The sequence below is a fragment of the Gossypium hirsutum genome, chromosome D10 (genome assembly GCF_007990345.1).
Source record: "Gossypium hirsutum isolate 1008001.06 chromosome D10, Gossypium_hirsutum_v2.1, whole genome shotgun sequence".
Classification (NCBI taxonomy): Eukaryota; Viridiplantae; Streptophyta; class Magnoliopsida; order Malvales; family Malvaceae; genus Gossypium; species Gossypium hirsutum.
The window spans coordinates 58,165,022-58,237,110 of NC_053446.1; the positions used below are offsets into that span (position 1 = coordinate 58,165,022).

Consider the following 72,089-nt stretch of genomic DNA (forward strand, 5'->3'; position numbering starts at 1 on the left):
ATCACAATGGAATTTTTCAACAATTATCCCTTTGAATAATGAAGGAAACATAATTTTAAGGACTCTAAATGATGGATGACCAAGGCGCAAGTGATTGAGCCAACTGTGGTCTTTATTGGTTTTAACAGATTTGGATATGAAAGATAATGGTGAGGAATTCAGAGCACTAACTTTTCCACTAGATTTTTCAAGATAGTATAGGCCATTTACTTCCTTAGCATGTCCAATCATCCTCATCATATTTTGTTCCTGAAAAAAACATAAATTGGGATAAAAAACCACACTACATGTAGAAATCAGAGTATTTAATACTAAATAGAACATAAATCAGAGTTTTTATATACAACCTATGACACTACTTTAGGAAACTCTAAGTTAGGAAAGATACTAAATAGGAGATATGATCCCTTAAAATAAGGGATTTTAATAAAAAAATATCTACAAGATATTCCTAAAATATTTACAGAATATTCCTACACTCCCCCTCAAGCTGGAGAATATACATTGTATAATCCTAGCTTGAATAGGAATTTATTGAACACAGGTTTTGGCAAAGCCTTGGTAAGAATGTCTGCAATCTGTCCTTCTGAAGGAATGTAAGAAAGAGTGGCTGTCTTTTTGTTGACTTGATCAGCAATAAAATGCCTATCAATTTCAACATGCTTTGTTCGGTCATGTTGAACTGGGTTCTTGGCAATCTGAATGGCAGATTGATTATCACACAAAACTTCAAAGTGATCCTCCTGATTTGTGCCAAGTTCTTTTAGTAATTTAAGTAGCCAAATTCCTTTGCATATCCCCAAAGCTAGTGCTCTAAATTCAGCTTCAGCACTACTTCTTGAAACAACAGATTGTTTCTTACTTTTCCAAGTTGTAAGGTTACCCCAAACAAAAGTGCAGTACCCACTAGTGGATCTTCTTTCAGTGAGATCTCCAGCCCAACTAGAGTCTGTAAAAATCTTAACAGTTCTGTCTTGTGTCTTCTTAAACATTAAGCCGTGTCCTGGAGTTTTCTTCAAGTACTTGAGAATTCTATTTGCTGCTGCCATATGCTCTTCAGTAGGATTAGTCATGTGTTGACTTATCACATTTACGGGAAAAGTTATATCTGGCCTTGTCAAGGATAAGTAGATTAGTTTCCCAACTAACCTTTGAAATTTCTCTCTGTCTACTAAGGACTCATCTTCTTTATTGAATCTCAAGTTTGCCTCCATTGGTGTATCAGCCGGCTTATAGCCAAGAAAACCAGTTTCTTTGAGTAAATCAAGTACATACTTTCTCTGGTTGATCACAAGTCCTTCTTTTGATCTTGCCACCTCCATTCCTAGGAAATACCTTAGCTTTCCCAAGTCCTTGGTTTCGAATTCCCTGTTTAACAACTTCTTCAAATTGCTAATCTCTTCCTCATCATCTCCAGTAAAAATGATGTCATCCACATACACAATTAGGATAGCTTTCTTATTTGTAGAAGTTACCTTGATGAAAAGCGTATGATCGGCAAGGGACTGCTTGTAGCCATTTTGAAGAATGACTTTAGTGAACCTCTCGAACCAAGCTCTGGGTGATTGTTTTAACCCGTATAGAGACTTGTTGAGCTTGCAAACCTTGTTGCTACCTTCAATAGACTTTGAGCCAGGTGGCAATTGCATATAGACTTCTTCCTCAAGCTTGCCATTAAGAAATGCGTTTTTTACATCAAGTTGGTGTAATTTCCAATCGCAATTTACAGCCAAACTTAGGAGTACTCGAATAGTGTTAAGCTTTGCCACAGGTGCAAAAGTTTCTGTGAAGTCTATCCCATATGTTTGCGTGAAACCTCTGGCCACTAGTCTAGCTTTGTATCGTTGGATACTGCCATTGGAGTTATACTTTACAGCAAAGATCCATTTACAGTCGACAGCCTTTTTTCCTTGAGGAGGGTCTGTAATGGTCCAAGTAGCATTTTTCTCTAGTGCACAAATTTCCTCTTCAACAGCCCTTCTCCATTTTGGATCCTTTAGAGCTTCAGCTATGCTTGTGGGAACCTGTTCTTTATCCAAAGTTGCTGTAAATGCTTGAAAAGACGACATCAATAAATTATAACCAGTAAATTTTTCAATAGGATGCTTGGTTCACTGTCTAACCCCTTTTCTAATAGCAATAGGAAAGTCATCTAGAGTAGTGGACTTACTGATTTCTTCTTCCATTTCGGCAGCTGGACCCAAATCCAATTCTCGGCAAGAATCAGATTGCAAAATAGTCTCAGGGATATGTCTTCTTTTTCTTGTGTCGACACGAAGCTGTTTGGGTGATGGTGTTTTTTGAAGACTATCAATTGGAGTAGGTGTATTTTCAGGAAGAGTGTTTAAAGTGGGTGTAGGTGAATTAGTCATAGGTAGTACAGGAGAATCAATGGGAGCATTCACAGGTGACAGATCTGCAGGTAATGGCGAATAAGATGGCAATTCTGAAGGTTGAGAATGAAGATTAGAAGGAGATACCTGTTGTGGCTGAAAATCACTCCATGTTTCCCCTTGAATTTCAGCCTGAGTGAAATAAGAATCCTGCTCATAAAATGTTATATCCATAGTGGTGAAAAATCGTTTAGAAGGAGGATGATAGTATTTATAACCCTTCTTAAGTGAAGAATACCCAACCAATACACATTTTAAAGACTTGGGATCTAACTTGGACTTATTAGGAGCAATATTTTGGATAAAAACAGTGCAGCCAAAAATTTTAAGTGGCAGAATGGAGGAGATAGGCTTAAAATGAGGACAGTGCTGCAAAAATATAGATTGAGGCGTTTAAAATTTTAAAACCTTACTAGGCATCCGGTTGATTAAATATGTGGCAGTTAATAAGGCTTCCCCCCACAAATATTTAGGAACATTAGTGGTAAATAGAAGAGAACGAGTAACTTCAAGAAGGTGCCTATTTTTTCTTTCGGCAACGCCGTTTTGCTGTGGGGTTCCAACACAAGAACTAATCTGAACTATGCCCTTTTCCTTAAAAAAATCACCTAAAGACCTAGCAAAAAATTCACTGCCATTATCAGATTTAAAGAGCTGGATTTTAGACTCAAATTGAGTGAGAACCATGTTATAAAATTGCACAAAAACACTAGCAGTTTCAGATTTATCTTTCAGCAAATAAGTCCAAGTTATCCTACTGTGATCATCAATAAAAGTGATAAACCACTTACAATTATCAGCATTCTTCACCCGAGAAGGGCCCCAAATATCACTATGGATCAAAGAAAAAGGGTAAGAAGGCTTGTATGTAGAAGGAAAATAAGATGATTTAGTATGTTTGGCAAGAGAGCAAACTTTGCAAGAAAAAGAATTAGGCCTTTTATTAATGAATAGAGCAGGAAACAATTTTGCAAGGTATTGGAAACTAGGATGGCCTAAACGAAAGTGCCATAACATAACAGTATCAACTTTTCCTAAAGCGGTAAATGACTTGGAGATCTCGATTTTAGGAGAGGTAGGGAGGATGTAGAGACCATTATGCAAGCTGGCCTTACCAATCATCTTCTTCGAGTTCAGTGCCTGCAAAGTACAATCACGATCATTAAAAATTACAGAGCAGTGCAAGTCTGTGGACAATTTACTAACAGAGATGAGATTGCACGCCAGATTTGGTACAAAGAGAACATTTTTAAGTGCAATCTGTTCATTGAGAATAACAGTGCCATGTCCCTCTATTTTGCACAAGGTACCATCAGCCGTTTTGACAGCTTTACCAAAGGTATGGAAAAAATTGTGAAACAATGCCTTGTTACCAGTCATATGATCCGTAGCACCAGAATCGAGGATCCAATTAGGAGTCAACTGGGAGGAGAAAAATGCAGTAGAAGAAAGGTTACCTTCTGGATCTTTTATGACCAGATTACCTTTACAAGACCCTTGAAACTTTCCAAATAGTTTTTGAAGTTCAGCAATCTGTTCTTTAGTGAAACTAGTGACAGAGGTGGCAACGACAAGGCTTGATTTATTATCTCGAGAGTGCTTGGACTTCCAATCCTGAGGCTTACCATGAAGCTTCCAACACTTCTCCTTAGAGTGGCCGGGCTTTTTGCAATGATCACACCAAGGTCTCCCCCGTTTGGAAGAGGGAGATGGTTGATGGGTCAGTAAGGCAGATCTTTCAGAAGTGGAATATGGTTCATCAGACAGCATCACACACCTTCGGCTTTCTTCCTTCTTGACCATAAAGAAAGCCTCTCGAAGGGAGGGAAGAGGAGAAATAGCCAGGACCCTGCCGCGAACCCCGTCCAGGTCCTTATTTAAGCCTTGGAGAAATTGAAAAAGTCTTCGTTGAGTAACAATTTGCTGATAAAGAGCAGCATCTCTTGGATCTACCCAATCATAATGTGCATACAAATCTAATTGTTGCCAAAGAGCAGTAAAGGTATTGTAGTAGAGAGTAACAGGCATGGTTCCTTGTTTAAGGGTGGCTGCTTGATCTTCAACATGATATAATTCAGCAATGTTATCCGTGCTAGAGTAGGTTTCGCGGACTGCACTCTAAATTTCAGCGGCTGTGGTGTAAAGAAGAAAGTTTTTGCTTATACTCGGGGTCATGGAATTAAGGAGCCAAGTCATAACCTGACCATTGTCACGCATCCACTTAGCAAAACCAGCATCAGTCACAGCAGGCTTCTTGATTTCACCAGTAACGTAGTCCAATCTTTCTCTGCCCAAGAGAAAAATCTTAACTGATTGGGACCATTCAAGAAAATTGTTGCCATTCAATCGATGGCAGGTGATAGTCAGACCAGACGAATCTGATGGAGCATCGGAACCAGAAAAATTTTCTGGATTTGAAGTAATCTCCGAAGTAGGAGAAGGAGTTTCGGACATGGTCTAGGTTGAAAGAGAAATCGTAACCTAAGCTGATACCATGTAGAAATCAGAGTATTTAATACTAAATAGAACATAAATTAGAGTTTTTATATACAACCTATGACACTACTTTAGAAAACTCTAAGTTAGGAAAGATACTAAATAGGAGATATGATCCCTTAAAATAAGGGATTTTAATAAAAAAATATCTACAAAATATTCCTAAAATATTTACAGAATATTCCTACACTACAGTTAAAGCCTTCGGTAATTTTTTGGATGGAAAGAAGATTGGTAAATAGTTTTGGAACGTAAAGGACATTTTTAAGAATAAGAGTCTTGTTTATAACAGTATCACCCTGACTAGCCACTGTGATCACAGAACCATCGGCTACTGTTATCTTTCTATTACTAGGACAAGGTGTATATGAAACAAATTTTTGTGAGGAGTGGGTCATGTGGTCTGTAGCTCCTGAGTCAATAACCCAAAACCTGTTGGTGACTGTATCCAAGACTTTAGAATCTTGAGAAGAGGATATACCTGAAAAAGCCAAACTACAAGTACCTATTGAAGAAAAATTTTCCAATGATCCCAACAAATTCTTCAACTTCTCAATTTCGTCTTTTATTAAATGCAACAGGTGATTCTTGAGAATTGTTTTCTCCATCCAGCTATCTTGCCATATGTGCTCGCCCTTGTTCCTTTAGTTGTCCACCGGTTTCTGAAAAAAAATTTTAATTGTCTGTGGCTTCCCATGGAGCTTTCATCATTTTTTTTAGTGTGACGGGATTTTTTACAGTTGGTGCACCATACAGACTCCCTTTTAATAGGCCTTGTAAGTTCTGTCTGCCTACTATCTTCGTTAGTTGGCTGCTCCAGGCTAAATCTCCTCTCATGTACATCACAAAATATATATATAAGCATTAAAAAGGAAGTAGGTTTAGCAATTATACGACATTAGTATATATAGAAGGCATTCATTTCATTGCCATTACACACTTTCAAAAAAAGAACAATACTTGAATAAGCTGGCTATGTTTCAATTAAGTACAATGTACACGCGGTATTACAATGGAAAACAAAACAGACAGTACACAATAATAGGATGACAACAATGGTCGTCAGCTGGACCGTAACATAAGGTGTATAATGTGCAGGCAAACAAATAATGTATCGGAAATACAATTTCTGACATAAGCTGATAAGAACCTAGAGATATGCTTCAAAATGGTCTTGATTCAAGTAGAATCGGAGAACAAAAAACAACCAACCTCGAGGAATTTCCTTTTTTTCTTCTTTAAGCTATCGACAAGTAGAAAGAATATGTGGGTGTTAATGTACAAAAGCATCAACAACTTCATACTAGAGTTACTTTACTTTTCCTTACCTATTTTTCTTTTCTTGGGGTCGCATAAACATGATCCATCTCCAAAACATACAAGCCCCAAATGATTTTACATTATATGTTTCAAAAGAATGATGTGCTAGATGCAGAATCGCCATTTCCCTATCATATGAATGTCAGATATCCTACATGCGTATGCACTTTGGCAAAACCCTTTTGTAACATTCCATAACGCCTTCCGGTATAGCAAACTATACAATACCACCAATACCGTTTTCACACAACTTTCCCATCAACTTCAGAAAAGTGTCTGATCTTTTTACTTCAGGCAAGAAAACCAAACACAATGCAGCAAAAAGATGCTTCCCTTCCCACATTCACACCCGTCTGTTGAACATCTTTTGCAGAAAAATAGAAAAGAAGGGTTACTTAAAGAGCACATTGCTTTAGCTATTTGATACGGAATTCGTGTCTGAATACAGTTAGATTCTGGGTAAATTTGTCTCTGTTCTTTGAATCTAGGCTTCGTGTAACATCAGACATAAGCTTGTCAAAACAAATGGAGAGCCTCTGATGATGATCCACAGGCTGCAAAATGATGAATGTTATCACATTATGGCAGTTCACAACATGAAATCTGCAGTATTGCATACTGTAACATAATTGTACTGTGTCCAAATCATGGTTAGGACAGCATCAATTCCCTATCCACAAAAGAATCAACCAGCATAACTTGACATAAGCCAAGCATTGAAATGCACAATAGACCAGCAGCAGCAGTAGCATGCGGTGTCCTCAAACAGTAATTGATCTTGTCTAATATGAACCACAATCAAATTTCATTGGTTGGTCAAAACTTTCCTAATTGAGCCTTTCTACAATAGTATTAATTTTGTAGGGATAAGCCATTGCATGTGACTTAGTCTCTCTTGTCTGATGGTTTGGAGACTATTTGATCCTAAACCAGTCCTATTGAACCACAATGTCAACCTACTTTTGAGACTACCTAACATAAAACCTTTCCATCAATTTAAATGAAGCACTATGAACGATGGTGAATACTGACCTTCATTACAAACAGAAATTCTTCACTTTAACAGTAATACTTATCTTCATTACAAATAGAGTATCTTCTCAGTAACCAAACAATTATGATGAGATATTTAGTGCCAAGTTGTGAGGAAGCAAAAGCAAACAATCAGCAGACAAATAATGTCTAACATGTTCTTCAATGTAGTAGGTTTTGAATCAGTGTTACAAAAATGTTACAGGTTAAATGGTAAGCAAATAAGCAAGTTGCAACTTTGGATAAACAGAAACTATCCCGAATCAGCATTAAGAAAACATATTCCTCATCCAATGCTAAGCAAATAAACTTATCTTGGCAATTCTTACTACTGATGATGTTTTCCAGAACTATGAAGGTAGAAAAAAATATATCGTATACCAAAAACTTACCTGTGAAGCCAAAATTTGAGCTTTGAGATCAGCAAATATCTGCTTCACGAAAACAGTTCTGTCAATTAAACAGCAGAAGGCTTGCATGATTTTTAAGATTCTAAAGATTCAACAACAAATTCACTTGATACTTTCATTGGTTTCCTAGTATCGGCAAGCACATGCCAATAACATGACATTGAAATAGCATTAAAAGAATCACACACTATTTAACAAGCACAGTAGTGAGGAAAAGATAAACAAAGTTAATCAGAAATCAGAATACTATAGATGATATATAAAATTGATTCATGCCCGACGCTATAACCAATTTTTAACTACAGACGTACAGAGAAAACGACGATGGGTTAAACACTAACAATTTTCTGAGAGGGAGAGAGCAACAATTTCAAAACTAAGCACAATAGTGCAGCATTCAGTTTACATTTTTGGTCGAAGACCCTGGAGAAGGGGGGAACAAGGAGTATGAAAAAGATCCAGAAACAACTTACAAAAGAACCATGAAAAAGAAAAGGGGATTGGGATGTGGAGGGGAAGGGGAAGGGGAAGGGGAGCAGAACTTGTTAGACCTTTTCCTTTCTTTGAAACAAACAGAAAAAGGATTTAGCAGAGAAACTTAAGAATTTGCAAATTATTACCTGCTCACTAATAAGAATTAAGCTCAACATAGGCCTGCTAAGACTCCATTGGTTGCCACAATCCTCAAATAAAACTATCTCGAATAAGGTCTTCAATATCTGTAATAAAGGAACAGAAAATAATTGGATTGTCCAAAAAAGAAAGATTGGAAGAAAACCATCACAGTTGGGTTAAAACAATAAAAAACAAATGTACAAAATGAAATATCGCAGAGATTAATGGTTCTAAACAATAAAGCAGGATTGAAACCTTATAACATTCAAGGATGTCTTTAAAGTTCAACTTCAAATATTATTAAGGCTAATATGAGCTAGTAAATAGAACTTAATTTCTTAATTTAGATGATAATTCTTATTCTTTATATTATGACTAACTGCAAATGTTTCAGGTTGCTTTGAGCACATAAGTTAACGGCTAACATAAATCTAAATACCATGTGAAAAGGAATGGCCATTATATCTTAAATTCTTTTTTCAGTACACTTACATGCAACATCTCCACTAATTTGGGGTTGCCAGGTTTGAACCCTGGATCTCACACCTCATGAATCTTTTTAGCACAAGACCAATTGCTAGTAGCCATTATTTCTTAATTATTAATCAGGCAGAGCATGATCTAAGTGCACAAACACAAAGAAAAGCTTCTTCTTGTTTTTCCTCTGCAGACAACCAGAATGAACATGTACATTTTGGTGCACAAAAGCCTCATCAAATTCCATTCAAAATTTGTGCTTTTAAACATCAATGCACTTGCAAGTCTGTTAAGAACACAGTGTACATCCCAAAGTATAATGTGTTTTTACAAGTATATCACATCTGATTTCATCAAAATTATTTAGTTAATATCAATTATAAAGAGTACAATAAACACAAACTATTTGAAGTAAAATATATATAAATATACAATAATGAGAGTTTTTTTTTCTCTCATATGCATTTGAGGCTGAAGATAAATAAAATAAATTATAGAATAATGCTTGCAAAAACCAATCAAACAATACAAAGAGAGAGTTGTATTTTAGAAACCTATTAACTAAAAGGCAGGTTCATGTGTATATTTATATTTATTGGATGCTATACTATATAAGAAATAAATTAAATGGCTTAAATTTTATTAAAGAAGAAAGCCTTGCAATATATTTCACAACATACTGAAAGAACTGTGAAAAAATTTTGAGCAATTCAAATACTAATCAAAATCTTTAATTTATTATAAAAATGCATTAAAATTTCAAAAATTAATAACACTTTGTTTGCAAATTCATAGTCATTTGATAATAGACTCCAATTCATTACATGATACACGCAATATTTCATGGCACGGACTTCAGGAACCAAACTTAATATGACACATCAAGCTAATGTAGTGCATTTCCAGACTTTTTAAATAGTCTGAATAAGACAACACTAAAAGGAAGATCACGCTGAAGAATCTTAGGAATCACATCAGATAGTGTAGAAGGTTGTTATGTTTTAAGTTTATATAGAGTGCTGGTGTTATGCTCTGAAGTATTAGTGTATGAGGACAAAGTGTTGAATGAAGGCCTTCTATACACATGCAAATAGTAGAAAAAGAAGCATAATAAGTCGGGAAGTCAATCACTCACTTGTGGGAACAAACTAGGACAGTCTGCAATATGCTGGGCAAGTTTGACAGAAGCAGGTGAAGTGGGTGCCTCCCCCATAGTTATGTTGTTGAAATAGAAAGCAGCCAAATTATCAACAGCTGCCGCACACTGAAATGAAATTTTCATACTGTGAGATTGAGTTTTAAAAAGAATATAGCAGTTTGGGCAAGGGAAAGGAAGTCAGTCTCATGAAAATTTTCGATGAAGAAATCATTTAATTCCACTTATGTGATCATTAAACAGCTTGAAAAATTAAATAAACAGTTCTAGCAACAAAAGAACAGGTGAACCGCACAATTCACAGCAAGATACCAACCTGCGATGAGATATTTATATCCAGGCCTTTAAGACCAGATTCAAGGGAACCAACAATATGCATGAAGGTTGCTGCATCTAAATTCAATATAAAGTTAATGTGGCTGTTGAATAGAACCTCCAAGAATGAGAAGTACGCCCTCGTTAGCTGCAAAAGAACAAGTAAACAATATGACATTGCCATTCATTCCAGTAATATGCAAGATATTCATACAACATGGTAACAAAGTACAATTACATAACTTGATCACAAAGTTATCAAACTTACATATTGCTTTCCTACAAGGGTAATAGTGCCTTGCTAGTCTTCTTTTTTTTGGGTTTGGTAATGGGAGCTGACCCATATTTAGGTCTTCAATTTTTTTAAATTCAGATCTCTTATTTTGGGCGGTTGTGCTTAAAACAGTAACATTTTTTTTCTTTTCTTTTCTTTTTTTGCTACTTATAACTTCCCCATTTTTTTCCCATTGCACAATGCTTGTATTATACCTTGGAAAGTCTGTTCTTCCCAACTACCATTCTCACAACTTGCACCAAATCAGAGGCTAAAGCTTGTAGTTAAAACAACAATTCATTTCAAAGATCAAATTAACTGGAATTGGAAATTTAAAAAAGGACAAAAGGAAATCAAGAAATTGAAAGGAATGCAAAAGGAAACAACCATGAATTGATTCATCATTTTCTGCTATTGAGAAGAAAATTGCAAAAACCAAAAGGAAATAGAACCGGCTAAATCTGATAACAAAGAGGCACTTAGACTAGACAATGGAATAAGAGGAACAAAGAGAAATTCTGATAACAGACAATTTTGTGGCTTTAAAAAAAATTAAAGAGAAGATTGAACCTAAAATATTGCCAACATCAAAACTAAACTGTTTATCAGATGGATAGTAGGGAGGATTCATATAGAAAAAGCAGAAAATATGAAAAGATTAAATAAATGTTATGATAAATTAAACAGCAATTGAGCTGTGACAAAAACATCAAGTAGCTTCAAAGTGTAAAGCATGCGGTTGACTCTGATAGTGACCATAGTGCACATAAGCTGTTGGTAGAGATGGCACAAGGCAAACCTTGTCGGAACCCAAAAAGCAAGGCCGAAAGCAACCAAGTTTCATTAACTCAACCCCCAACCCAACAACCCATATCCAAATAATCCAAACCAGATAAACCCAAAATTAAATTTATCTGATTTTAAAACTCAACAGTTTAGACCCGAATTTACTTGAATTTGAAGAACTGAACCTGAAAAACCAACTGCCAAACAAGAATTGGTTTTACCCAAAGTGATACAACCCAAACCTGACTATCACAATTGCCTCATACAACCCAAACCTGACTATCACAATTGCCTCATCTAATTGTTGGGGAGCTTTGAAACATAGCTTTGAAACAGATGAAAATTTCAGCTATTCACCGAATATAAAAGTCAACCATCAAAATTACTTATATCACACAATTTTTATCATTGAGATCCTTAATGAATTTGACGTCCAAAACTAGATTATTAAAACATTCTTTTAAGTGAAAATTCAAATAAAGAATTTGCTATCAAAATCATGCATACCTTCCGAAATGCCAATATATCGGCCAAAGGAATTGATAATGTCATCTTTAGAGCAATGTCAAGTGCATCGGAGAGTGCCCTATCACCATAGAGTTCAAAAACACCAAAGTTTACATAATTTCCAGCAAGACCTGCCAATTGTAGGAAAATCACAAGTTAATATGTGATTTCAGAAAATTTTCAATAAAACACAATATGCAACAAATACAACACTGATGGCGCCAGAAAGAAGTGCAAATTACACTATTGAAGTAAAAGAAATTGATGCAGTAAATGTAAAACAAAACCTCCATGATATAAAAGGAAACTTTACACCTATGTTACATAATTTCCAATAGCCTATTTTGCTGATAAATGTCTGTATAAGCCAGTTTTAGATCAAATTTAAGGAATTAAGAAACATATAAGGAAACAAAAAATATATATAAGAAAATAAGATGATGACATGATACGAACAAACAAATCATTTTGACCAATATAGGGTATCTCAGCATTAAACATTTTTTAGCTATCACTTGAAACTATTCATTCAACTAGCAAGCCTAATCGAGAAAGCTAAGAAAGCAAAAGGTCAAAATTCACACATCATGGAAGAAGAAACTAAATTCAATTTCAAAACTTTCAGCTTTGAATAGAAAAAAAAAATCTATAAAGAAATCCAAAAGTTAATGAATAAAAGAGACTAAAGAATAACAGTTAACCAAACGATGGAAGAGTAAGGAGAAAATGAGGAAAAGGAACCAAAGAACTGCTTCCCTGTTCCTATTTTGAACTGGAGGATTTTGAGGCAGCAAGAGGTTGGGCGGTGATGCAGGGTTTGAAAATAGTTAAAGGCTACAGGGGTACATGTAAAGTACTGAAGCCAAATAGCAAAAGTAACTCAACCTGGGCTAAGACTCCAATTCTAATGTCCACCCAAGAGTGCCCAATTCCTTCAACCCGGATTTTCATACCAACAGCCTGCTCAAATATTTGGGCAGCTCAACCTTTCATGCTTATGAACCCTTGATCTCTACAAGACTTCTTTAAAAAGTCAACACTACATGCTTACACAAAAAAACTTCTAAAAGAGCTAGTTCATCATAAATGAATAAACACTAATGAAGAATCTCAATCAAAAGGGAAGAATGAAAAAAAAAAAGGGGGGGGTTCAATCTAATGAAGCATGTCCATGGTAAATATAGGAAGTGCTTGCTAGTCTAATTAAAACCAAATATATACCGTGCTTCAGACTTTATTGATCTTCTAGACCTAAGAATTTAGCTTTTTACATGGTACGCCACACTTGGTTCAATTTAGAGCTTGGTGTCTTCATTTATTTAGATAAATAAATAAATATAATTGCATGTTCATATTCTGACCTCTTGCCAGAATAGTTAGTGAAATCCATATTCCCTTGTACTTGAAGGCATATATATCAGCAGGATTAGGAAGAGATAAAATCCTTGTCCCATATGCCACAATTAGTTTACTGACTTCACGGAAAAGAAGAATCCCATTAGGAGAAGATGAGTCAAATGTCAAGCGTTGTGCTTTGTTCAAGACAAACTCAGCCATGAATTTTAACAACGGAGTGGTAACCTGCAATATTAAATCAAACAATTAATTATGAACGCAGGATTAGAGTTTATTGGCTGAAACTAAAACAATAAACACACCATGAACAGTAGCTTAATACTTCGAAGACTACAAGAAAAAAAATACTAGAAAAAGAAAATGCCAAAGTTACAAGTAGCAGTGACAATAACTTCCAGTAAACCATGAGGTGAGAGAATGGGAACAACAGTAAAAACCAAAATAACAAAAAAGAATCAAAATTTAAAAAAAAAAATCCTGAGTATTTACAGAAAGACCATTTGCACCTAAAATATACCCATGCTTTCAATCTTAAGTACTGCTCAAAGAAAGACCACAAGAATATTTTTGATGGCCACAGGACAGACTAAACTTTAATGAATACTCTAAGAAAAGAGTAAAGCAAAATAATGAGTCCTACAACAGATGAACTAGAGTAAACAATAACAAATCCAGGACAGCAGCTGCTGCAAAAAGCTCAGAGAGTTACGAATGTACCTCTGGTGCGTCAGTCCAGTGAGTAATGCCTTTCAAGATAAGTGGCATGTGCGCAGGGTATAGCCAGTCGAATAGAAGACCATATGTTCTACGACTGGAAAAGCACAAGAAATGAAGAATGAACTAGTGAGGAATGGTCTAAATTTAAAGAACTCAAAAGATTGCATATGTATGAACCTGTTTGTGGCCATTGCAATTCCTCTAAGATCCCTCATTAATCCAATTAAAGCATACTTAACCGCATCAGTACGAAATACTGCATCGGGTGTTGACTCCAGGCTGACAAAGACCTAAAGCACCACAAAACATTAGTGAAAAATGTCAAAATGAAATGATAAATAATGAACTGACAACAGAACAATGTCAGTGGAAAAACCATTGGATGGAAGAGATTCATGTATGTATGACAGGGTTTATGATCCTATCACTTAGTGTATGCACATGTAAGAGAGAGAGAGAGAGTACTTGCAGAAGTGGCTCCATTGAAGACTTGAATTTGATAGGGCTGTCCTCCATAAAAATCAACCACCCAATGGTGTAATAGAATGTTGTCCTGCTACGAGAGCATCTATATTCTTCTAAGAAAGGAAAATGCTCTCTCTGAAATGAAGTTGAGAAATAATTTCATTATCCAGATGCGTGAATTCAGACAGAAAATAAAGTGATGAGACAAAAAAAAAATGTTGCAAGAAGAATTACTGTATGATTTGCAATTATGAATTTAACAGTATCCAGCTTCAGAAGCAACTTTCCAGTCATGTATCTGCCAAAATTACACATTGGTCAGACAAGCAAATTACTTTGTGGGCAGTGTACGACTTTTATCGTACAGAAAACAAACATCTTTAATTCTATTAGACAAACAACAAGTGAAGCTTACCCAGATGCCAGTTCCAAGAACAAGCTTAGCGTGTGATCAATGACTTGCTCGCTCTGAAATAAACACCAATTAAGATAAAGTATGTACCAGCATCATGATAAATAGTTATAAAGCAAGATGTAAACAATCACCTCTGTGTAGCACTTCAGGTTTGTAGCTATCTTCCCAACAATCACATTTAATAGTAACAGGTGATCATGGAGTCCAAGCAGCTCGGATAAACGGGCATATAACTGCTGTAACAGAGAGTGAAAGGCTCAACTTATATACAGACAATCAAATTATATGAAGAACATTAAAGAAAATTGTTTTACCTTGGAGGAATGCATTGCTTGATCACCAACATAGGACTTGCGAAAATGCTGAAAGAAAGTCAGAATTGCTCGATCAAGTCTTTGTTTACTAACCTCACCATACCGCTGCCAAATGCAAATTTGATAGAAACGGTTAAAATAAGTTCATAAAATTCATGAAATATAGTCTGCAGGTTAACAAGAATGTCTCAATGTAAAAGAAAAGGCCAAAGCGTCATCAATATGTATTACGGACCTTACCATCAGAGTTGGGTGATTGTGAACATGATTAACGGACTATCAAGAGAATAAATAAGTAGATGCTTGATAGCATAGAATGGAAGGAATTTTGAGTGCATTTCATGCATAGAAAATTAGAGATAGAAAAAATAGGTCAAGTGGTATTATGCTATCCTTTTTAATGTGAGAAAGGTCAGAGGAGGCTAGCATGATAAGCATCCAATCTAAAACCAATCAACAAGAGGTAAAGAAGCACAAGACGAATCTAAGGCCACAAAAAAAAAATCTAAAATAACTTTAATAACACCACTTAACGGTAACACATTAACTTCTCACAAATGATAAAGATGCATCTTAGACCAAGCAACTGCAACTTTGATCTAAAAACTTTGGGTAGAAATACTTTGTGGAATAGATATCAAACGTTAGCCCCCCAACATTCATAAAGACTATCTTCCACTGCTTAGCATGGTTTGTATTAACTTCATTGATCAGATTCAGAGAACAACATATATTCAGTAACTAACTGAATTTATTTCTTAAACATGGAAAGCAACATTTGACATAACCACACATCCTCCATGAATCATGGCTCATAGGAGCAAGACTAGACAAGCACAACAGATTTTTCTTCGATCAAGTTTTTAATCTAATCTCATGAAATTGGCATCCAACAAGCTAGTAGATAGGCTAATTCAGCCCCATAACCAAATCAATTGCACGTTAGACAATCATGGGTTTCTAGAAAAAATACTTGAACTTTATTGCTAACAAACTTTTGAGATTCTTCTAACAATTGCTGATCTTCAAGACATTGCTTTAGTAATTTACCAATCTGGTCATCCTATACAAACTCACAAACATGCTAACTCTAAGATAAAAAAAAAATCTATATCCCTGAATAATTATTTCAATATCAAATCCATAACCCAGGTATCACATTAAACCTTATTCCTTCTCCCCTCCCACATTAGAACACTCAAGCACAGCAACATTTGACATAACCACACATCCTCCATGAATCATGGCTCATAGGAGCAAGACTAGACAAGCACAACAGATTTTTCTTCGATCAAGTTTTTAATCTAATCTCATGAAATTGGCATCCAACAAGCTAGTAGATAGGCTAATTCAGCCCCATAACCAAATCAATTGCACGTTAGACAATCATGGGTTTCTAGAAAAAATACTTGAACTTATTGCTAACAAACTTTTGAGATTCTTCTAACAATTGCTGATCTTCAAGACATTGCTTTAGTAATTTACCAATCTGGTCATCCTATACAAACTCACAAACATGCTAACTCTAAGATAAAAAAAAATCTATATCCCTGAATAATTATTTCAATATCAAATCCATAACCCAGGTATCACATTAAACCTTATTCCTTCTCCCCTCCCACATTAGAACACTCAAGCACAGCAGCTCCAACTCATCGTTAGTCATCTTTCTGATTGCAGAGGGATGCAAAGATGATATCATGCATATATCTCCCCTCTTTGAACTTTTCTTTTGTTTTCTTCTCTCATTGAAATAGTTAAACTTTTTCTATCCTTATCCCGTATGGCACCAACAATCTAGAGATCCTGTCTATCATCAACAAGGTTGTTGGCATTTCGTGAAGACAAGTCTTGGGTTTTCACTATCCCATAAATACATCCTAAATCCTCCTGACGACAAAGGTGATCAATTTTCACAAGTCCAGGCAACAGTTATAAAATTATAATACAAGGAAAATGAAGATTTCAACATTAAAATCATACTACATATATATATTAAAAATAAATATCATCAAAACCGAGCTACCATGCTCAGTATACCTGACTGTGCAACCCACTATCAGTGACATTTATCAACTGCAGAACACGAGCTGAGAGTTCTGCATCAAGTACTTCTTGTGACTCCATGCTGCAAGGAGGAAATGTAAAAAATATATTGATGACAGTAAAAAGAATGCAAGTCATGCAAAACCAAAGAAGTTTCAAACAAGTAAAAGTACCCTCGCCAAAGTTTGAACCCTATGCCTAATTTCATATTTAACAATCAAGTGACCAAAATTTCCAAGGAAGATCAATTAACAAATTCAGTTAGGTCATATTGCCTGTAATGTTAAATACCATGTCAATCAACAACCTAGCATAATCATATTTGCTTCTGTTTGCATTTCATTTCTGGTTTCAATGTTGTTTTCCTTTTTGCTTTCTAAGTTTTATTCTCTCTTATGTGCATACAAATTTATCTTTATTTTTATATAAGATGTTTCTATTTTCATTTCCTCCTGAAAGTTCAGAGAGAGCAGTTGTTTTTGTTAGTGTCTTTCAGTGAGCTAAAACACAACTGCTATTTGGTTTTGTTAAAATGCAAACTAAATAACATTTCAATTATTATTACTGAACATGTTCATCTTTGATCAATTTTATTTAATTGTCGTCTACAGAAAAATACTGTTTTCAGATTAGAATGTCATATAAGATAGAATCAGGCATTCATGTTAGCTATGTGGCACCTATACGGCAACTATTGTGATAAATATAATGCCCATTCTAATAGAAGGTGATAATTAATTCTTGCAAGTATAGTCAATTGACTGCTAAAACTAATTTAGGACGTTTTAATTAATGGTTCAATTTTAAGAAATAATGCAATATTAAAGTTAACAAAACAAATATAAAACAGAACTACCTGCAGCCAGTACATTGTTTTATCTTAAGAATGGCAGCAATAATATGAACAACCCAAGTAAGTTTAGCTTCAATAATAGAGAGATCATTTTTATCACAGGTCTGCAATCGTGCTTTTTCCTGAAAACAATGAATTAAAAGTATTAAATAGAATCATCAAATGAAAATATATAGACTATGAAGATTCCAAGAAACTAGGCCTCAATCATAAATGACCATACCGTGTATGACTGCAGGACAGGCTCCATCATGTTTATTATATACGAGCCACTGCTTTCATACTGCAACTCAAGGAAATAAAGGAATCAGGAAGCAACTAAAACTTTATGTTTAAGGCGTAAAAAAGCTCATTTCATTAGATTAGGCACTAAAAGTAACCGCGCTCTGATCTTTAATATATCACAGGTGACTGGCATAAGTTCTGTATGATGTAATAGTGCCCTTTGACTTGTTTTATCTTTCTTGCACTGAAATTCTGGAATATTTTTCCCGAAAACAGAAGCTTAATGATTTTTACTAAGTCAAAAAGAAAACCGAAGGAAAAAAGAGAAGGCATAAATTCTAAAATATGATATTCATTTGGAGACTCGCAAACCTGAGATAAGAGAGTTCAACACTCAAAAACTATGGATCAACTTCAACAAAAATGAAAGTAACATGAAGAAATAGCAATTAAACCTGGAATCTGCAGAGGTAAGGAAAGCAATCCAGCTGATCCTGAAGCAGTTCAACATTATCTAATGGATTTTCAGAAAGGTCATCTGGAAATCCCACCTACAGAACGAAAAGAAAACAAGAAATCATACCCTCAAGTTAAAATAATCCACGTCAAAGGGTAATCAAGTTACATGATACCTGTACAGAGTTGAATCTTGATGTGAGAAAGCTCTCAGTGATCTTAGGAACAAATTCATCCAGCAAACTTGGCGCATCACCTTTCAAATAAGGAACAGATGAAACCAATCTGGACCATAGCCCCAATAGGTAGTATACGCTACTACTTGCCCACTGGTATGAAAGCATAAACTCTATTAACCTCTTATAATGCAGACAGCATTAAGAATCTTAAATAAATGTTCAGGGTTCTCCAAAAAATACTTCATAAGAAATGGTTCAAGGTCCTAGAAAAATGGTTTACAGGCAGTTGGGGCCCCCAATTAAGCCATATAAAATCACAAGTTATTTTACCAAATACTTAAGTTTTAAATATCAAATAACCTGCCAGGACAGCAAAGACTTCAGAGTGAATTCAGCTACCAATCGTATCCAATCACTGTAACCCTCCACATTCACTAACTCTGACAACTGTGATAATTCCAAATTTGTTAACATTAGAGGTAATTCTTGTTACCGAAGAAAGGAATCAAATTCATTTACAAGCACCATTAAGTAACAAAAACACATAATCCATGAATCTCTCAAAAAGTGATCAAATCAACAATTCAAATTGTTCAAAATCAGATAAAAAGGAAAATAAAACGATAAATAAATCAGGCAAAACGGCAAACTACTGCATACATCAAAGCCACCACCTATAAAAACATCGGCACTTCACAAAAATTTCTGCAACTGTATGGCATATAGACGTGTGCCTCAGTGCCAAATAACATGCATAAAGAGTACAACACAGAGACATACATTGACTTGCATAGAATCTGGCCCGAAAAAAAATCAAACTAGTTGGTTTCAGATGATTAATCAAAAGCCACTTTTAGCATTGACTTTAATAACTGGTACTAGTTATTAGCTTCTAAAATTCAAAAAAAAAATATCAAATTAACTTTTAAGTCAATGCTAACAACAAATGTCGCAACCAATTGTGAAGTAAAATAAGAAGAATTGAACTTTCATCGATAAACTAAAAGACTTAGTTCAGCTAGTGAGCTTCAAAACATTCGACACTAAAAAACCCTACATCACCAGTCATACAAATGAAAAAACATAATATCTATTCTCCATTCTATCAAGGCTTTCCCAAAAAAGAGTACTTTTTGGCCATCTTATGGAAGAGCTTTCCAATACAAAAGTAGCAGTGAGGCATTTTGCTCTCTAATTTTCAACATTTAACTTCTACCAGAAGTACATTTAGTTTTTTAGACAAATCTATAAATTAAATATTTTTCCCTTTTTTATCGATAAATTAAATATTTTTTAATAGGTACTATTGTGTAGTAGCAAATATTTAATGATTCATAAAACTAGAGGGAGAGTTAGTCTTTCATGTTCATCTTTTTGTATTCAATATTTTCAATTGCTTTCACTTTTTTTTCTTTAATAATTGGGGGAAGAGGTACGGATGCTAGAGATTGAATCCAAGCTCTCATGTTGTACAATACAAGAATCATGCGACTAAGCCAAGAGGTTCTTGGCCTTTCTGATTTTATTTAATTCTGTTTTTATTGTGCTTGTTTCTATATTTCCAATTAACAAAAAACGAAAGTATGTATTGATTTAACTTTTCAATTTAAAACTTTGACCTGGTTTAACGAAGTTTAATAAAAACTAAAAAAGTTTTCAACACCCTACAGTGCATCTCCATCAGGTTTTCCCAGTGCTAACTTAGCTTGTCTTCTTTACAGCAGTTCTAGAGCAACTCTTACAGCACTTTCTGGAGAAGTTGCAGCCAGGCCAAAAAGGCTCTGAATTTGCGAGATTTATCAGAATGATAATACTCAGTGATACAGCAGTATGACAGTGCAAAACTTATATGCAAATTCAAAAGTTTGAACTTTAGAGACCACAACAAAGCCACAGCTCACCAAACATAGGAAGCTACATAATGACCACATGAAACAATAAAAACTCACTAAACATAAAAATCAACATCATTACTACCAGTTGTCAGACATAAACAAGCTTCAAGCATGCATGTGCACTTAATACACATATTAAAGATTAATATCAATAACAAACATGTGAAAGGGGGAAAAAGATATAATTCTGTAACATTACCTGATAATTTACCCTAAAACGTCCAAGAAGTCGACAGTATTCATGGTAATTATCATGATCAGCAAGACCTGATATCCAGCCCAGACATGATTTGTAAACAATGAGGGAAAAATAAAAGATAAAGAGGAAAAAGAACTCTGAACTTTACAGAATATGAATGGTGCAAGAGAACCCAGTTCTCTTTCAGAGAAGAGGACTGCTCAGGAGTCAATCCATAGGAGCACACTTCTCAAAAATGAATATATCAAATAATCATCATTATTTGATTTTCCATAAAGCATATAACAAGCAAGCAACATAACATGATTACTAACAAATTTCAGCAAACAATAAACAACTAACAACAGGAAAGTTCCATTCAAGAAAAGGCTTATGCAAGCTATTTTAGTTTAGAGGTGTCAACCTTATCTGAAAGTAGATAAATCAAACCTCATTCAAGTATGTTTCCCAAATTTGTAAGTCATGCCCTACAACTGACGTTGGGGTCAATAACTGAGGCCTTTGGCAATTGGAGAAAATTTTTATCCATCAAGATTGAAACATAAAGGCAAAATTTGTAAATTTTCATTTAAGAGACATTCCAGCAAAAGGCAGCTCAAACAGATTTATGAGCATGTCTTTGAAAGCTATGCTTAAGGAAGCACTTTCCCTTAAATTGACCTCAATAGCCACAATAAAACCCTGGAAAAGAGATGAATGCATACGATTTCCCACGTTACAAAAACATCATAACTTGAGGAAAGCACATATACATTCCACAAGTCCAGGAATAAATAAACAGAGAAGAAAACTATTGAATTATCCAGGAAGGTAAACAACCACATAAATATAAAACAAAGGATTCAAATAAAAAACCAAAAGAAAACCAAGCTTAATCTTCAAGGAATTACACTCAATACAATTAAGTAATTAAATTTTTAACATAATTGCCTACAAAAGCAAATACCATTACGGCCACCAAGTGATAAAAAATCTAATACTAATAGCATACAAGCCAAGGATACCTTGTCCTGATTGGAGAATTTCTTTTGTTCCTGTCATTAAATGAGCCAAAAACTTGGACCGTGCAGCATCATTTACAAATAAAGAACGTCTTACAGATGCTAGTCTTACCAAGCATTCCAATGCCTGAAAAAAAAACACCAATATAAATTAGCACATGGAAAACCCTTGAATAATTAGCAAGGAAAAATCAATTCGAGAGAGATAATTAGTTGAATTTAGAACTTTGAATAGGGGGAAAAAGGTTGTGGTTTAAAACCATGTGTTCAACAGTACTACAACAAGCAATATGAAAAAAATTGCAATTGCTAACTAAAATGTGGGCTCATACAGAAGGTCTAATCAAGATCTTAGGAATAGTCGGCAAGACTTTACTCATTCTTCTTATAAGACCTAACAAACGCTGTTACATATGCAAGAAGAGCATACCAAGCACATCCAATTGGATTAGATAACGAATTACGCTAAAGTTAGAATTTGGCAAAGAACAGTAAGCTAGTAATTAGACTACAGTAACGATAATACACACACAAGCACTTATATTAATCTCATTAGTTTAATGCTACTATCCAGAAAGCCACTAACACCGCAGCCTGCAAAATTGCCTGAATTAACTTCAAACCAATCAGTCTACCAACCCCACTCTATCTACTTCTAACACAACTGCTATTTGTAGGACAGTGACAGTCGCTCTAATTATTACTATAACCAACATTTCCACTTCAAGGATGACAGCTTAACACAAATTCAGGACCTGAACTACATTCAAACCTGTTTATACATGCAATTAAAAATACAATATGCAGAAATATGAACATACACAGATGCATAAGAGATACAATGAAATAAAAATGTCAAAAATATATAGATAAAATTACTGTAAATTTTTTTATTATACCAAGGGTTCATATGGATCCCTTCGTACAAGAGATGGGGTGAAATTCAAAGCTTTTTGACCCCCAATTTCGCCACAGGGGCATTGTCACCTCATTACAATCGTAACTAACTCAATGCCATCATTGTTTTCAACTCCCCGGAACCAATCACATCCAAATAGACCCTAAGTCATTGATTATCTTCATGATCGCTGCATTTTGGAAGGTTCACCGTCCACCCTATTGTATATTATTTTACTTAAATCTTGGTATTCTGCCACGTTATCAGAATCTAAAACAGTTCATCCCCACCTCAATATACTGTATTTATAATTATTTAAGCCTTCAAGTTTTGCAGCATTTTCAAGGACTATGGTCCTATGATACTCGGACTCGGGTGTGAGTATCAGATACGGGTATGCATCTAATAATGGTATGGTTAGATTTTTCTACGTCTTTCCATGTATTGGAGGATCTTTGGAGAATATATCCTCATATCCATGTGTCAGACACAATTACTTAAATAAAAATGAAGAGTCCAAGCAACATAACTCTGGTCCACAATATTTTTTAGTCTTCGAGTTTTGCAGCATTTTCAAAGACTCTGGTCCAAAATATTTTTTATACTTTGCCCATCCTGGCTAAAACCTTACCATCTCCAGGGAGAGACAACATTTTCCCGTGAAACTTAGGCAAAACCTGCCTCAGATACAATGTCACTATTATTCCTCAACAAATAGACATTAATACCAACCCAACAATTCATTTTAAAGTTTAAACATATGTTATCACATCAAAAACAGAACAAGGTCCAAGTATGGATAGTAAAAGCTCTACAAGAAACATGACAAATCATACTAAATATGACTGCTCATGCATACACTCCAAAAAATATATATAATTTCAAATTTTAATGTTATCCATCAACCAGATGCTAGTTTACAAAGGATTATAATACTAAATTTGAACCTGAGAAAGTAAAAGAAGCTCAAAACAGTACGGCAGAGACACTTCCAACGATTTGAGAAAAAAAGTTCAAAAGCAGGGAAATCATTATGATGGTATAAACTAACCTCCTTTGAAAGAGGAGCTTTAGTAATTGAATAATAATCAAAAAATATCTGAAGTGTTGAAGAATCCTCCAATAACGGCCTCCAAGATGACGGTATCTGTAAGGTTACCACCATATACTTGGTTACTTACAAATACCACCCAATGAGATACATTCAAGTAACTAAAAGGAAATGGACAACAGAGAAAATGTTTCATTGATACCTGAACAGTACCAAACTCTTCCGAACTTTCATCAATTGATGTCCCAACAAAATCAAAGGATAAACATTTATGTGCAAGAGAAAGTGCCAGCTCTTGTAGTCGACTTGCAACTGCATTTTCACGTCAAACAAGAATGAGTCGCAAGAAAAATATGAAAGGACAAGAATAGGGAGTAAAGGAAAAAGGAAGGAATTCAAATAAAAGAAAAAGAGCAAACATAGCATGTTACCATCACTTTGCAGGTGGCGCAATGATGTTAAAGACATTTGGAATATTTGAAAAAGTGACTGATCCCTGAATGAGCAGGCTACCCTTCGATGATGTGTTGATGGCAACCCCGGATTAGGCTGAGAATTAAGGTGCCAAAAGATGCACAAGCACATAAAAAAAAATCCATTGCAAGCGCATGAATAAATTATTGTGATTGAAAATAAAAAGGAAAACAATGGAATGAAAAAGAAAAAGTACCCAATTCTTGATCATAGCTGAAGTTAAATAACCTAGGTATCACAGGATCCAACAAAAGTAAAAGCATTTATAATTTTATTTGGGAGGGGGAGAGGAAATACTGGATAATAAGGTTAAATTAAGGTTTTTTCTAATGCTATTTTCTATTAAATGAACTGGAGGCTGTGGTGTGATATAAAGAACAGATCAATGACCTTTTCCTAAGTACTCAACAAAAATATACATCAGATTCTTGAGACATATCAATGATCTTTTCCACGTATGAATGTTTCATCTAAAAAATCCCCATTCACACTTCACAGTTTGATGATTCATTCAAGTTTAATAATCATCAGTAAACTTCCACTGCACACTCAGAATGCGCCAATAAAAAGTATCTTCGAGAAACACTATTCATAAACTTCCAATTCAAGGACAACTTCATGTGGATGGACAAGGGAAATTAAAGGACCAATAGCCAACAAATGCAGCCCTGCTTCAACAACATAAAATGATAAAAATTTCTACACTGTCCAATCAATAAAATGGAGGACAATGACATACAGCATGTTCCATCCCACAAACTAAGATAGTCAACAGAATATAGCTACATATGATTTCTTGCAGTAAAATATTAAGATAACAAGTTTCTCACCATCTGATAGGAGTTAACAACTATCAGAAACCAGAAGATAAATCAAAAACCATGAAGATAACTAACCTGGTTCATCTCAGAGACAAGTTGATTCAGTATCTTCAAACCAATGGCATAATGTTCTGAAGTTCCCTAGTAAAACAAAATGCCAAAAAGCAAGAAACATAAGCAAACTTTACAAACAAGGAGGAAAGCATGTCATGCAAAAAAATATAAGTCACAGCACAAGCATTATAAGAGACATCAATAACTTTGAATTACTTTTGATGCTAATCAGAAAAAAGCAGTAATGTTTGTGAATAACAATCAAGATAAAAACATAAATATTGACACCAATGAGCATATTGCATTAAGCAAATTATCCAAAACAATTTGGCCATGCACAAAGAAAATACAGAGTGGGTTCAATATCGGACTTCATATTTCATGGGCAAGAAGGAAGTAAGAAGGCTAAAACGATGAAGCCTTAGACTTCTCAATCACACATACCATATATACACACATATATCTATGTGCCAGTACAATCCCCAAGAATTAAACCAAACAATCAACCTAAAAGTTTACATGCATATGCTATGTTGTACTCATGCACATGCAATAATGTATCATTTAATTGTTATTTTTACTACATTACTCTTTGCTTCCAGAATATCTTAATGTAAAAGAAAATAGAACAATTTTGTCAATAACATTGTCACGTTATATTGGCTTGCCATGATCTCAATTTCTCGCTTTTGCTTTTCAACTTATAGCAATCTTTTCAAAAGCAAAACCAGAAGAAGAGCCTAAAGCACAGCAAAATCACCTGGCTCAAGAAATTAGCCGACTCTTTAACCACGTCGCGGAATCTCTCGTCATCAAACCACCCAAATTTCGTCACTCTGCATAACAACTGAATCAAAGATGCAGTGACAAACGGCTGCAATTTCGGTCCTCTTGTCGCTAAATAATTGAAAATATAACTCCCTACAATATTAAAACAAGCAAAAATAAATTAAATCTCGTAAAAGAAAAAAAAAGAAGCTAAATGTAAATAAAAATAATAATAATAATAAGGAAAGTGAAAGAAACATTCAACATACAGATATCGAGGCGAAGATTCAAAGCCAGGCTATGATCGGTAACTTGTTTCAAAAGACTAGAACTAGCAAGCATCAAGGCATAAGGAGTCAAAGCATTCTCAAGAATGTATTGGCATTGCGAAATGTAATCAGTGTTCACCGAAAAGCATTTCAAAGTGTTCTCCGCATGAGCTCTTTCCGCCGAGTCTTGCGAATTGTATAGCCTCTCGCATAATGCTTCTAACTGCGCCAAGTTCTCCATTAGTCGACTGCCTGAAAAAAATAACCAGAAAATCAGGGGGGGAGAAGTAAAATCAATCGATTCGATCATTTCAAAAACAAAAACAAAAAACATGGAGATAACGATCGTAGTTTACCTTGTTTGGATCGTAAGAGAAAGATCTAGGAAGCGGCGATTTAGCGAAAATGAAGAAGAAAAACAGAAATATTATACTTTGAAGATATCGAAGGAGGAAAAGGAGGGTTTGGTTTTTCTACGATGGGATGGAGGAATCAGCAATGCGGTTTTTTTTATTTTCTTTTTCATTTTTCTTTTTGTTTCTTGCTTGGTTTTTGGATTTTTGGGTTTGCGGAATGTTCCGTGTGGTACTAGTGTAGGTTTTCCTTAGATGTTCACCGTTGGATTTGATTACTCAACCCTACATCTAACGTGAAGAAATTTTAATCAACAAAATTTGGACACTACAAAATACTGATGAGAAATATTAGATCATGTTCCAGCACCATCAAATAATTTAAATGAATAGTTATTTAAAAAATAAATAAAACTTTTATTACACAATTATGCATATTTAAACAAAAATATAGAACATAAATGCATGTTTAAAAATAATATATAATAATAAATAATAAAACAAACAGCTTCAGACTGATTAATAATAATAAATAAAATATGTACAACTCAATCGAGTTAGTGTTTCGATTGAAAGTGATACTAACTTAATCATTAGCTTAAATAATAGTATAGATATAAATATACAATTGATGCAAGTAATAAAATATGCATAACAAAATTAAAATGGCTAATTTGTGCATATATGCCGGGTTTGTTTTGTTAATTGACTAAATAGGTTGTTTTTTTAAAATATTTAGGGAAATAGATCGATTTTGGAGAGAGTGTGTGAAAGTGCGTCAAGTTGATCGAGTTTTCCTAACAACAATGCATAAGCTGGATGAGCTTTCCTAACAATTGTGCGGGAAGCTTGCCCAACTGGACGAGCTTTTCTGCCAACTATGCAGAAAGCGCGTCCAGTTGAACGCGTTTTTCATACTATTTCTTCAAAATCGATCTATATTCCTAAATTAAAAAAAAAGGTCTATTTGACCAATTAAAGAATAAATGGCATATATGGTAATCTAACCAATTAAAACGTATACAAATATTAAAATAAAGCTTTAATTAGACAGTAAATTAAAAATTTTACTAATATAATTAGTTTTGGATCTAAATATCACCATTTGTATATTTTTATTAATTTTTTAAATAAAAAATAAAATACCCTCGAATAATAAAAAATTAATTATAAAAAGATATTTCTATAATTTTTTAACCAAGTTGATGATTTAATTAAAAGTGACACCAGCTTTTATTAATGCAATATTAAATTTAGTTGAGGAAGAAGGGCTTCAATCATATTTTAAGATAAAAATATATCCATAACCTTATTACATTAATAATTAATTTGTACGAAAATAGTTTTTAAAAAACTCTCATATGTAAATATATATATATACAAGCTTAGTGCCTTCACACATTTCTCATTTATTTATGTTCAATATATAATTTAAGGGATATTATTTTAAAGGTATAATGATAAGTTCATCTTTTAATTTTTTTTGTCATTTTGCTATTATTTTTATCATTTTAACTCTAATTCTTTTAAAAATTAGATTATGTTTTTTAGAAAAAACTTAGGGTCTGTTTGATTGACGGAATTGATTTTCTAGAAAATCATTTCTAACTTTTCCAACGTTTGATTGGCGGAAAACATTTTCCATTTAGAAAATGAACTCCAAAACAAGGGAAAATGGGTTACATTTTAGGGAAAATGTCTTACCCTTTCAATTTCCGTAAGACATTTTCTGTGCTCTCCTCTCTATCGCCTCCTTCATTCCTTTCTTCATTTCCGGTAGAAAACTGCTTCTGTTGATCGATTTTCCAGTAACTTTTTTTTTAATTATTCAATACTTATTTTTTTAACACAATTACAAATAATTTATTTGATATTAGTTTTTTTCAATTTATAACGATTAATATTGTAGATTATTAATTGAGTATTATTATAAATAAATCATTGCAATATATGTAAAAACAATTTAAAATATAAAAATTTATTAATATCTATTAATATATGTAAAAACAACTTTTTCATAAAATATTTTCAGGAAATCTGCCAAACAGCAGAAAATATTTTCTAGTAAATCATTTTACAGAAAAGTAAAGTATTTTCCAGAAATCATTTTACGGAAAACATTTTACTGGCAATCAAACAGACCCTTACTAAACTATTAAAAAGTTAATGGTATTGATGCATGATATTTTATGTGTACAATATAAAAATTTTAAAAACACATAAAACATTAAAAATCAAAGAATATATATTTCTATAAAACTATCACGTAATGTCAATTTTGTTAAAATTTCAATAATTTGATTAGTAATTTGAAAAAAAAAAAAGACAAAACGAATAAACATTTCCTATTTTAAATAATAAGGCTAAAGTAAGGAGCAGTGGCCAAACATGTCATTAGATTTTTTCAATCTGTTTAAGAGTTTAATTATGATTTTCAACAAAAATTTCAAAGATTTAATTAAAATTTTGAAAGAATTAACGAGAGATTTCAAAATTTTAGTCTTCAAATAATTTTTTTTTGAGAAAAGTTATGATTAGAATTTATAAAAATTCTGAGGACTACATTAAAAAGATGTGAAAAACATGATAAAATATTCCAAAATTGTGAGGACTAGGTCCTTTTGTGTCCAACGAGGTTCCACTTTCACAGTTAGTGGGGGTGGATCTATTCATAGTTTGGCCGAGTAGAGCTAAATCAAATCTAGATTTAATATGTAACAAATAATAAATATTGATATAAAATTTAATATTTTTATATACAGTATACCATACAAACAATAAAACCAAACTGCCAAATCTGATGAAATGAATCAGGACATTTAAAGCACAAGGTGCGAATGGCCCAACTCATGTACAGCCTTATATTCTTCATCTTTCTCCCTGCAGAAGAAAAATGCTAGTGTCTGCCATCATTACTGTTTGATGCATGATTCACGAACCCTGTTTCCTAGTATGTTTATCGGCAATGAAAATGTGCTTATTCGTTCCCCACGTTGAGATAAAGGAGAAAGATGGGGTAATGTAGTTCCCCGACAATATACTGCTTTAGTGATTTCGCTTCCATTAACCTGCTCCTTTGCTTTTATTTTTATTTTTTTGGGCTATTTTATCAAAAAAAGCTATTTTTTTTAAATTTACTGAAATGGGCCGGTTTTTTAATTATTTACCGGAATGAGCCATTTTCCCCAAAATCGCTGCCACGTAAGCGCGATGTCAGGGTACGTGACAAATCATCGCGTCCACGTCAGTGCAACCTGCTGACATGTAAGGAAAATCGCTCCCTCAAGGACACGATTTCCTTCCACGTCAGCAGGTCGCGCTGACGTGGACGCGATGATCTGTCACGTTGCGCGTTTCCGGGGACGCGATTTTGACGTTGATTTTACGTTGGGTTTTCTGGGTTTTAGGGTTTAGGGGTCTCGGAAAAAATTATTTCGAATTAAAATCGCTTCTACCAGGATGCTATCAGAGAAGAAATTGTGAAATCATGCCCTCGTGGACGCGATTTCGGCACAGTTGGTCATATAAGAAATAATTTTTTTTGACGTTTTCTGAGCAAATAATATAAAATCGTTGATACCAGGATGCTATATGAGAAGAAATTGTGAAATCGCGTCCTCGTGGACGTGATTTCGCTACAGTTGGTCATGTAGGAAATAATTATTTTTTGACGTTTCTGAGCAAATAGTGTCAAATCGTGCCCTCGTGGACGCGATTTTGCTACAGTAGCAAGTTTGGGCTGAGGCTATAAATTAAGTAGAAAATGTTATTAGAATGCATAAGTCATAGCAGAAACATTTTAGAGAGGCTAAGAAAGTTAGAGTTTCAAAATGAGTGGATGTATTAGTGCTGTTATTTACTACGATGGTGAGGTTTGCCACACCGAGAATGGTGTTGTTTTTTTGTCGGAAAATACGGTGCGACTATCATTTAACCAAAACATAGATTTGACAGAATTTCGTAAAAGAATTAGGCGTAAAATCTTCGGAACGACGCCAATGAAAGTTCTGTTAATCACGTATCGATTTTTTTCTTCTGTTGATCCGGTGACATATGACTCGTTCGACATAAAAGGTGCTCGTAGCTTGGAGGTAATGGTGCAAACTCATCTTACTAACGGAGCAACTTATATTGAGTTATATGTACAATTTATATCGCTAACTGATGTACTTCCGTCCAGTGTTCGAGATGTATACACGATCCCTAACCGACACTTGGATAGAGAATTTTGTAAGAAAATTGAGAAATTTTTTGAAAGAATTTGAGAGAATTTTTGAATGAAACTGAGATGAGATTTATTTGTGAAAAAATAAGGGATAGGGGAGGTTTTATAGTAAAAAAAATTGTGACTGTTGGCAGGGACGGTCAAATTTTTGACTATTGAAAAACTGTTCACGCACGCGTGTTATCGCGTCCACGTCAATGCGACCTGCTGACATGGACGCGATGATCTATCACGTACCCTGACATCGCGCTTACGTGACAACGATTTCGGAAAAAATGACCCATTCCAATAAATAATTAAAAAACCGGCTCATTTCGATAAATTAAAAAAAAAACTTTTTCTAGTAAATTGCCCTTTTTTTTGGCCAGTTGCTCCTTTGATTTTATCGTTCTTTCGTGTTCCACATTTAATGTTCCTCGTAATTTTTCTTCGTCGTTTACGATTTTTTGTTACTCCCCATGAAATTAATTTTATTTTCACGTAATTTTTCTTTTAAACATACATCTTTCTTTATAAAAATTATAAATAATGGGTTAAAATTCAATTTATTACGACAATTTAAATAAATTTCAGTTGAAATTTCTACCAATCAAAAACAGCAAACAGTAAATACCAACTTTCTTCCTCTCACTGAAAAATGATGTTCAAAATTGTTACACTGAACTGCAAAATGCAAATCTTATATAACACCGGGATCTTAAGGATTTTTCAATAATTAATCAACAACGAAAATAAGCATTCTACTCTAAACAGGTTTCATCGTTGCTACCATGGAGATTAAATACCTTATTCGGTTTCCCTTCAACATCTGCTTTAGTAGCCGTATCCTGATATAACCAACGAACCCGACATATTAGCATGCAAAGTATAAAGAACAAGAAAGTGTTCCATTACTAATCATGTTAGATTCAGAAGTGCAAACCTGAATTATCCATGGGGTTCCCAGCAGGCACGGGCTCGGGTTCCTTTATTTCCACAACCACACAATCGGACATCAAGAATGTCTTGGCCACTGATGCTGCATGCTCCAAGCAACATCTGACCACCTATATCAAGAAAAATACAATCATCAAAAACTGGGATTTTAACACAAAATCCTTTCCCTCAATTCCCCCTAGGCTTCCTTTCTACCGAATATTCTTGCAATTCATGGATATACTAATTTTATTTGAGTCCCACAAGTTTTAAAAACACTTCGGGTTAAAATTGTAAACTAGGGAAAAAGCTATTTGGCACGCGAGCATTCAATTAAAATGGAGTCAAGCACTTAACAAGGGAACTAACCTTGGTTGGATCAATAATTCCTGCAGACATAAGATCCTCATAATTTCCAGTGGCAGCATTGAATCCATACCTAGGGTTATCATTGGAGAGCACCTGCAAATAATTAAATAACAGAAGGAAAACCACAATTGTTATCACACTGCGTAGAAAGCAGAGTACTGGTCATGGTAACTTGAAACATCATATCGCGTACCTTCTCGCTCACCACACTTCCATTTACACCAGCATTTTTAGCTATCAATTTTAGAGGGTAACTCAAAGCTCTTTTAACAATATCTGCTCCAACCTATAGTAAATCAAGATATTTAGGGTTTACGAACTTTATCTACAGCCAAATATTTCAACAAAAAACATTCTGAAGTTTTAAGATTTTTTTAAGTTATCAAAACAATTTACCTTTTCTTCATCATTATCAAGTGAATCCTTGATAGCATCCACCTTAGAAGCAAGTCTTAGCAAAGTACATCCACCACCGACAACAATACCTTCCTCAACTGCTGCCTGATAAATATCCCAAAACATGCAGTTTTTTATGGTATTGAAGGGCAATAATTACAAAACAATCATCAAGACAAGCTTTAAGATTTATATATTACCTTAGTTGCATTAAGAGCATCTTCTACTCTCAATTTCTTTTCTTTAAGCTCTGTTTCAGTTTGAGCTCCAACCTTTAAATTTTCAAAAGAACATCACATTAAAAATTGGATAGAAATACTATAAAATTTCTTAAAACAAATTCCATATGGATAAACTACATAGAATGTCCCTTCAACAAACTAGTGGTTACCTGTATCACTGCCACACCACCAGATAATTTAGCAATCCTTTCGTTAAGTTTTTCCTTCTCATAATCCTGTTCTGCAGCCTGCATTAAAGTAATAATAAGTTAGACATTGTAAGCCTGCAAGAAAGCCTGGTAACCACAATTAGCGCAAACTTGAAAGACAACCTCAATGAGATTTTTAATCTGTACAACTCGTTTATTCACTGCTTCCTGGGTGCTTCCATCACCCACGATGGTGGTTGTATCCTTGGTAAGCACCACTTTAGAGGCATGACCCAAGACTTCTTTGCTAGCTTTGTCCAAGGAAAGCCCAACCTCATCTCTAATAACAGTACCTGTACGCAAATGGTAGATATCTCTCAATAATTAGAACACAAGCAAATTGAGTTTTGGGAACAATATAAACACATGAAAAATACAGAACTATACAAACCTCCAGTAAGGATAGCAATGTCATCCAGATACTGACTCTTGCGTTCTCCGAAGCCGGGAGCTTTGAGAGCAGCAATCTTCAAAGCACCTCTAAGTTTGTTCACAACCAGAGTTGCTAAAGCTTCCTGTTCAATGTCTTCAGCAATTATCAAAATTGGGTATCCGCTCCTAATGGCATCTTCCAGGATGTTGATAAGATCTCTTGCATTGGTAATTTTTTTATCAACCAGCAGCAACTGCAATCAAAATGCATATGCAATTGTCAACATGCAATACGGGAAAGTTCAATGTTAACAAGAAAAAAATGTCAATCTCATGATTATAAAATGTACCTTGCAGTTCTCATATTCTACTGCCATTTTCTCACTATCAGTGACAAAGTAAGGTGAGATATAACCACGGTCAAATTGCATCCCTTCAACAACATATAGACTATTCTCAGCACTTTTTCCCTCCTCAAGGGTAACTACACCCTTTCGACCAACTTTACTCATGGCCTCGGCAATCATATTTCCTACTTCATTGTTGTTCCCGGCACTAACAGCAGCAACATCAGCAAGTTCACTGTCTTCAACCTAAACCCCACAGCACACTAATTATATTCCCTTCAAATAGTAAAATACAGAAAACATGAAAGGAGGTGAGCATTAAGATTACCTCTTTTGAAATAGCCTTAAGCTCAGATACTAAAGCCCTTGAGGTCTTCTCAATGCCCCTAGTGATTAAGACAGGATTTGCACCGGCTGCCACCACCTGAATTACAATAGCTCTTAGCAATTAAACACAAATAGCATGTAAATGTCTAACTTTAAAGTTCTCTCATGTACCCCAAACATAATTATATGAAGATAAATGAACGAACCTTGACACCTTCAGCAATCAAACCTTGCGCAAGAACAACAGAAGTTGTCGTTCCATCACCAGCCAAGTCATTAGTTTTAGCAGCTGCCTGTCTTACTAACTTAGCCCCAATGTTCTCAACTGGGTCCTCCAACTCAACCTTGAAATTGGTACAGACACATCATTCAATCAATGAAAATTCTTAAAACTTTCGATCAAGCTTTCAACTTCAAAAAATGGTTAGAGCAAACGCATTATACCTCCTTAGCCACTGTCACACCATCATTAACGATTTTGGGAGAGCCATATTTGCTCTCTAGAACGACATTCCTGCCTTTTGGTCCAAGAGTGACTCCAACCAAATCAGCAAGCTTGTTCACACCAGTCTACAACAAAAGAACATGAAGTAAGCTAGAGCAAACATATAAAGGCTGTGAAGTTCAGTTGAATACTTAACCAGTTAAGCAACTTTTTAGCATTTGAAACAAAGACTCACTTGTAATCTCTTTATGGCTGACCCATCCTTATTGAAATGTAGCTCTTTTGCTGCAGAAATCTTGGGCAGACGAGATCTTCTAAGAACAACATTTCGTCTACTAACAAATGAAGATGTAGAAATGGATGCTAAAGATGACAATCTGTTGGAAGAAGATGAAAGCTTCTTATCCATGACCAGACCATTAGGTGCAACGAATGAGCCAACTGATGACATGGCTGTGAAAGTGGATGCCATCTTACTCTCTTAATAAGCTGAAAAATATTCAAAACAATAGTTTTAGAATCAAGGTTACCTCAAATGTAAATTGATTAATAAGCAATTTTTTTCAAATATTTTAATTTCTACAACTAAAACACAGTAAAAAACAAATGAAGGTAAAATTCACAGGTAAAACCAATAATTTTTAAAGCATCTCAGGTTTTAACAAAGTTCAAATATAAACGAAGGGATTTTTCTAATATTTTCATTTTCTAAAACTCAAAAATAATAGTTAAAATATAAAGCTAAAATATAACCATAAAAATATTTAAGCAATTCGAGATTTTTTTAAGAAAACTAGTTAGGGAAACATAGGAATAAATACCTTAAATTTGCTCAAATTCGAAGCAAACTTCTGAAAAAAAAAGAAGTAAATTAGTACCGAAAACGAATAAAAGATAAACAAAGATAAAATAAAACGAGAGAGAGGCCGGTGAAGGGAGTAAAAAACAGCAAAGACGGAAGAACGAGCAACGAAGATGACGGAAGGAAGAGGGAAAGAGAGAAGTAAACAAAGTGTAGAACAGAGAGCGACGCTAAAGTGGAGGTAGATAGTGGCCGGGGATACGGACGAGCCAACGTAAGTGAGTGAGGTTTTGCAATGACGAGCATGTGGAGGAAGTAGGATGTCGCCGGATGAAGGAGCGGACCACCGTGAGGATGGAAAGCTTTCGGCGGCTGATGGGTAGGAGAGGATAAAGGAAACAGAGTACTATACCTTTTAGGTTTTTGTGGAGGTTTATGCAGTGCACTACTGAAAAATGCTATCTGCGTTTCCGATTATAAATTCTCCAAACCTAAGGTTGTTTAATCTGGACCGTTGGATCTCCTTATTCTGTAATCATTTCATTTGTCCCGTTTCCCGTCTGGTTCTCAGTAGAACTATCTAGAATGTTATCACTTATCACAATTCTAGAAAAGGGCAACCAATTAGAACTAATTTAACTATTTACATAAAGAGAAAGGCGTCATTTGGTTGGTAATCTTATTCAGTTCAGTTTGAATATGCGGTGTTTTTATTTATGATTAATATAAACATAATAGTGAACCATATTATAAATTAAATGCACTGCATTATATCCAATCACTCAAAATTCATACTTAGAGATTTTGATGTTATTGTAGATGGAGTAATTCATCAAATAATACAAAACTACTCGTTTCACCCTTTTAACTTAAAAAATATTTTAATTAATTAATTTTTTCCTTTCAATCTTTAAATTTATATTATTTATTAAAATACTCTAAAATGAATAAAAAATTAACTCTTATTAATTTTGCTAACTTGACATACATGTAGATGTCACATAAGCAATTTTTTTTTTGTTTTTTTTAAATTTAATTAATTGCTAAGTGAGATACACATGTGCTATCACATGCATACATCCGCAAAGTTAATATAAGTTATTTTTTCCATCTATTTTAGAGTGATTTAACAAACAATGAAAGGTTAACAATTAAAATAAAAAAAATTAGATGAAGAAATAAAATAACTTTTTTTTTGTAAAATTTGATGGTTAAATAAGTCATTATACCATAATAAATAAGGTTAACTTTTATCATGTAATTTTTCTCTTAGTAAAGGAAATAATATAATTCAAAGCATGCTACATGGCCGGCTTCGCATGTGGGCATTAAAACAATGAATTTATAACAAAAAATTAAAGTCTGATTTTATTGCAAGCGTATTGGTCAGTTGTAATATTTATAGTGTTATAATTGAACAAATGAGTATTCAAATGATCGACCTCAAAGGAGATGACGATTGAGCGATAACTAGCATACACGATAGAGTCTAAGTAGCTACTAATACAATTTTACAGTACGACAATTCATAACAATAAAATATTACAAGAAAAATAAATATGCTACTCTAAGGACTAAATTGCAAATAATGTGGAACTAAGGGACTGCCCAATAAATAACTAATGGTGGTTGGTTGATTCCGATATGGTTCACCGATCTCCGAATAATAGACTTAAATTGTGTAATTTATTAAGTGGTTCAATTTTATCTTCTGGTCTCAAATTTATCAACTTAGATGAATTAGCTCTGATTTATCTTCTGATCTCACCGGTTAATCCAAGACTAATGAATGAGTGCATAATAATATTACATTTTGATTTTACCTGCCTCAATATTCTTTTAGGGGTGTCACTTTCTAAGTTTTTTGGTCTATTCGATTTGGTTCAATTTATTACAATTTAGTCATTTGTCTCAAAATTTAGTCTACACACATATTCATCAACCAACCTCTTTTTAGGTTTAATTTTTCATGCTAAAAGCAAAAGAAATGTACATAAAAGTGAAAAACAAAGCAACCACGAAATTAAAGTTTAAGAAAAATATGAGAGTTCAAATTTTTATACAAAAAAAAGCATGAAACTAAAATTATTCAATAAGAAAATATAAAACAAGAAACATAAAAGGGTCAAGAAGAACTGAACTCGACTTATTTTTCTAATTTTCTAAAAAAATCAACCTATTTTCAAAACTATTATTTTTAGCATATTACAACAATTTAGCCTCCAATAACCAACCAAAATAATTAAAAAATATAATTAATCATCAAATAATCCATCAAAATAATTAACAAATATAACTAATAATCAAATAAACCATAAAAAATATTAGATTAAAATTATGTTATAAACACAAAATCTACTCAATAATTAAAGTCCAAATACCATCAGCCACCCACGCATGCCCACTCAAATACCCAAATCCCCAAACTCAGGCCGAACCCATAAAAACCTTCCCTAGCAATTGTTTTGTTTTTTCTTTCCTTCTTTCCCAAACAGGATGTTAAGAGAATTTTATTTTTTAACCCAAAAAGTTCCTATTCCCTAAAACTTTCTCCCATAAAGATCTTATGAATCTAAGATCTAAATTTTAATCCTTGCTTAGTCCTTTCTTCTCCGCCTCATGCCACCATAAAAAATGGAGAAACAAAACAAAGATCAAGAAAGACTCAAGTGAAAATAGGTACTTGAAAATTTAAGCAATTTCTCGACTCTTGATGCGTATTTTAGATGAGAGAATGATGGGTTGATTGGTTTTTGGCTGGATTTGAGATTTGAGAAACTGAGAATTTTTCTTTTTCTTTTTCTAAAGCCTGCAACTATTACCCTGCCTACTGAACTCCGTATCAGTAACTTTGACAATTTTCTTCTTCTTTTTTTAAAAAATCGGTGAAAACGGGTATAGCGGACCCATTTTGCAGCTATTCCCCGTCACGGCGTTATTTCGCGGCCGTTACCCGCCGCTATTGACGCGAAATTTATTCACACCGCGATTTCAACGTTTAGCTATTCGAATCCCTTGAAAAAGGAATATCATACAATTAAATTTTTTTATCAGTATCTACTTTGCTGCAGGCTTAAAGCTTAAGCTAAGGGAGAACAATTAAACTGATCGAACGAGCTAAGATTATGTCCAGTTTTCGGCTTTTTTTTCCTTATTTAGGTCGAATGGTGATGGATTGCTCACTGACATTCAGATTCCGATAACGATGATATAGAAGAGATTTGGTTGAAGGAGCCCAACTGTGCGACAACACCAATGGCTCCTGCAATGTGTTAATCTTTTTGTGAGAACGTAATTATTTTGTTTTAATTTTATGCTAATGGGTGAAGCTGTGAGGGGAGTGATCGTAGACCATGCGTTGCTTCAATATGGGACCATACAACCCGAGAATTTCAAGAGCAACGGAACTCTTTCCTTGCTCCGCAAGCTCCTATTTTCCAATATTCAAACGGTATAAATTAATTTTATAAATTCATGCTTTTCTATTTTTTGACCTTGTTTGTTTTGATTCGATTTGCATTCCCCATTGCTCTCCTCTCTCTTAATTGCAGGCCATTTCCTATGTGTTGCCTGTTTCAGCTGAGCAAGTAAGTGAAATGAAACCTGAAGATATTACTTTGTTCTTTTTCTTTTTCTTATGGCAGCATTCCAGTTGCATGTTTGTGTTGTTTATAAAAATAATTGATATATAATATTAAAAAAACAAAAGACTTTTAAATCATAATAAAATGATTGTACAATATTAAAAAAATATATCTATACAATGTTTGAAATATGGACATTCTGCAAATTTATACTTTTTATTCTTCAATCTTAATTTTTTTTAATCTCTACAAAATCAATGAATAAATTAATGGTTTTATCAATATATTAAATAATAATGTTATTTTCATTATAAAATAAATGTTTCATATATGTTTGTCATGTAGTACCACCCTCGTTGGACACTGCATATTTTGTGTATGTATCCTTTTTTATGTTTTTGTCCTTTGATGATAGAATTAATATCGATTTAAATAGAAATAATTAAAATAATAAGATATTTATTATTGATTAAATTTAATAATTTAATTTATAATGAAAATGTAATTTAAGATGATTACTTTAACACTTATTATGGGTTTGTAAAGAGTATGGCTTTTTAAAATGTTAAAGTATAGGTATGAGTATTTAGTTTAGGCAGTTTTTCACCAAAAAAAAAAAAGAAAAAGAAAAGGATTTTGCAGCCCAAAATTATTGTAGTATTATAACGCGTAACACAATTTCTTCCTTCATCCGCTTTGAGCTCCAAAACAAAAAATTAAAGATGCAAGAAAATAGTAATAATAAAATTATATTTATTTGCTTATTCATGTATTTTTTTTCCATATAATTCAAAGGAACAAAATTATAAAAAACTGTTTAATGAATTAGAGAAGTTGTTCTTTAATAGTAGTATAAGAAATAAATGACAATTCATATTTATTATAAAATCAATATTAACTAAGAAAGATAAACTAAACATTGAATACATGCAAAAATTATAATATTAGTTCATGATAATTACAAAAATATATTTACATTAAATTAATAAACACATACAATAATAATGATTAAAAATTAATTGTTGAAATTTAACCCTTTTTTTCGAAATAAACCTAAATAAATAAAAGAACGATTTTAAGAGTGATTGCTTCGTATAGTATAAACAACTTAAAAAAAACAATTCCATAATTCTCATCATCAATTAAAAAACAATATCATAATTCTCATAATCAATTAAAATAACGTTTCATCTTTCTAGTGTCATTATTGTTCGAATATGATTTGATATTGCCTCTTCGAAGAACCTCATGATTTGATTTAATGCTCCATTCTTTTGGATCCTTTGATTGAATATGACTAACTATTGGATGCTATTTATAGAGCTAAACTTAATTTTTAATTGATATGTAACTCTAATATTTTATCTATATTACCTTTAAAATTCTATTCAAATCAAAACTCGATAGTTTTGTTTGATCAATGAAAGAGACTAAATTTGACAAACTTAAAAGAATCCCTCCTTATTAAAATTAATTGGGACAAATATCATTATATATATTATAAAAATTATTTAAGTCTTAATTAATTATTTTAAATTAAAATATAATTATATTTAGATGTCAATTTAGTAATATGATGGAAAAAAGGGTATTCTCGTTGATTCAAAATTTTTTTCAAACTCATGTTTTTATATATATGATAGATTATAGATCTTGTGTTCAGCATTCATGTTGGGGACAACATATTTGGACATGGATGAATATTGTAGTATGGTATTCCAAGGATTTGGAAAAATTTAGAGAAAAAAAAATTCATAGCCATATTGAACATATACTCATATCCATACTTCCTTGAGTCTTTATAACATGCCGCTATTAGATGCTTCTATCTAGGAAGAACCCTGAGCCTGTGTAACATCGATCATCTCTATCGAACATAATAATATTTGCACAGAATTAATCATCGAATATGTTTTTTTTCTTAGGTTAATCTCCTGCAGACAATGGCTAAGCTACACTCTTTTGAATGCCTTCCTTTGACGGCATCTTCCCCGGACATTGCATCTCGTGAGATTGCCCAAACTTGGTCTCATATCTCAGGCACCATTTTGTATCTCCTTCCTAACCATGATGCCTCTCCCAAAATAACCTGCACATACTTCTCAATTGCTCTTGGTGAGTGCTGTTTAATCTTTTCATTCCTAGATAATTTATAATCATCAAAAAGGTTCTGTTGGTTTTTCCTCTGCAATTATGTATAAACCTACGTTCTAGAGATCCTACTAGTGTTTATCAATGTCTCTTGTGTTGAAGAGAGCGGCTTCTTCAGCTTGACCCAAATTCATGCTTTTTGCTTGGTCAAAATTGCTCCCTTTTTTCCCCAGATGATGAAGTTACCAGTGCATTCCACAATTCAAACAGGATTTATATGGAGAAATTGGAAGAGCTGCCTTTGACTATTTGCCACCTAAATAAAAAGGTCACCTCTCATCACTCTTTTCTATTCATCTCTTTTACTCGTTTGAATCTTAACGAGCTGCCAAATCCTTGGGTCTTTGTATTTTCTAGCCACCTAAAAACTTCAAATGTCGTTGGGATAATTATGAAGAACCAAAAAAAATAAAGTAATGTAAATGGTATATATTTATAATAAATATAGGTTTGTCTCTAGAAAATCACAAATAGTAAGGATTGGCCTAGAAATAAATTTACTTTTAAACAAGCTTTAGGTACCTCGAAAGAAAACAACCTTTCATGACTTCTTTCACATTTTTCTCAGGCAATAAGCAATGATCTTGTGACGGTTGGTTACATTATGAAGCCTTCTCGCGAGGAAGATTTCGCCAAGGTTAGCCCTTTGATGGAAAATGAAATTATTCTGTTCTCTTTGGGGGGAAAAGTTGTACTAAAAATAAGTACAAACCTATAAGTTATGATTTTTCCTATCCTTTTATATTTGCTAGAAACCTACTCAATTTATGTATTTTTGAAGTTAATTTTGTGATTATTGACCAACCAAAGCTCATTTTTGGTGTATTTTGTAGAGGGGTGCCTTTCCAATTTGTCCAACTCCGAATGGGTTGATGTTTTTGCCCTTAACTTTTGAACTTCCTATATCAAAACAGTTAGAAGAGGTTGATGTGATTCTCCATAAAGCAACTGATGAAATTGTGTCCATTGAATTAAATAGCTCCTCAGAATCTTCCTACCAGATTGGTTACACGAAAGGAATGCAAGAACTGCAAAGGTAACTTTTAACTCCAATTTATCCATCTTATGAATGCACCTATGCACTCACACGTAACTGAATAATATATAAAGCTTTTCAGCTTATCTTTGGACATTTGTGTTTGGAAAAGTACTATAATCTTAATCTTGCGTATTTATATAAGAAAAATGTTAACTTAGTTCGTAGTCCTTGAATAATTTTAGTTTGATGATGTGATACTCATAGAACTGCTTTTTAAATAGTGCTGATGCATTACAGGCATATTGAAAATCACAATGACTGCTTCGAAGTTGATCCACTTAATAGTATTTACCCTGTACTTGATCGGTTAAAGATCCAACAACTTTTACTTGGGCTAGAGGATCTTAATGTAGGGGGATGCTGCAAAGTCAGGGCTCCTCACTTTCTCAAGGTCTTTTACCTGAACATATATATTATATACTTGTTTTGCAGGGCATGGAAAACTACTAGTATTACTTTATGCAATAAACTTGTCAAAATGTTTTATGATAAGGAAATTGAAATGGGATATATAAATGATAGGAGTTTGGGGTTTCTTCTTGATTTTGGTGTACTGCAACTAGGTTACTTTATGCAATAAACTTGTCAAAATGTTTTCCCTAATGGAGACTTGGTTGTTGAGATAATATTGTTGTTGTTGCACACAATTGAATAAATGTCTAAGCCAGATTATGGAGCGGCCTCTGTGATGACAATCTTAGGTTGTGGTCCTATTTTCTCGTGAAATTCATTTTATTAATTTATTGGGCAGTTAGATTTTATTTTGGTGCATGACAATGGCTGAATTATGATGATACTTTTTCATTAGAAAAATAATTGAGGTTCATGGATAACCTTTGTTTTCCTAGAAATACATGTACTTTAAACGATCAAGTCCAACCTTCCCCCCACCCCTCCTGTTTTTCCCTGAAAACAAGGGGGAAAAAGTAAAAGGCTGCAAGTGCTCTCACCCTACCTTTTGTCTGTTGTTCAAGAACAATTAAACAATTATGTTTTATGATCTTCATATGTTTCTCCCTGAGTTTAACGGTCTTTTTGCATGTTTTCCACTAAAATATTCAGGTTAACAGTTTTGATGAACCTGATTTGGTACAAAGACTGCATGATGCAACACTGTCTCTTCCAAGTATAGTGAAACCGCAGGTTGCTTGTGGTGTAGCTGACGCTCACAGTATGGTAAATAATTCCTTAAATACAAATCCCTTCTTGTACCATGAGTTTGGATTATCTTATTGCGGGGGAAACACATAAGAGAAACCTAGATTTCCGTAAATTTTTTTTCTTACATTTGTTACAAATGCTACTTTCTTTCCCTGAGTTCTTGTTGCTTTAGTCAAAATGTTCTTTTCTGACTATTTCCATTTCATGTCAGCATAAAACATTATCTGCTTGGTGAAGCCTTACAGTATTCCTCTCTTTATTCCCACTTTCTGGTCACAGTGTTGTGTTCTTTAAGTTGGAAATGTAGATATAAGATCTTAATGTTGAGAAGTTTATCTTTGTCTAAAGCAAAGAAGCATTGCTGTTATATCTTCTCATCTGTGTATAACCTGTTACCACTTAATAGCGATGGTGGTAGTTCTCTTAATGCAGCATAATAGGGAGAAGACAGGATGATAAATTGCCTTAGTCTTCAAGATATGGATTACATAATTATATCATTAAAACAACAACAACAAGATCTTTCCTTGCAGTGGCAGCATAGTTGTGTTTATTTAATACCATATCTTCTATAAGCTTGGTAAAATGATTTATTTTTTTGGTTTATTTGGTCAAGAAATTAAGCACCAGTGTAGTTTTAGAAAATTCTTTTCCATTTCTCCATCTCTATTTCACATTATTGATAATCAATGAAATAAGGATGATAGGCAGATTTGAAATCTTTGTTTCCCCTTTGCTGTAAAATTGGGCTTATTACGAATGGTTTTCTCATTTTTTAATTACATTTATAGTACTTTGCTTTATCCTATAAATTATATGTTTGGTCTTATTTAAGGTGTAAATGGAATTGGGAAATGGAAATTATTTTCTAACACTACAGCCCTATATTTTTTCCCTTCGGTAATTCCTGTAATGCAACTTAGGTATTTCTGAAACATGTTAAATTATCTTTATTTGAATGAATGATTGGTATTCTGTTTTATAGACTCGCATTATATTACTACAAGCACAAGAAGATGATAATTTGTCTAATATCAATCCATACTCAGAGAAAACAAAATAACTTGTCAAGTACCAACTTTGCTTGGCGGCATTGTTAAATTATTGCAACTCTTATTTTGGACACTATGATTCAATTTAAACAAACTATGATTGTCATGCCTTCCATCAACTTTACCAAAATTTTGTACTTCAGAAAAGCTAATTATTGTCATTAACAGGCAATTGTCTTTAAAGTTGAAGACTTCAAGGTTTTGAATGTTCCACTACCTGCTGTCATTCAGGTAAGTATCCGCTAATATTTCAAAGTTTTTCACATCAAGTAAATGATGGTTACATGTTTTATTGTTAAATCCTGCGGCTCGTCTCTTGAAATATATATACAATTATTCATAATTTCAGTTTTAATACTAGTTCCTTGCAATTTGTATGCTGCTCCTTTTTCTGCTTATTAGATCATGTTCTTCCATTTCTTTGTGCTTGTCTTATATTATTCCATAGGGACCTTTCAATTTAAGGTGCTAAATTTTTTAACCCGCAACACACATGAAAAAAAAGGGAGTTCAGTTAATTTTATCGATGATCCATGGGAGATTTTAAAAGCTATGGCGCTACAATGAAACCCATTTACGTAAACTTTAAATCTGACAATCTATTCATAGTTGAAATCTTGGCTCTAAAGTGGGAAACGCCTTGGAATGCAGGAATATGTTGATCATTCATCCACTTTGTTCAAGTTTTATGTTCTGGGTGACAGAGTTTTCCACACAGTAAAGAAGTCTATGCCTAATGCTGACGTTTTGATAAAATCATCCGAAAAAAATGGATCAAAACCTCTTCTCTTTGATAGGTACACTGTTTCCTTTCACTTTTTTCCCCTTGTAATGCAACCTTTTGCTTTTAAATTGAATTCTTCTATAGAAATTTTCTGTGGTTGCACCCTTGGCAGCTTAAAGTCTCTACCTACTGCCACCGCAAACCAGCATTCTGAAGGTTGGGATCCATGCCTTGATCTTGCACTAGTAAACAAGGCTGCTGAGAGGCTTTCGAAGAGGCTGGGTCTTACTATTTTTGGCTTTGACGTTGTTGTGAGTAGCTTGAATAAACTTTGCCTGCATATTTCTTATGTGAAAACTATCATATTCTTATTGAATCTGTTTCAGTGCATTCTAATTTAAGGCAATGGTGTTAACTGCAGAAAGGTATATTTGTATGATTAGAAATTGAAAATAAAGACGAATGCTTTAGTCTACTATAAAAACTATGTCCGGATCTGACTAAATCCTTGGTCACCTGCTAGTAGCACAATTACTTTTATGTTGTTCAGACTCTTCATTTTTCTGGAAGTACCATGTTTGATGCATATTCGGAAATGGGCATTGAGGATGTAATCCTCTAAACATATTCTATATATATGAAAAAACTTAGAAAAATTTAGAGATGCCTGTGTTTAGATACAAATCCATATTCAAAACTTGCATCCGAGTCAAGTGACATAGATACTTCAACTGTTTGTTTCTTCTGCTTCCTTATGCCGAATAATCTCAAACTGACTTTTGAGAATCATGGGATGGAGTTGGGGTGAATGACAACCTTGGCCTTTACTTGGTAATGGAGAAAGATCTTTGAAACTATTGACATTGAACAGAGGTATTCAAGGGAATTTGGTGACATCTTGGAATGAAGCTCTGGGTTGAAAAAGAAGCAAGAGATAGTGTGATGTAACCTTTAGCAAACATGTCTCTATAGTGATTGTAGTGATGTTTCTGTGGCAATCTATGTACTGCATCCTGTTTGTGTTATTTTCTTTTTGAGTCATTTTCATGTTTAACATGATATTTTTATATAAAATTTGACACTTTCCACTCCATTTTACCTCTCTTATTTTCACCTGTAGTCCCACCTATTATTACAATGCCCCATTGTTAAAGCATATACCTTTGGCAAACCTTACTGACTTGTATGATTTTGTCATGTCACCTCATCTCATGTTTTAGTATATATATATTTTATGCATTGCATTCAGGTCATTTCCAAAGTTATTAGGTTTGAGTCATCATGATGGGTATGTTTTAATGGGGGTTATTCCGGTTTACTGTACTCAGATTCAAGAAGGTTCTGGTGATCATGTCGTTGTGGATGTAAACTACCTGCCGTCATTCAAAGAAATTCCTGATGATGTGGCTGTTCCTGCATTTTGGGATGCTATTAAAAAGAAGGTAGATTCGAAAGCAGTGAAGTAGCGAAGTATGGCTCCTCTTCCCATGGAGTCTCATGATTAGCAAGAGACAAGAAAAAGCAAAGCGGGTTCGGATCCTGTCAAAACAAAAGCAAAGTGAGTTTGGATTTTCCTTTTGTTGACAATAACAAGTACATGGTTTAATTATTGAGTCAAATCCATGTTGTAGGTTTAAGAAATAATATAACATGAGAGTTTTGAATTAAAAGATATGAAAATTAGTTTGGTTATGTTTTGGTAGATGAATTGTGGGAATAAAACTGATAATTTAGTCCCTACCGTGAGGCTATTTAGTCCAAAACTAGCCAATTTAATCCTCAAACTTTTGAAGCATAAACAGAAATGGAAAATCATTCACAAGATTAATGTTAAAACCATAGAAATGTGCTAATGTGAGTCAAATGCCACACATCATTTAAAAGTGGTGTCAGCATTTGACTTGCACATCAGCAACGGGTTTACTTTTATTTCGTTAATGATTTTACCTTTTTACTCTGATTAGTTTTTTTTTTTTTTGGTAGGACGACTAAATTGTCTTGATGACTTCCGTGATACTTTGACCTTAAGAAGTAATGTTTTCTTTTTCCCTTCTCCTGGTTGAACAAATTAGTGTAACAACGATGTGGATCATTTGTTATTTCAATGTAGTGCAACGATTAGGAATTCTTGTTTTATGCCCTTTCTAGTTTAAATTAGACATGACGGTAAAAAGAACACAAGCATCAACTAGAGACGATTTCATGTGCCAAAAAAAAAAAGTAGAGGCGATTTCAATTCAGACCAAGGAAAGCAACTACTATTTATATGAACCATGTAATGTAATGTGAAGGCATCTTATTGATAGCATTAAAATATGCATATGGGAGGTAAAAGTCTCATACTAGGAGCTTTATTCAGAAAATGGGTAAATTAGTTTTTTACATTAGATTAAAAAATAAATTAGTCATTCCATTAAAAATTTATCCTTTTACGCGGTTATAAATTGGCTATTGTAATTAGCTTTTTATATATTAGATCAAAGAGTAAATTGATATTTCTTTTAAAAATTTATCCATTTACGTTGTTAAAAATTGGTCATTGTATGTTAGCATAAGGTACACATGACACATCATATGTAATTGTCTAATTATTTTGTCAATCACATTAATTTTTAACTATACAAATGGATGAAATTTTTAACAGAAAAGACTAATTTACGCTTCAATTTAATGTACATGGATTAATTTACCTATTTTTTTAGCAGAGAAGGTAACAACTAGTACATGAGCTTTCATGATGTTTTTACCCATAGGGGATATTTTTTTCAATCAAAATAAGTATTATAAATTTCAAACACAAATAAAGTCTTGCCACTAATCAATTTCTGCCAGCCTGTTGGTGACACATTTTTTCTTCGGTTTAAGAATAAATCAAATTGTTTATATAAAATTTTTATTTGATTTAATTCTCATAAATTATTAAATAAGTATTAATATAATATCATTTTATATTTATATATTACATACAGAAATAATTATATTTATCCAAGATAGAAATAAATTGATGTATTTATTTTTTAATGTGTATAATTGAATTAAAATTAAAGATTTCGTATACATTTAAACCATAATTAAAATTTTATGTATTGAGTTATAAAAGTATACAAAATAATATAATTTTATATTAAGGTCAGTAGATTCCATATGCATATACACACATGTATGTATATTATGTTTTTTGAATGTTTGTTGTAGGTATATTTGAATATGGATGTCAGCCTATAAAATATAACCCACCAACATTTTCAAAATTAGTCGAAGACTTATTCTAGGTTTGAGTTAACATTATATAGATATTTTAGATTTGTAAATTTATGTATCTTCCATATTTGCAATGGGTGCAGAAAGGTGAAGGTGGCTTTGCAATATATGAATTAACAAGATCCTATCCCTGGTTGGAGGTAACTACTAGACTACCACACTAGCAAAAACAACTTGTTTTTGCTTTTGGTTTTAGAGTTTCACAAACTCATACTTGAGTGTGTTATTTTTATCATAATTATGAATGTAACGGATGCATCACGGCCGAGTATGAATACCAACCGTGATGCCACATTACAGTTGCTATTCCAATCCATACTTGCTCACACTTACATGTAACATATGAATGTTTATTTTTTCATTATTTTCTTCATTTGAGAAAATTCATTAGAAATAATTTACGGTCTGAAATTATTTATATATGATATATATTATATGAAAAAGAGAAATAACAATCTTTAAAACAAAGAGGTATTGATTTGGAGATGATCCAGAACTTTACTCACTCACAGTAGTAAGACACATTGGTACTCAACGGGGGCATAACTAAAAGTTTGAAGTTTGTTTCAAAATGAAAGTTTGCTTCAATCGATTTGATGTCTCTCTTTGGATCGATACTCTGATCAACTCCGGTTCAGTCGTCCAATTCAATTCAAATAACCATGGCTCTAAGTATCTGCACTTCATATATTTGTAATTTAGTCTTAATTTTATTTTTAAGAATTTTATCCCTCTACTTCTTAGGTTTAAAAATTTATTTTTAAATTATATACAACCATGTAATATTTTAATTGGAAAGTTAACAGTATTAACTATTTGAACTAATTGATGACATTATAAAAATATAAAAATCAAGTCACATTAGAAATTAAAATACAATGATTAAATCTCAAATTTAAGCATATTAAAATGACCAAAATTGAAAATTTACCATTTTTATAAAAATAAAAAGAATGGAGAGTGTATGCCACATGTTAGCATGAGGAAGGTGCTTTGGACACTTGACACAATTTTTTTACCCAAATAATATAAAAAATAATTAATTACGAAAAAGGTATAGAAAACAAATTAATTACGAAAATAGGCATTTGTTATAGTGTTCTGACGGTGCCGTCTAACAAATTGACGGCACCAGATTAAAATGTGATGACCTAAAATATTCATGCATCTGATATGTAAATTTCTCGTTTTGGTTGGCAACTAAAAAAAAAATCTTTAAGGTGCCATCTGACACGAAACTTTAAATGGGTAAATTGCTTTATAACCCTTTATTTATTATTTTCTTTTATTTCCCTTTAACACTAAAAATAAATAAAATAATAAAAATTTTCGAGATTGTTTAAGGTCTCCTGGTGATATTCATGGCTGCCATGGGAGAAATTGAAGCGAGCAACGTTCATGTCGGCCCTCAGTAACTTCTCGATCATGGGCACCGATCGCGATGCCGAACCCAAAGTGCAAACAATTTTGGTTTTGGCGATATGACCATCATTTAGAAGCTCCTTCAAGATCCCATCAATGTCGATATTCGTCATTTCTTTTTTTATTTGCTCGAATTAAAAATCCACTTTGCTGCACCCATAATCAATTAAAAATATTAAAAGAGAATAAAATAAAATAATAAACAATGGGATTTATGAAGTAATTTACTCATTTAAAGTTTAGTGCCATGTACGCGGCACTCTTAAAGCCTTCTTTTTTGGCTACCAACCAAAATAGGAAATTTACATATCAGGTCCTTGAACATTTTAGTTAATCATATTTCAGTTTGGTGTCGCCAATTTATCAAGTGGCATTGTCAGAACACTGTAACAAATACCTATTTTCATAATTAATTTAGTTTTCATACTTTTTTTTTGTAATTAATTATTTTTTAAAGTTATTTGGGTAAAAAGGCTCATTTGACTCTTTTAACCTTTCAATTACTACAAATAACCTATTTATTCTTAGACATTTGTGATAATAAAAAAATAAGATAATTACCGCACGTAACAATGTAAATTATATGGGATAACTAATAATATTTTAAAAATAAATGATCAAATTAAAATCTAAAGATTAAATGTAAAATGTGAACCTAATTAAAAAAATCATAACTACAATTTTACTATTATTGCATATTGAGCGAAAAAAGAAAAAAATAATAATTATTTTAAATAATTAACAATTTAGTTTATATTAAAAAAAACATAATTCATCTCATCATGTCAAAACCATTTTTCAATAAAATGCAAACCAAAAAAAAGTAAGAGAAAATAAATGCCACTGCATGCAAGTCAAGTATTGATTTAATAATTTGTCTATCCAACCCCTCTCTCTCGTCTCCCCTTACTTGAAAGAAAATAAATGGCATTGCATGCATGCCAAGTACTCCTGAGAGAACTGAGCAGCTATTTTTTTAATTAGGCTGAGGAAATAATTGACGGAAGATGTGGAGGCTGAAGATAGGGGAAGAGACGGTGGGCAACGACGGCGCGTGGCTAAGGAGTGTGAACAATCATGTGGGACGCCAAGTCTGGGAGTTTTGTCCCCAACTGGGAACCCCTGAAAAGCTTTCTCAAGTTGAAATGGCTCGCAAAACCTTCTACGATCACCGCTTTCACAAGATACATAGCTCCGATCTCTTTTTGAGGATTCAGGTTAGTTGGAGTTTATATTATTCGGACGGTGAGTGTGTGGTAGATATAAGTATATCGGTTTAATTCTTCATATACTTAAAAAAAGAAAATCATATTTTAATTTATATTTTTATCAGAATACAACATATTGAAGTCCCTATGAATCCCAAAATTATGGCACTGAAATTAATTAATGCCGTTGGCGAAGGAGAAGAATGGCGGCGCAAGTATATCGAAAGTTACAGTGAAAGAACGTGAAGATGAGAAAGAGGAGGAGGAGGAGGAGGCAATAATAGAGAGAAGCTTGCGGCGAGCCATGGACTTCTATTCCACAATGCAAACAGATGATGGACATTGGAGCGGAGACTATGGGGGTCCTTTGTTTCTACTTCCTGGTTTGGTAATGCACCTAAATCCAACTACTATTTCATAATTAATTTATTATTGATGTTAATATATATATTGAAAATTCTTAAAAGGAATATCATGTTTATATGGTGGCTTACTGTTTAATTAATATTTCCATATGTATTTGAGCAACTAATGGTATTTGGATGACAAGTGGAACAGGTCATTACTTTATGCATTACTGGAGCCTTGAATGCTGTCCTCTCAAATCAGCACCAACATGAGATTTGCAGATATATTTACAATCATCAGGCAAGAAATCTATGCATTTTTTTCTTTCTTTCAATTCTATAATTGTCCTAACATGTAAAAAAACTTGAATGTTTGAGTTATTATGGCAGAATAGAGATGGCGGATGGGGACTTCATATCGAGGGTCAAAGCACAATGTTTGGCACAGCCATGAACTATGTCACTTTAAGATTACTCGGCAAAGAGGCTGAAGGGGAAGCAGTCGAAAGAGGTCGTGAGTGGATCCTCCGCCATGGAACTGCAACTGCAATCTCCTCTTGGGGGAAAGTGTGGCTTTCGGTGATATATATATATATAGTAGTTATGGTGTAAATTTGTGTTAATGGATGTTTTGAATGGAATTTGATGTTAATAGGTACTTGGAGCAAATGAATGGTGTGAATAATCCAATGCCACCAGAATTATTTCTTTGCCCCGACTTCCTTCCCTGTCATCCAGGTTAATTTTTTTTCTAAAATTATATATATATATATGTATGTATGTATGTATGTATGTATGTATGTTGCTTTTGGACTGGATTGATCTGCAGGGAGTTTTGGGTAGCAATTATAGTGTTCGTGACAAGCTTTTCTAAGCTCCAACTGTTTATCACACAAATTTAACGAATCAAGAATATGAGTTGAATAGTTTAAGTCACATCTTTAAAAATACTTCATTTTATAATCTATTCCTCAGGATTTAACAAACTCTTCAATTATAAAACAAGAATATAAATCAACAATAGGTTGCAATAGAAAATACTCAACAAAATCAAATGGAGAGGAGTGAGAGAAGGGCAATAAATTTTTGAAGTGCGTTTATAGCGAAAGTGGACCTTACTTTATATATATGTGTTTTACTAGCTAAATAATTAAGGTAGGTAGATTTGACTTAGCTAAAAATAGTTTAAAAAAGATTCAATGAATTTAGACTTGACTAAATATAGTTTCAATCGATAAGTTATTTTTAGCCTGTGAGTTTTATTGGCTAAAAATAATAAAGGTAAAGTGGATTTGATTTAATCAAAAATAGTTTAAAAAAGGTTAAACGAATTTGAACTCGACTAAATATAGCTTCAATTGGTTAAACTATTTTTTAGCTTAGCTAAATATAGGTGTTACTAGTTAAGTAGTTTACTTTTATTGAAGTCTCAAAAATTCATTAAAAAATAATTCTAAAAATAAAATAGCTTAGACGTTGCGATATGTCATGTGTAGAAAAATTCACCAATTTACAGTACGCTAACCATTTAAGCCTAGTTCTCATGCGCTTGAGTCCACCTTCTCAATTTAGTTCCTACTAAACTAATAAAGTATAATAGCTTTATAAACAAGAGTCTCAAGGCCTTTATTTAGGAATGTGAGATTTTGGTCTTTATAAGTATCTCAATTTTTCCAACAAACCCCACATATTTCAAAAAAACCAAGGATAAGATTTTGCTAAGTATTTTCTATCTAGATATAATGCATCGACTCTTGTGTCCTTTGAACTATGAACTAGAACCTGAAAGAAGTAGACATAAGTTATAGAATAATTGGCGAAACATAAAGTTTTAATGAACCAAGAATTCTTTATGTAAACTAAAATGCTCATCAATCACATTATTCCTATATTATTATTATTCAATGTAGTAGTGTGCTAATAGGTCATGTGCGTGCCTGGTTTTATGAGTGCTCTAGAGACTGTTATAAATAACATTAAAGTGGCCTTACTTCACACTCATATAGGTCAATCCATCAAATGTATTTGCAGATTGATACACCACCTACAAAAGATATGGATTTGATTAAGAGTTTTTACTCATCTTCATTTTCTTTGCAGATTTTAGCACTATTTACACTATAGGAGGTACATAATTTTTATAGTAGAAATTAACTAATGATTTCATTATTACCCATATAAACCTAAGTCATGGGATCTCCAATCAAATAGGTTAAGTTTTTGTCATTGTTGATATTACCATTTGACAGTAGTCTTATTCCCCTCGATGTTTCATTTACTAGTTTCTTCTCTAGGAGTTTTAGTCAGAAAATTGACCCAATTCACTTTTGACTACATAATCCATAAATTATAACTTCATTCTTTTTGTAGCACCTTTAACCTGATCCAATTGGCTGAATCCGAATCTTGGGTATTACCACCCTAATACAGGCAAAATCTTAATCTACTTATACAAGATGCAATCAATTACAAAATTTCAAGCCAAAATACAAGATTACTAATACAACAAGTAAACACAACTACAACCCCTGGTAATTAAATTACAACAATATTTAAAATGGAAACCTATTCTACTTTAGTTATCCTAAAGCATAGATTTTCAAGTAACATGCCACCTAAGTTTGCTTTGTATGCATAAATACACGATATGACACTTCTTGGCGTTGTCCTGACATCATTACTCCTGGCGCAAACCTACATCAGCTTGCTTGAAACATTACACACTTAGATAAGTTCGTAAGAACTTAGTGAGGAAAACATCATTTACCTGAGTCATATTTTCACTTTACAATCGATAATTTAGATTGGTGATCCTATCGCTCTTAACCTCATATTTGTCTCTGACAAATATTTCCTCAAAATCTATTCCTTTATATCCGTCCGTTGCTATACCTTACCTTGAACTATTTCTTTCTCTTCACTGTCCGCGATACATTGTGTACATCCTTCAAACTCTGAGTCATCACCTCATCACAATTCAAGAAGAAGCACATGAACAAATGACAGAGTCTTACTTTGAACATTCAATTTCATATATTTCTTTAGAATACTTCTTTATGTCTATTAAATTCATTATTTCCGACCGACTCTTAGTCTTATATACTACTTCACCATAAAGTCCATAGATAAATTTCGTCCTTACTAAAATCACTGATTGCCTTAGAGTCAAACAGAACTTGCCACAAGGGAAATTCATTAGGATACGCAATGAAAGCCTTATCATGGTTTGCCACAAGGACATCCTTCAAAGCTCTTCATTGAGAGTCCTATCAAAACATGTCACCAGGGAAGTCCATTCGAAATATGCCACAAGGGATATCTTACAGAGTTTGCCACACATGTTATTCTTTCATATTTCACTACAAAGGCTACTCTTTCATATTTCGCCACAAAGGCTACTTTTCCGTATTTCGCCACAAATGCTACTCTTTCGTATTTCGCCACAAAGATTACTTTTTCATATTTCGCCACAAAGGCTACTCTTTCCTAACATGTTTACGATATGGATTTTCCTAAACTCACGTTATGTGAGGTTTTCCCATCATCGTCCCGGGACATGCAAAGAACCCTATTTGGTAATCACCGTCCTTTAATTCCTTCGGAAGGTGTCATGACCATGGAAATTTCCTTTTAAATTTCATGTTTAAAGTCCCGACGGACCTCTTTAGACAAATACCGCAGAGACAAACATAGACACTTAACAGAGCATACTACATAACATACATCTGAGACACGTATACATGATCATACTTCCCATCACATTACTTAAACTCATCATATCTATATTAGATGATATATTATTATTTATGAATAGTAAATATGGGCTATTAGGGTGGCAAAAAGGGCCTTTCCCAAAAATAATAAATTCTTGTTTTAACTCTTACCAAAATTATAAAATTTTGTGTTAATACAATGATAAAATTATTTTTATTCTCTAAAAAATTATAATTCAATTCTTTTTTTTGAATAAATTTACAATTCAATTCTTGTCCTTATAAAATAGTATTTTTATAGTTTCAACCCTTTAGAAATTATAAATTTTTTAAATTCATATAATGATAAAATTACATTTTAACATTTCAAAAATTTACAACTTAATTCTACCCGAAATTTCTGACATCACCGCCCTATTCCTATCTCTAATCCTTTGTTATTTTGTCTTTTCAACATCATCTCCAAATATGATTATTATTTTATGATTTCAATTTTTTTCACTACCGTTCAATTCTGGAAAGAGATTTTCAAGATGTCATAAAATTTTCATTCCTAAAAATCCCACACTTTTACAAACCTTGAAAATAGACAGGATTCCTCATAGCAAATACCTTTATATAAATAATAATTGTGATAGTATATATTATATCGTTCATTATAATAAACGCGACAAGACAGAAAACATGTCTGATATTTTTGATTAGATTAATGATGAATAGGAGATGTTGGTGGTGAAGGTATGGATCATGGGGGGTATGCTTCACACATATGGTGGATGGTTTGGGATAAAAGGGTTAGTAGCAGCTGGTAGAACATACAATAACAGTTGTAACGTTCGCAAGGCTTGTGACTTCTTATTGTCCAAAGAGCTTCCCGCTGGTGGTTGGGGACAGAGTTACATGTCTTGTTACAACAAGGTTTGTGTTTATTCCTTCATTTATCCTTTTCTTTTTCATGTTTACCAATGACAAATAGAATAAGTTGGATTGTGTACAACTGTAATTTGATTTTCTTTTTAAACTTTTATTTAGATTTAAATATTAATTATTGCAGACTATCCCGAAGATCTGAGGATTGGGTTTGGAATGAGATAATCGTAATTTGAAATTTGTAATAAAAATTTAAAAACTTAAATTTTGAAAACTTAAAAATTTAGAGAAACTTTGAAACTTTAGAGAAACGAGTTTTGATTTCTGAAATGGGCATTTCGAGTCCTGTCTTTCATTCTGAATCTGATAGCCTTTTATAGAGGGTTATTATCTCTTTACATCATTTGAACCGGGAAATTTTCCCTTTCATCATTACATTTGAAACTTTGATGAAAACTTTTCAAAGAATATATTCTCTGATTACAAAAATATAAATTGCAAAAAAATATTTCTTGTTCACTCGTCTTTTCTTGCAGAGAATTTTTACTGTTTCCATTAGAGAATATTTCCTGTTCACTCGTATTTTCTTGCAGGGAATATTTACTATTTTCAGAAAATGTTTCCTGTTCACTCGTCTTTTCTTGCAGGGAATATTTCATCAGAGAATATTTCATGTTCACTTGTCTTTTCTTGCATCATTTTTTCTTGGTCCTGGTGATGGTCACTGAAGTGGTATCATCTGTAAGATTCACCGTCTTGATTGAGGATGCTGAAGATTTCTCATATTCGGATTCGAAATCCAATGAGCTAAGCATTTCAACCATGAGTTTTTTGTATTCCTTTTTGGTCTTGGCTTGAGCTAACATTGCACTAGCTGTCGACTTTGCTTGAAGGAATTTTGCTGTGGTTTGATTCGGGGCTGCTGACTTACATAATCATTAATTTTGTCCCACCATTTAGTCCTGTAGTTCTGAACTAGTAATGGAATTCCAATATATTGATCTTGATCATAAGAATAATTCCATGAAACAATCCAAGAAATGCACAGTTTTGAGAAAAAATGGATTGTCCTGTAAATGTGTTTTTGGTCTGATTCAGCCTGAAATTTGTCAAAGAATTTGGGCCATAAGTTTTGAATTTTTTCTGGTAGTATCTCAAAGGATGATGGTCCATACCAATTTCACCATTCTTGGAACCAGTTTGAGAATTTGAATTGGGTGCCGTATTTGAAATATATGAGCCAAGAGTGTCTCATATGTTGGTTGTTCATTAAGAAGGCATTGTACCATGCCATTTGGTAATCCCAATATGTAAAATATGGGCAGTGGTCTATTTTGGTGGTAAATTTGGCTGGGAATTTCTTTGGAGAATTTGTGTTTTCACTCCAATCTCTTGGTTGAAGAATTTTTAGTATTTGGGCTATTGAATGGGTAATATTTATTTTATAATTTTTGTGATATTCTTTTGTCATTGTCTACATTAAAGGGTTGAAAGAAAAATATTTGACTGTGAAAGATCTACTTATGAGCAATAGAATATTATAATTCTATCTAAAGCTTATTATGGTTAGATGCACTTAAAGTTGCAAGTTTTTTTTAAAACTGCGAGTATAACTCTACAGTATTCAGAATAAGTTCTCAATTAAAATTACATGGTAAAATATTATTGATGAGAACTTACAAGAGAGAAAACTTATGTATGAAAAGTTATTGGTTTTGTACCTGTTGTACACCTAGAAAATAAGATCCACTCTCAAAGTTTACTATTAATAAATTTTTGGGCATTTGAAGATTTTGGCATATTTCCTGAAGCGAATATTGCATATAATTATTTGGAAATTATATTTATTGACTTGGTGGCATTATAGACTTCACATTGATTTAAACATTTTTAGTAGTAAATGTTACAATAGTATTTATATATGGATATAAATTAAAAGGAATGATAATAAAATTATCAATTTGTTACAATTTAGTACAATTGAAACACATGTTAAAGTAAACCAGAAGTTTACTAATACAAATGTATGTATTACTTGGCATGACCAGTTAGACCATTCTGGATCATATATGATGCGAAAATTAATTGAGAATTCATATGGACATTCATTAAAGAACCAGAAGATTCTTTAATTTAAAGAATTCTCATTAGTTGCTTGTTCTCAATGAAAATTGATTCTTAGACACTCACTAGCTAAAGTTGAGATTTAATGTCTTACATTTCTGAAATGAATATGGGCTTATTCATCCACTATGTGGATGGTTTTGATATTTATGATTTTGGTAGATGCATCTACAAAATAATCACATGCGTTATCAACTCGCAACCTGTCGTTTGCGAAATTGCTTGTTTAAATGATTAATTTTAGATTATGCAATTAAGACAATTCATCTTGCTAATGTTGGTGAGTTTACATCCCAAGTTTTCAATGATTATTGCATGTCAATTGGGATCAAAGTTGAACATCCTGTAGCTTATGTTCACACACAAAATGATTTAGCTGAATTGTGTATCAAAAGCCTCCAACTAATAGCTAAATCATTACTTATGAAAGCAAAACTTTCTATTTCAACATGAAATTGTATTGATTTACATGTACGCATCAAGCCAATAAATTATAAATACTTCCCATTACAATTAGTTTTTAATCAAGAGCCAAATATTTCTCATATTTAAATTTTTGTATGCGCGTATATGTTCCAATTGCTCCACCACAACGCACAAAGATGAGTGAATCCTCAAAGAAAGTGGGGAATATATATTAATGAAAAGTTTCTTTGTATTATTAGATGTTTTGGATGCATTAGAGATTTAATTATGATATTATTTGTGATTATAATTTTGATTCGATAGTTTTTCTGACATTAGGGGAAGAAAAATAATAACTTGTAATGAGTTATAGGGAGAGTAATTTGAGCTAGAAGTTCAATAAGGATAAGTCATTGCAAGTTAACTATTAGATGTATTTACAAACTTAATGAGAATAACCAAGTGTTATATAGATTGATCGGTTCCAAAGATGAAAAATTCTTCTAGATGATTATATAATAGAGGCGGGTGCTCCAGAAGAGGCCCAAGACATAACTAATAAGTAAAACTCCAGAAGAGATTCAAGTACCTAAAACTAAATTTTAAATTAATGAAAATAAGAGATCTCGATAAGTTATGTCAATTCGAGAAAATGTATAACCGAATAATACAAGTGCTCGACAATTATTTTGCATGCAATATTATTATTGAAATAATGAAATAAAAGGAGGATCCTAAATAAATCTATTGAGAAATATAGATATAGAATAAATTGATCAAAATAGAAAGACCAAACTCAAGTACAATTAAATTCGTGGAGTTTTTTTACCAGTAGTCCAAATATATAAAGGTATAAAGCCAATAAGGGTGCAAATGAAGTAGTTTTGCAAAAGCGGAATAAAAATATAAAGTTTTTCGCTAAGTACTGGTATTGATTATCAAAAGATATAATATTCTTTTGTGGTGGATGCAATAACCTTTAGATATATTATTAAATTGACAATTCATAAAAGATTTAACTTGCGTCTAATGGTTGTTGTTACAACCTTTATAAATCACTATATAGTAAAGTTTATATTAAAATCCTCTAAGGATTTAGAATGCTAGAAGCATATTGAAATTCTTGGGAAATTATTTAGTTGTATGAATTAAAATAATTTGAACATATGTGGTAAATTTGAGTAGTTGAAGGGATATTATAAAATGATCCAAAATACCTATTTGTGTTTTTATATAAGAATCATGATTAAAGTTTGTTATGATTATTGTTGAATCTCCTGAAGATATCAAAATATATTTCTCCCAAATTTCCCTCACTTATGCCTTTTAAAAGAATGATAATATAAATCCTTAGCAATATATTCAAATAGTCATTTGAAAAACTAATATTCAAGATTGAATATGTAGATGAGAAAGTATGTGATGTTTTCATGAGGGGGAGTAAATACATGTTGTACTCATTTTCCCTTAACCGAGGTTTTGTCCCATTGGGTTTTCCTGGTAAGATTTTTAATGAGGCAGTATATTATGCGTATTATAGATCGTGTACTCTTTTCCCTTCATTAGGTTTTTATCCCACAGGGTTTTTCCTAATAAGGTTTTAATGAGGCACATTATCTACCAATGTACATTCAAGGGGGAGTGTTATGAATATCTTATTAAGTGAATGTCCATCGTGATCAAGATAAAGTTTTAACGTACTTTAAATTCTAATAGTTATTAGAATTAGATCTCTACTTATTTTATACTTCTTATGCCTATAAATAGAGACTCTGATGAAGCATTGTAATCACCCTTTTTTATTAATAAAGTACATTCTCTGTTGCTTTCATATTTTCTTTGTTCTTTATTCTCCCCATCTCTCTTTATTTTATAACAAAAAAATATTTAAATTTTAAAAAATTGCAAAAAGAAAACTTATCTTTTCAAAAATAAATATTCTAAAATTTAAAAAAAAACTTAAAATTTTAAATTTATTCTAGAATATATATTTTTGTAACGCCCCAAAAATGTATTGTAACACCCCAAACCTGGCCTAAACATTAGAGCCGAATCTGGTGATGTCACATTGTAACACCTCTTACCTGTATTCAACATTGGAATAGGGTACGAGGCATTACCAGTATAAATACACTTATAGACATATTAAACCGAGTTATAAAATTTCATCCAAATTAAAAACTTTTAAATTATTATCTTCGAGTCGCTAATTAGGGTATACGAGGCCCAATACATACCCATTCATATGCTCAATATATCTGTTAAATCAATCCAATATTGAAGAATCCACTTTATGTCAGAATCAATATTAATAACAATCATAAATCTTTTCATGTTAATTTCATATATCACTTACCGAACTTCGAATGTTAATTTACAAATATGTAATTCACTAACACATTCTAGTGTACACAATGTTTAATTGATGAAATCATTTAATTGAGCTAAATTTCATGTTCATTCCAAATTTTCTTCTAAATCCATAAATGCTTCCACTTACCATTTACCTAATCAATTTCTCGAACGAAGCTATCACACAACAATAATACATCACTTGTGCTTCATGAATTCAATGTTCGGTTCTTATCACCATCAAATCCATGTCATTCGAATACTTAAAGTTTATTCAAGCATATATTATTACGTTTCATATACCAAGCATATGTCAAAATTACGAATACGCAATCAATTCATTTGTCATTTATTTGACTAGCAAATTAACCTCAAAATTTATAACATTCCATTACTTAAGATATGCCATAAAACACTCCTTTAACATAAACTAGCACCATGGCCGAATTTTTATTATGCTATTTATTACCCTTTTTTCGAATCACATAGCAAAATATTACAAATATGTATATATTTGAATACTATAATTATGCATCAACTTACTAACATGAGTTAATTCATGAGCCACTCATGACATCACTTCATGACAAATATACCACACACATATGTTATGAAACTTTATTTTCTCTCATGAGCTTACCATGACCAGTAATGCACCAATATAAACATCACTCCTATTTCAACGTTTATCGATTATAATCAGGCATATAACCAATTATACACAATTCATTCATATACTTTATTGTTCTCCTCCTCCTCTCCATCCCACATCCTTTATGTATATAACATGCTCAAATAGCATTATACATAATTTCACTATTCATTTATATTTAAATCCAAAGCTGTCTATTTGAGTCAGAGTCACTAAATCATTTTTATCTGGAGCTACAGAGGTCCAAATTAATATCTGTTAATTTTATCAAAAACTAGACTCACATATATTCTTACCATAAAATTTTCAGAATTTTTTACTTGTCCAATTAGTACATCTTATTCCTTAAAGTCACCCCTATTTTGCTGCTTAACATCTCTGACCTCTCTTCACTAAAAATGAATTATCTCATTGTACAGAATTTAGATGATATTTCTGTTTGTTTCCTTTGAAAATAGACTCATTAAGGATTTAAGCATATAAATTATAACTCATAATTATTTTTTTACAATTTTTAATTATTTTCCAAAGTCAGAATAGGGGATTCCAAAATCAATCCGACCCTGCCTCACTAAAATTCAAATATCTAAAAATATATAACTCTTTTCCTTGCTCTATTTCTTTTATGTAAAAATAGACTCATTAATTTTTCATTTAATATCTTATTCACTCTCTAATTCAAATTTCACCATTTTTGGTGATTTTTCAAAGTCACACAACTGTTGCTGTCTAAACTGTTTTGTTGTAAAATGTATTCTTTCATAATTTCACTTTTTCTCTATCTCAATTCCATTGAATTTTTCACATCTCATTCCAATGGTTCATTTCAATTCATATACAATTCATTCAATTTATGACTATATTCAAAGCAATCCAATTTCTCATTTCCAATTTCAAGTCAATCTTCAATTCAATTCCACATATATATTCATCACTCAATTACACTTAGTCAATTTCCCGATGAACACTTCGGAATAATAACAGATACACGGTGAAATCAACGCACATCAACCACCTTATAATAAATGATACCTAGTTCACATAGTAGCCTACACATAGTACTACACATGTGACCATTTTCATTCGATACGCGTAGTAGCCTGCACATAGTACTACACATGTGATCGAAGCTATTCAGTACGCATAGTAGCCTGCACATAGTACTACACATGCGACCTATCATTCCGGTACACGTAGCAGCTTGCACATAGTACTACACACGTGACCTAGCAACTTCACTCGTATCTCTTTCATTCCGAAGGTTCAACCGAGAATTTTCATTTTTTTCTCACTTTTTTTACCAATCAATGTCAATTTCTCGTCTTTCTCAATTTATAACAACATATTTAGCTTATATAACATTCAAATTATTCAATCCAGTCCAAAAATCACATTTTAGAAAAATTACATTTCTGTCCCTAAAGTTTCACAATATTACGAATTTGCCCTTAGGCTCGGAAATTAAACTTTATTACTTTTATTATGTTTTATAACATGCTGAACATTTTTACCTTCTATAGCAACATCAAATTCTTGCTCTAACATGCACTTATGAACAATAATAATTTTTACCGATTATGCCATTTCACTTGTTTTCACTAAAAATCGCTTAGCAAAAATTGTTTAAAACAATTTCAAGCTTCATATTCTACCATAAAACATCAAAATAAACACATTTCACCTATGGGTATTTTTCCAAATATAAACCCTAGGTTAAATTATTGCTAGAATAAGCTAAATTAAGCTACCCGGACTTCAAAAACGTTAAGAACATTAAAAACGGGGCTTCTAATCACTTACTATGGAGCTTGGAAGCTTGAAAACCCTAACCATGGCTTCCCCCTTGCTATTTTCGTTCATCATGGAGAAGATGGGCAAATTTTTGGCTATTTTGGCCTTTTTAATTCTTTTAATTACTAAATGACCAAAATGCCCCCAACTTAAAAATATCCTACTTCACTTATCTCTTGTCCATTTTTTTCCAACAAGTTAACCAATGGTCTAATTACCATTTAAGGACCTACAATTTAAAATTTCATAACAATTGGACACTTCTAACATGTAGAACTCAACTTTTGCACTTTTTACAATTTAGTCCTTTTGGCTAAATTGAGTGCCAAAACGTCGAAATTTTTGAACAAAATTTTTACAAAATCATTCCGTGAAATTTTATACCATAAAAAATAAAAAATAAAAAATAAAAAATAAAATTTTCCTCGTTGAATTTGTGGTCCCGAAACCAGTATTTCGACTAGGCCTAAAATCGGGCTATTACATGTATATTTTTCTTTTTGTAAAAATATGACATAAATATCTGCCTGCTTTAGTGGTTAAGTGTTCTAGGTGTGTGTATGAGGTCCCAAGTTCAAGCCATGCCTTTAGCGAAGTTTTGGAATTTTTTTGAATAAAGCCTTACTCTTGTTCAGTAGGCTTGTATTTGTTTAGTTGTAAGAATATAATAGAATGGATCTGCTGGTCTGGTGGTTAGGTGGAGTGCTAATATGCTAGTGGGCTTGAGTTTGAATCCCTGTGCATGTAAGGGAGTTATTTTTTTGTTATCTATGCCGTGTGGGAGTTTGGATGGAAGTAAAATATTGAAGTGTTTGAGTGAAGTTTGAATTCGGTTGTTACGGGAATGTGGTGGATAGTTTTTGGGGAGTTTGAGAGATAGTGGGAGTGTGGTGGACTATTTTTAGGAGAAAAATAAGGGATTAAGGGTGGTTATCGAATATTCTGTCAATCTTTTCTTTTTATTTTTTTCTCAAAAAAAATCTGCACGTTTTCCTTTCCATTCTCATTGCCGAATTCTCCTCTGCCGTTTCTGCCGTTTTTCTTTCTTTTTGTGTTAGCAAATCCCTTTTTCTTCCTTTTATTGTTTTGACCAAGACGTGTCTCCTTGTTCGGGATTCTGTTTGATCTCTATGTTTTTCCCCGTTTGGTAAGTGGCTTAAGTTATTGTAGTTTTGGCATTCGATTACCGACTGAAGGTTGTGATTTTCTATTTTAGACAGCAGACAATCGAGAAGAACGGAGTCTTCCTCGTGTCACCTCGTAAGTGAAATCACTAACGGTGTTGGGGTAAGCATTGGTCGCTTGATTAGCGCTATGGTCGTTCGTATTTTCATTCACATTTTAAAAACTCATTTAAAATCTGACTCTGTGTTTGGGAATGTCAATTCTAGGTTCTGAGTGTCTTGGGAGTGTCTACACGTCAAACCGGAACCAGGTGTGTACTCGAAACGCAAAAAATGGGATTCGGTGAAAAACTAAAATTGCTTGCTGTTTGGACAGTAGCAGTAGGCTAAATTTGAAAAATCACCATAAACTGTGGAAATCAAATTAGAGGATGAAAATATTGAATTAAAGCTTACTCAGTATAGTTTCTCATAGAAGAAACGGTGTAAGTAATGGAATTGTAAAACGTGAGATATAATAAGTTTTGTGAGACAAGATCAAAACTAATTCAGGTTCCTCTGTTCTGACTTTGGAAAATCATAAAAGATTGGAGAAAAATAATTAGGGGTTAAAATTTATATGTTTAAATTATTAATGAGTCTATATTCAATAGAAACAAATGGTAACATCATCCAAATTTTTTACTAAGAGATAATTAATTTTTAGCAAAGAAAGGTCAAAGCTGTCAGACAGCAGAACATGGGTAAGGTTGGAGATTTTACTGTACTTATTGGATAAACCAAAAATTCTAAAAATTGTATGGTAGAAATGTATTTGAGTCTAGTTTCAAATACATCAAGCGGACCTTAATTTGAAATTCTGTAGCTCAAGATATAAATAATTTAGTAACAGTGACTCAAGTAGACAGTTTTGAAGGAACATATAAGTAAATAGTGAAAACATATATGAATATTTAGCTAGCACGGGTTACATTAAAAATGGACTACGCGACCAAGGCCAATTTGGGCTGAGTGGGCCACACGGGCAGACCACATGGATGTGAGAGCCCATTTTTACTGAATTGATTGCTAAGGTTGCACGGGTCGCCCAAGTCAACTGTGAACCTACTGTAGGGTCGGTAAGCATCACTTAGACCCCTGATTGTACGAACTGGTTGTTTGATTTATATATGTGTTGAGCATGATGATAGTATGCTTGTATACTGAACTGTTTATATGTACTGATGTCCTGAGATAGCATGTCATGACTTGTATGCTGCATTGCATGGGGTTAGGTTAATTATATTTGGAGGAAGTGTACAAAGAGGCTATTAAGTCTAACATACTAGCAACTCAGCTGCAAATTATTGTTTTGTGCCACATTCGGTACTACCTGGAGTGTAGGGATGGGTGGGTTGATGTGATCCCCACATGGAGTGTAAGGTTGGACGGAGATGGTGTGTAGAGGTTGGTTGGGTAGGACTTTGTTACTGAATACTTCATGATTACTACTGATACTGTGATGGACTAAGGTCATACTGCATATTTGATACTGTATTGAGATGGGCTAAGACCCAAACTATTACTGATACTGAAAAAAGGGCTTAGGCCCAAGACTGCTTTAACTGTGCACTGTGATTTGTTATTGTTTGTTTTCTGTGGGATTACACACTGAGTTTGTGTAAACTCACCCCTTTGTTTAAATGTGCACAGATAATCCCCAGATCTAGACGGATCGGTGCGGCGGAAGACTCGACGGTAACCACGATTTTGGACTTTCATGGTTTTTAACCCATATTTACTATAATTGGTTTTATTTCTATTCTATTTTTACTGGTTAAGTTTTTGGGTTGTAATTGGACTTTCGGACTTTGGTTTTGGGTTTTAATTATTTTTACCTTATGAATTACAACTGCTAGTAGTAGGAAACCTTAGTTTTCAAAAGAAACAAATGTTTTTCCTAAACACACGATTATTTAATCTGTTTTAAAAGCTTCCGCAAACGAATAACGTCTTGAAACTATTGATTAAATAAGCAACACAATTTTGGAACTAATAAGATATTAAGATAAGGGATTCAATGGAAATGGTTTTAACGCGACGACACGATTTTCAAACACCCTATCATGTGGCATCGCTAGATCCGGCCATAATGTCTGGGCCAGGTTTAGGGTGTTACAATTTTTGAAAATTTAAGTTTTCTTTTTTCAATTTTTAAAAAAATCTAAATATCTTTTTTAATTTTTATAAAAAATTTTCAGTTGTTTATATATAATTCTGAATTTTAAAATTCATATTTATATATTTTAAAATTTTATAAAAAAATTATTTTTAAACTTTTTTGAATTATATATATTATATTTTTTAATTAATATAATATATAAATAAATAAATAAACGTGGTGTTTTCTAATAGTGTTATGTGGATAGTGAACATTAGCTAACATTGATCAATAGTGACGAACACCAATTAATGATAAATGCCGATCAACCGTGATTAATATCGATCAATAAATGATCAAAAGTGAGTTAAAATCAAATATATTTAAATTTAATTATAATATTTTTATTTTAAATAAACTTAATTATCACATAACTCATTATGATCGATTGGATGTGTCACGTTACCTTAGACATAAGATTGTGATTGTTTTTTATCTTCGTTAAAAAGAACTCACATTTCAACGTAACTTTTGTCCAATTAATTACGTCTCTTTCGGTTTTTCCTTCCCTTTTACGTTTCCTTTTATTGCATGTTATCTCGTACTCTCATCTAACCAAAACCCTAAAAATACCATTTCTATTATTTTCATGGTAGTTATGGGTTTTTGTAAAGGAATCTTCTTACGGCATGCTTTTAATATTTATATATTTTTTAATTAATTATTTGTATCCAAATAAGATGGCAGCTTCACAAATTGAAAGTGATGCAATTGAATGAATTTAAATATTCAATCACTTCTTATATCATTTATTTGTTTTAAAGGTTAATAATTCTTTTAAAAAAAATATTAGGTATTTAAATTGTCAAAATGTATTAAAAATATCTTTTGATCGTTAATTTTATCTGTTCTTAATTTTTTGTAGTTAAAACCATCATGTGTCACAACTATAGTATGACATATAGCAAAAAAAAAGAAGATAAAAATAAAAAATATTAAATTTTAATAAAAAATAAAAAATATTTAAATTTTATTAAAAATTAAAAAAATAAAAATCGTAAAGAAATTGTGAAAAATTTGTAAAATTTGATAAAATCGTAAGAAAATTATTAAAAATGTAAAAAATTATAAAATTCGTAAAAAATTATAAAAATTATCATACTAAAAGACGCATTTTATAAATTTTTTTATTCATTTTTCGCCACATATATCACACTAGAGGTGAGCGTTCGATCAAATTGAATCGAATCGAATGAAAAAATTTTGAGTTAATCGAGTTGACAAATCATATGTTATCATCCTAACTCGATTTGAAATTTTCTCGAATCGAGTCGAGTGAAAGAGAATTTAAATCGAACTGAATTGAATATATTTATTCGAGTTTTCTCATCTCCTTCAAATAGTCCGTGTATGGTGAAAAAGCCAAATCCAAGGCGTTGTAAGATAATCTCATAGCACCACGTAGTCTAGGCCTGCTGCAAAAGTCGAGGTCATGGGTTTTCAAAACCGTTTCAGCCATTTTTGCTGAAGAAACTAAAAGGGTTGGCTTAAATCCAAATCGCAAGGACATAAGAGGACCATAGTTTTGAGAGAGTTTCCAAAGGAAAATATGAGGGAGGAGTGAGTTATCAAGCATCAGCATATGTAAGTGACCAATGAAGGGAAGACCTGGAGGGCCTGGGGGAAGATGATTAAAATTGCCATTGTTGTTAATGCTATGTTTTAGCAAAATTATGAAGAGGAAGAAGGGGAGAGCTAGAAGAAATATCATAAATAGTGCAATTGCCATTCTGTTCCACTCAATCTGTTTGAAACTATAGGGAAAGATTTACAATTAGAATAGCATGTATTTAACTCTTTGGCTTTTCATGGGCATTGGTTTATGTGGTGGATTAGATATCCATTTTTACTATTATTAAATTTTTTATTAAGTTTGGTCACTAAAAATTATTAAAATATTTTTTATATATAAAAGAGCAATAAATATTAATATAATGGTGTTTTTATATTTTCATATTTTTTTTAATAAAATAAAAATAAACACATGAACTTTAAGCATGACTATTTTAATCAAAATTTCACTTGATAAAATATTTATAAATATATCTTTTATATAAATATGTTTTTTCAATAATAGGTGTTTCAACTCAACAATGACTTATCAAATAAAGGTAAAAATGTTATCTACTATAAAAGAAAAAGTAATTAATTTAAAAAATAACCACGGTTGTAGGTAGATATGTCGTTGGTCATTAATCTAGTTTTAACCAGGGTCAACGTTAAACCTTAAAAGTCAACTTGTTTTTAAATTTCAAAGATAAATATTAAACAAATTGATCTATGAAGTTTGATTTGGTGTAGTTATATATATAAAATTTTGATTGTAATTCATATGTATAAATAAAACTTTAATTTTGATTCATCTGTACACTTTAAAGAAATAAATACATCAATTTATTTTTATATTTGATAAGTATAATTTATTGCATATGCAATAATGGTAATATATTAGTAATTATGTTAAAATTTTATAAAAAATAAATCAAATTAAAATTTTATATATAAAATTATACAAAATCAAAATTCATATATCATTATAACCAAAATTCTTTTATCTCTAAAATGTTGAAGTCATGGTAACCAAGTCAATGGCGTAAAGGACCTAAAACCAAAATTGCACCAAAAGTCTACTAAACTAATAAATTATATGCACAAAAAGTCTATTAAGCTATTGAATGAACTTCTTATATCATTTATTTGTTTTAAAGGTTAATAATTCTTTTTAAAAAAATATTAGGTATTTGAATTGTCAAAATGTATTAAAAATATCTTTTGACTGTTAAATTTATTTATTATTAATTTTTTTCAGTTAAAGCCATCATGTGTCACAACTATAGTATGACATATGGTAAAAAATGATAAAAAATAAAAAATTTTAAATTTTAAATTTTAATAAAAAATATTTAAATTTTATTAAAAATTTAAAAATAAAAATCGTAAAGAAGTTGTAAAAAATTTGTAAAATTTGATAAAATCGTAAGAAAATTATTAAAAATGTAAAAAAAATATAAAATTCGTAAAAAAAATATAAAAAATTATCATACCAAAAGAAGCATTTTATAATTTTATAATTTTTCTTTTTTTTTAATCATTTTTCGCCACATATATCACACTAGAGGTGAGCGTTTGATCGAATTGAATGAAAAAATTTCGAGTTAATCGAGTTGACGAATCATATGTTATCATCCTAACTCGATTTGAAATTTTCTTGAATCGAGTCGAGTGAGATGAAATTTGAATTGCATCGAATTGAATATATTTGTTCGAATTAAATTTTAAAAAATAATTTTGGGTTCTTGTAACTACTGTCACCCACCGTAATCAAATTTGTCCATCATAATCAAATTTGTTATTAACTTTCATCACCTCATAATTTATTTATTAATCTTTTATTTATGAGTTAGCTTCTTTGCTTACTTAGTTGCTTCAACTATCTTCTGATTATGTATTTTGAAATAAAAAATATATATTAAATGTAAAAATGTGGTTTTTTTTAATAAAAATTAATTTAAAGAAAAAATGTGAAATTGATACTAATTTAATTTTAATATAAATATTCAATATGATTAAACAATTCAATAATTTAAATAGTACAAAATGTGAAATTTAATTTAATAATATAAATCATATATATAAATAAAATTATTATTTAGGTTTAGGGATTTTTTGGATGATTTTGATTTTTTATTTAGGGGTAAAGGGTGAGAAGTAAAAGTTTAAGGAGGAAATAAAAAGTTTTGGGGAGTAAAATTTTGGAGAGAAAATATTTTAAAAAATGGGGGGGGAGGAATGGGAGCTTTTAGGGGAAAATAAAAATTTTTGAGGGTTTTTGGAAGTAAAATTTTGGAAGGAAAATATAAAAAAATTTTGGCGAGAAATGGATTTGGGGTAGATGGGGGGGGGTTGGGATGTAAGGGTGAGTATTCGGCCGAGTCGAGTCGGATCGAGTGAAAAATTTCGGGTTTGTCGAGTTGACGAATCCTATTTTAGCAACCAAACTCAATTTGAATTTTTTTGAATCTAATCAAATCGAGTCAATAAATTTCGAGTCAAGTCGAGTCGAGTTAACGAATCCTATTATTTATACTCAATGTTATGTTTATATGAACCGATTATTTAACTAGTAAACGAAGTATAAAATTATTTAACTACATAAATAATATAATGGTTTTACCTTTTAACTTAATGAGTAAACTGTTATCAAAACAATGTAGTTTTACTTTTTAACTTAATGGTTTTAACTTTTAACTTTAGAAAAAGTAAAAGGCATAGTTTTGTCTTTTCTTATTCGGATTTTCGAATAACTCGAATTGTGTAATTCATATTCGAGTTAAATCGAAAAACTTAATTTTTTATTTGACTTGATCCAAATAACTTGATTAACTCAAATAACTCGAACTATTTAATTCAAAATTTAAAAATTTTTATCGAGTTTTTCGAATCGAACCGAATTTTGCTCACCCCTATTGGGATGGGAGGAGAGTAAAAGTTTTGGGGGAAAGTGAGGAGGAGTAAAAGTTTTGAGGGAAATGTGAGGAGTAAAAGTTTTGGGGAAAAAGTAAAAAGGTTTAAGGGTTTGGGGTAAAAATGTAAAATATTATAGTTTGATATTCGGTTTATTCGAGTTATTCGAATTCGAAAATTCAACTAGATTCAAACTCGAAATTAAAAAAAATCAAGTTGACTCGAATAACTCGAATGGCTCGATTCTTTTAACTCGAAATTTAAATTTTTATTCAATTTTTTCGAGTTGAATCGAGTTTTGCTCACCCCTATATCACGCTGTGTTGTGACACGTGATGGTTTTAATTGAAAAAAACTAGTGGTCATTAACTTTAATGGTCAATGGTTAAAGTTAATAGTTAAATGACCTTTTTATACATTTTATAAATTATTTTATGATATTTATAAAATTTTATTTTTTTATTAAAATTTAATAATTTTTATAAATTTTGTTTATTTTTATTTTTTATAATTTTTTACCACATGTCACGTAGTTTTGACACGGGATGACTTTAATTGAAAAAAATTAGGGACAATTAACTTAACGGTCAACTATTAAAGTTAATGATTAAAGGGTCTTTTTGATGAATTTTAACTGTTCAAGTACCCAATTAAGTAAAAAAAAAGGGACTTAATTGTTTTTTTTGAAAAAGTTTGAGGGCCTTTTCGATGAATTTTGAAAATTTAAATATCCAATTGAGTAAAAAAATAAAAAAAATTAATTATTTATCTTATAAAAAAATTGAGAATTTTTTACACCCTTAAATCTTTTTTAAATAAACCAAATCGTTTAATTAATGTATTATTAAAAATTAACAAACAAAAATAATTAACGGAGGGCGAGAATAAATGATATGGGGAAGGATAAAACATATATATAAAAGTTATCGTGATAGTGATAGTTTTATAATTTTTATAATTTTATGAGAAAAATATTAGATTAAATTTGAAGGTACTACCTTAATTGATGATTTTAGTTAATGATAAAGATTTATTTTTTTAATCCATAAATAAGAAAATAATGTGTTTTAGCGCACTCGAATTCACTTATCCTGTATTGACAACAATATTTGATACTCCTGTATTGACAACAATATTTATACCAATCGTACTAAAATTTAATTCGCAAGTCATTTTTTTTCAAATGTAAATAGTTAACCCATGATATCCTTATTTTTACTAAATTGC

The 72,089-nt window shown here is 32.3% G+C and overlaps 3 protein-coding genes across 16 annotated transcripts; 1 reads left to right on the top strand and 2 right to left on the bottom strand.

Annotated features, from left to right (window-relative positions):
• Positions 1-5,829: 5,829 nt before the first annotated feature.
• LOC107915752 (exportin-7) lies at positions 5,830-26,820 on the bottom strand. 2 transcript variants are annotated; one of them, XM_016844897.2, is made up of 29 exons: positions 26,594-26,820; positions 26,238-26,489; positions 25,961-26,121; positions 25,222-25,287; positions 24,283-24,400; positions 24,054-24,163; positions 23,852-23,947; positions 21,906-22,029; positions 20,902-20,969; positions 19,168-19,254; positions 18,805-18,957; positions 18,628-18,723; positions 18,171-18,230; positions 17,951-18,069; positions 17,089-17,176; positions 15,049-15,153; positions 14,866-14,967; positions 14,735-14,787; positions 14,554-14,617; positions 14,320-14,454; positions 14,032-14,144; positions 13,855-13,948; positions 13,143-13,362; positions 11,782-11,912; positions 10,216-10,362; positions 9,879-10,007; positions 8,272-8,370; positions 7,634-7,672; positions 5,830-6,763 (listed from the first exon to the last, which is right to left on the bottom strand). In XM_016844897.2, exons 2-29 carry the CDS (start codon positions 26,476-26,478, stop codon positions 6,626-6,628), a joined length of 3,156 nt encoding a protein of 1,051 aa, XP_016700386.2. In that variant the 5' UTR covers positions 26,479-26,489; positions 26,594-26,820; the 3' UTR covers positions 5,830-6,625. The 2 variants fall into 2 exon arrangements, with proteins under 2 accessions (XP_016700386.2, XP_016700384.2); XM_016844895.2 differs by having other exon boundaries at positions 14,866-14,970.
• Positions 26,821-31,421: 4,601 nt separating this feature from the next.
• LOC107915751 (chaperonin 60 subunit beta 2, chloroplastic) lies at positions 31,422-35,974 on the bottom strand. 6 transcript variants are annotated; one of them, XM_016844892.2, is made up of 16 exons: positions 35,631-35,974; positions 35,238-35,267; positions 34,652-34,905; positions 34,416-34,541; positions 34,178-34,315; positions 33,973-34,068; positions 33,648-33,890; positions 33,317-33,551; positions 33,049-33,218; positions 32,887-32,964; positions 32,696-32,767; positions 32,496-32,600; positions 32,293-32,385; positions 32,100-32,192; positions 31,738-31,861; positions 31,422-31,642 (listed from the first exon to the last, which is right to left on the bottom strand). In XM_016844892.2, the coding sequence occupies exons 3-16, from the start codon at positions 34,886-34,888 to the stop codon at positions 31,629-31,631; spliced, it is 1,824 nt and encodes a 607-aa protein (XP_016700381.1). In that variant the 5' UTR covers positions 34,889-34,905; positions 35,238-35,267; positions 35,631-35,974; the 3' UTR covers positions 31,422-31,628. The 6 variants fall into 6 exon arrangements, with proteins under 6 accessions (XP_016700381.1, XP_016700383.1, XP_016700382.1 ...); XM_016844894.2 differs by having other exon boundaries at positions 35,238-35,264; positions 35,631-35,831; XM_016844893.2 differs by having other exon boundaries at positions 35,485-35,664.
• Positions 35,975-37,616: 1,642 nt separating this feature from the next.
• Positions 37,617-48,522, top strand: LOC107915750 (inositol 1,3,4-trisphosphate 5/6-kinase 4). 8 transcript variants are annotated; one of them, XR_001689273.2, is made up of 14 exons: positions 37,617-37,897; positions 38,412-38,669; positions 38,770-38,805; positions 40,728-40,917; positions 41,127-41,221; positions 41,522-41,590; positions 41,787-41,989; positions 42,230-42,383; positions 43,055-43,168; positions 44,374-44,436; positions 44,857-45,002; positions 45,102-45,240; positions 46,258-46,487; positions 46,913-47,056. XR_001689273.2 is itself a non-coding variant. In XM_041103426.1 (13 exons), the coding sequence occupies exons 2-13, from the start codon at positions 38,532-38,534 to the stop codon at positions 46,393-46,395; spliced, it is 1,485 nt and encodes a 494-aa protein (XP_040959360.1). In that variant the 5' UTR covers positions 37,642-37,897; positions 38,273-38,531; the 3' UTR covers positions 46,396-47,056. The 8 variants fall into 8 exon arrangements, 2 of the variants coding, with proteins under 2 accessions (XP_040959360.1, XP_040959361.1); XR_001689270.2 differs by having other exon boundaries at positions 37,619-37,897; positions 38,290-38,669; XR_005919812.1 differs by adding an exon at positions 48,274-48,522 and having other exon boundaries at positions 37,623-38,669; positions 46,913-46,960.
• Positions 48,523-72,089: the final 23,567 nt, after the last annotated feature.

Bases quoted from the DNA above. Each gene is read 5' to 3' on its own strand.
- LOC107915750 (XM_041103426.1), top strand. From the start codon at position 38,532: ATGCTAATGGGTGAAGCTGTGAGGGGAGTGATCGTAGACCATGCGTTG. The intron at 42,384-43,054 runs GTCTTTTACCTG...TAAAATATTCAG, and splicing joins GGGCTCCTCACTTTCTCAAG to GTTAACAGTTTTGATGAACC. The intron at 45,003-45,101 runs GTACACTGTTTC...CACCCTTGGCAG, and splicing joins AAACCTCTTCTCTTTGATAG to CTTAAAGTCTCTACCTACTG.
- LOC107915751 (XM_016844892.2), bottom strand. From the start codon at position 34,888: ATGGCATCCACTTTCACAGCCATGTCATCAGTTGGCTCATTCGTTGCA. The intron at 34,542-34,651 runs GTGAGTCTTTGT...CTTTTGTTGTAG, and splicing joins CAGCCATAAAGAGATTACAA to ACTGGTGTGAACAAGCTTGC. The intron at 32,386-32,495 runs GTAAATTGTTTT...GATTTACTATAG, and splicing joins TTGATAATGATGAAGAAAAG to GTTGGAGCAGATATTGTTAA.
- LOC107915752 (XM_016844895.2), bottom strand. From the start codon at position 26,478: ATGGAGAACTTGGCGCAGTTAGAAGCATTATGCGAGAGGCTATACAAT. The intron at 20,970-21,905 runs GTATCCTTGGCT...GCTGGATATCAG, and splicing joins AATTCTCCAATCAGGACAAG to GTCTTGCTGATCATGATAAT. The intron at 13,949-14,031 runs GTTCATACATAT...GTGCTTTTCCAG, and splicing joins ATTGCAATGGCCACAAACAG to TCGTAGAACATATGGTCTTC.